Source organism: Chelonoidis abingdonii, chromosome 8, assembly GCF_003597395.2.
Source record: "Chelonoidis abingdonii isolate Lonesome George chromosome 8, CheloAbing_2.0, whole genome shotgun sequence".
NCBI classification, from domain to species: Eukaryota; Metazoa; Chordata; order Testudines; family Testudinidae; genus Chelonoidis; species Chelonoidis abingdonii.
In genome coordinates this window covers 64,293,626-64,365,357 of record NC_133776.1, presented here as the reverse complement: position 1 = coordinate 64,365,357, position 71,732 = coordinate 64,293,626, and the positions used below count along the sequence as shown (strand labels likewise).

The 71,732-nt window shown below is 46.4% G+C and overlaps 1 protein-coding gene across 2 annotated transcripts; it reads left to right on the top strand.

Annotated features, from left to right (window-relative positions):
- Positions 1 to 17,722: 17,722 nt before the first annotated feature.
- On the top strand, positions 17,723 to 57,184 carry LOC116839976 (Krueppel-like factor 5). 2 transcript variants are annotated; one of them, XM_032806299.2, is made up of 5 exons: positions 17,723 to 18,044; positions 43,338 to 43,382; positions 47,083 to 47,977; positions 50,865 to 50,924; positions 56,152 to 57,184. In XM_032806299.2, exons 1-5 carry the CDS (start codon positions 17,877 to 17,879, stop codon positions 56,328 to 56,330), a joined length of 1,347 nt encoding a protein of 448 aa, XP_032662190.1. In that variant the 5' UTR covers positions 17,723 to 17,876; the 3' UTR covers positions 56,331 to 57,184. The 2 variants fall into 2 exon arrangements, with proteins under 2 accessions (XP_032662190.1, XP_032662191.1); XM_032806300.2 differs by lacking the exon at positions 43,338 to 43,382.
- Positions 57,185 to 71,732: the final 14,548 nt, after the last annotated feature.

The following is a 71,732-nucleotide window of genomic DNA, read 5'->3' as shown; positions in this document are numbered from 1 at the left end:
AAGTAAAAAAAGGAAGCTTGAAATCAAAATATTTTATTTCCAACTCTGCAATTCTCTAAAAAGTTTGAAATATTTCCTTTTTTTGTTCAACTTGAAACAAATTCCTCCCTCCCTTCCCCCCACCTGCTGCTTTAGTTTGGAATTAACTTCCACCAAACTGAAAATCTGTTTGCACAGTTCTAACTGGGACAGCCGCAGTGAATGGCGGTGGCCATTGGGAGTGATGGCCAGAACTGGGAATCATGCAGCATGTTGTCAGAGTTTCCAGGTGATTTGTCACTTCCAGTCACTGTGGCATGCAGCAGCAGGCCATGGTAGTCCCAATGACCTCCCAAGAGAATACCATGATGTAGCTACTACATCTGGCAACACTGGCCCCAAGGGCCCTTAACCTCCACAATCAGCAGCACTCAACCAGTTCAATCAGCCTCTTGAAACCCAAGCACATAAAACCTTATGCATAACATACATGATCTGCTCCTTGGTGCGTTATTGACACGCTGTGTAAGCTTGTCTCTTTCACCAACCGAAACTGGCCCAATAAAAGAGATTTCATCACCTGTTTGGTCTCTCTAATATCCTGGGACAAACATGGTTACACCACCACTGCAAACAACACTGTATCGTGTTACACAGCCAGCTTTGCACCTTGATATAATTAGTATAAGATCTCCTTCCTAGCATGGCCTTGGCAGACTGACAGCACACAGGAAATCATTGGCCAGATTGGAAGTCAAGCATGCTTGGCGCCTGGTCTTGTGCTCTGCTTCCCAAAGTCAGGACTAGATGCAAGGCTCAGCGGTTTGATGAGGCTTTCCCTCAACAAACTCGACCCTGCGCAAACACAATAAATACATGATTTTCAATTGCCTATAAATTGATCAGAGTGTTTTATTTGTATATTGTATTATTATTCGCACGTTTCAATTCTTGGGAGCAACTCTGACTCTATACTCATGAAGGCAACATAAGCACCTAGATTAAATAGAGATGATAGCATCTGATTCTTCATAGCTTTCCGCCTGTAGTAGTCCATCTCTTACACCGGTATCAGTGACTGGGCAGTTCTGATTTGGCAGCACCATGAATCCCCGCTACACTGCCTCTGCACAAGTGTAAATATCTCTGCAAGGGGCAGCACAGGAACTAGAGAATCAGGCCCCCAGACTCTAGGCATGATAGGGGAGGGGGTGTCAGAATGGGTGGGGGGCGAGAGAAGGGTGTGTATGGGGATGGATAGATGGAAGGATACGTATGCGGATGGAGATCTAGATAGACATCTTAACTCGAAACAGAGAAGAGAGATCAGTAGAGGGGAGTGTATGGGGATGGATGGATGGGTACCTTTTCCCCACCTAGTGCCTGTCTATTTAGATGTTAAGCTCTTTAGGAGCCATCTGTTACTCATTGTTTGTACAGCACTTAGCACTACGGGCCCATTCTTGGTTGGACCATAGGCACTTCCACAATAAATATGATTAACAAGAATGGGTAATGCTTAAGCTACATCAGTGACTTTAGAAATCACTTAAATCTTACTAATACAGTGTTTCCTCAGTAGCACCATCCCTGTCACATGACTCTGTCACTGCTTTTATATTTACTAACTTATCTCTCCCTGAAATCTGTAGCAATCAAGATGCCTTGAGGAAAAAAAATCTGGTCGTGGAAAGCCAACAGTGTAACAAGTTGCTGCGTTCCTGCTAAGCAGTCCTTGAACCTTCTGCTGCTAGGGCCCTGGCTTCAGACAGCACTTGCATGGGAGCTGACAGTCAAGTAGATTCTAGTATTAGTCAGTGGTGTCTAGCGGTTAGAGCATAGGCGTTGACTTCCCCTCTTTCCCCTGAGTGCTTGACCTGCCCCAGTCCTCACTCCACTCCTTACATGAGGCCCCACCCCTGCCCTGCCCCCATTCCACCTCCTTCCCCAAAGTCCTCACCCCAACTCTTCTCCTTCCCTGCTCCTATTCCAACTCCTTCCCCAAATCCTCGCTCAGTCCCCACTCTTCTCTGCCTCCTCCACTGAGTGCACCACATTCTTACTCATCACCCTCCCTCCCAGAGCATGCTAATGCTGCCAAACAGCTGTTTGGTGGTGGCCTGGCAGGAAGTGCTGGGAGGTAGGTGAAGGAGTGGGGATGCGGCACGCTCAGGGGAGGGGGAGAAGGTGGGGCGGGGATAAGGGGAGCTTGGCTGCTGGTGGACGCAGAACACCCACTAATTTTTCCCCACGGGTGCTCCAGCCCCAGAGCACCTATGAAGTTGGCACCTATAGGTTAGAGTACAGGACTGGGACACAGGATGGGGGCGTCAATTACTCAGACATCTGTTGGGAAAATAACACAGCAGAGCACAGATTATCCGACAAGTTCAGAAGGTGGAGAAAGCAATTAGGGGAGAGACTGTTCTAGATTTGATTTTGACAAATAGGCAGGAACTGGCTGAGCATTTGAAAGTGGAAGGCAGCTTGGGTGAAAGTGATGATGTAATGATAGAGTTCCTGATTCCAAGGAACGGTAGGAGGGAAAGCAGCAGAATAAAGACAATGGATTTCAAGATGGCAGACTTTAGCAAACTCAAGGAGTTGGTAGGTATGCTCCCATGGGAAGCAAGTCTAAGAGGAAAAATGGGTTGAGAGAGTTGGCAAAGAGTATAGGAAAGATAGGAACTATGGCAAGAAACCACCCTGGCTTAACCAGGAGATCTTCAACAATGTGAAACTCAAAGAGAGTCCTACAGAAAGTGGAAACTAGTCAAATGATGAGGGAAGAATAAAAAAATCACCACAAACATGTAGGGACAGAATTAGAAAGACCAAGGCACCAAATGAGATCAAACTAGCTAGAGACATAAAGAGTGACCAGAAAACATTCTGCAGCTACATTAGAAGCAAGAAGACGACCAAGGATAGCATAGGCCCATTACTCAAAAATCATTTAGCACTTCTGCCATTTCCACGTTTTCTGTCAACAGAAAACGTGGAAATGGCAGAAGTGCTAAATGATTTTTTTGTTTGTTTTCACCAGAAAGGTCATTAGCAATTGGACGTCTCACTTAGTGCCCATCAATGAAAATGAGGTAGGATGGAGGCTAAAATACTGAAAGAACAAGTTAAAAATTATGTAGACAAATTAGATGTCTTTAAGTCAGCAAAGCCTGATGAAATATATCCTAGGTACTCAAGGGGCTGACTGAGGAGATCTGAACCATAGTGATTATCTTCAAAAGTCATGGAAGATGGGAGAGATTCTAGAGGACTGGAAAAGGGCAAATATAGTACCCATCTATAAAAAGGGGAATAAGGATAACCCATGGAATTGCAGACCAGTCAGCTTAACTTCTGTACCCAGAAGTTGGAGCAAATAATCAAGCAATGAGGTTTTAAAACACCTAGAAGATAATAAGGTGATAAGTAACAGCATGGATTTGTCCAGAACATATCATGTCAAACCAACCTAATAGCCTTCTTTGACAGGGTAACAAGCCTTGTGAATAGGGGATAAGTGGTACACATGGTATATCTCAACTTTAGGAAGGCTGTTGATACCATCTCAGATGACCTTCTCATTAACAAAGTAGGGAAATACAACCTAGATGGAGCTACTATAAGGCGGGTGCATAACTGCTCTCTTGGAATGATTTTCCAACCAGTTATCAGTGATTCACAGTCAAGCTGGAAGGGCATGTTGAGAGGTGATCCTGCAAGCTTTGCTTCTGGGTCCAGTTCTGTTCTAAATAATTTCTGAAGATATTGATAATGTCAGAGAGTACACTTATAAAGTTAGCAGATGACACCAAACTGGGAAGGGTTGCAAGTGCTTTGGAGGAGAGAATTAAATTTCAAAATGATCTGAATAAATTCTCTCTCGTCCATACCCAGCTTCTGGCAAACAGAAGCTAGAGACGCTCAGAGCAGGGGTCGCATGCCTGACCATCCTGGCTAATAGCCATTGATGGACCTATCCTCCATAAATTTATCTAGTTCTTTTTTGAACCCTGTTATAGTCTTGCCTTCACAACATCTCCTGGTGACAAGTTCCACAGGTTGACTATGTGTTGTGTGAAGAAATACTTTCTTTGGTTTGTTTTAAACCTGCTGCCTATTAATTTTATTAGACGACACCTAGTTCTTGTGTTATGTGATGCACTAAATAACATTTCCTTATTTACTTTCTCCACATCAGTCAAGATTTTGTAGACCTCGATCATATCCCTTCTTAGTCGTCCATTTTCCAATTTGAAAAGTCTGTCTTTTTAATCTCTCTTCATATGGAAGCTGTTCTACATCTGTAATCATTTTTGTTGTCATCCTCTGTTCTTTTTCCAATTGTAATGTAGTTTTTTTTGAGATTGGGCAATCAGATTTGCACGTAGTATTCACGATGTGGGCATATCATGGATTTATATAGAGGCATTGTGATATTTTCTGTCGTATTATCTATCCCTTTCTTAATGATTCCCTAACATTCTATTAGCCTTTTTTGACTGTTGCTGCACATTGAGTGGATGTTTCCAGAGAACTACCCACAATGACTCCAAGATATTTCTTGAGTGGTAACAGCTAATTTAAACCCCATCATTTTATATGTACTGTTGGGGTTGTTTTTTCCAATGTGCATTATTTTGCATTTATCAATACTGAATTTCATCTGCCATTCTGTTGCTCAGTCACCCAGTTTTGTGAGATCCCTTGTAACTCTTTGTTAAATCCAAAGCAAACTGCAATCTGGAGTGGTTTTGTATCATCTGCAAATTTTGCCACCTCACTGTTTACGCCTTTTACCAGGTCGTTTATGAATATGTTGAACAGTACTGGTCCCAGTACAGACCCCTGGGGGATACCACTATTTACCTCTCTCCATTCTGAAAACTGACCATTTATTCTTATCTTTTGTTTCTAGCTTTTAACCAGTTACTAATGCATGAGAGGACCTTCCCTCTTATCCTGTGACAGCTTACTTTGCTTAAGAGCCTTTGGTGAGGGATCTTGTAAAAGGCTTTCTGAAAGTCTAAGTACATTATATCCACTGGATTACCACTTGTCCACGTTTGTTTACCCTCTCAAAGAATTCAAATAGATTGATGAGGCATGATTTCTCTTTACAAACCCAACGTTGTCTCTTCCTCATCATCTATATGTTTGGCAATTCTGTTCTTTACTACAGTTTCAATCAATTTTCCCAGTACTGAAGTCATGTTTACCAGCCTGTAATTGCCAGGAATCCTGCTGGAGCCATTTTTTTATTTTATTTTTTTTATTTTTTTTAAATTTGGTGTTACATTAGCTATCCTCCAGTCACCTGGTACAGAAGATGATTTAAGTGATAGGTTACACACCACAGTTCTGCAATTTCATATTTGAGTTCCTTCAGAACTCTTGGGTGAATCCCATCTGATTCTGGTAACTTGTTACTATTTAGTTTGTTTGTTTTCAAAACTTCCTCTAATGACTACCTCAATCTAGGACAGTTCCTCAGATTTGTGATCTACAAAGAATGGCTCAGGTTTGGGAATCTCCTCACTGAAAAAAAAAATCCCCCCCCAGCAGCGAGTCTAAGAGCCCAGGTCTACAGATTCTGGCTTGCATGAGAGGGCTAAGAGTAGCAGTGTAGATGTTCCCATTTGGGCTCTGAAACTGGGTGAGGGTGGAGGGTCTCAGAGCCCAGGCGCCAGCCTGAGCGGGAACATCTACATGGCTATTTTTAGTGCCATAGCGTGAGCCTGAGTCTGCAGACCTGAGTTCTGTGACTTGCGGCCGTGGATTGGTTGATTGCTTGTTGGTTCTTTTTCTTTTTTTTTTTTTTTGTTTCGTAGACATACCCACAAGGGTCCCGTTGTAGAAATGACTCCTTTGCAGAAGTTAGTAATGCCTATAAAAAACACATACTAAAGTCCTGGGGATCCCAGCTGTGCTCTTGTGCCAGGTCTGAAGAGAAAACATGACAAAAGTGTGAAGCAGAGGCATCTGAGTCCCCTTTTAAGGCTGGGGATTTCAGTGACACTTAAGTGAATTAGTCGCCTAGACACCACTGAAATTTCAATGGGATTTAGGCGGCTAATTCCCTTGGGCCCTGTTGACAACCCCAGCCTAAGTGCCAAATCATAGATTTTAAGGCCAGAAAGGACACTTAGACCATCTACTCTGGCCTCCTGCATAGCAAAGGTCAGAGAATTCCACCCATGCATCTCTTTCAGAAAGGCCTCCAAGCTGGATCTGAAAACTCCAAGTGATGGAGAAACCACTGCTTTCCTTGGTTGTCTGTTCCAGTCTTCGCTCTGGAGTCACTCCTGACACCCCCATAATCTGTCTATCTGTTTCTGTCTATCAGATTTTGATTGCACCTTTAAATATCTGTCGTAATTTTTAATTCCAATACTATGCACAAACTTTCACCACTCTTTTCTTGCTAATTCACCGGCAGCCTCCCACTGGAGTCCGGAGGAGTGGTGTTTGCTTTCCCTTTGCCTCCAGTGCTGGGTGGATGATTGGCAGCTGGGGGGTGGCAAGAAGCAGTGACAACCAAAGTAAATTGTTTGAAAAGCTCAATCTCGTTGGTTGCTGGTGCGAGGTACTGCACAGTGGTTTCCCACTGTCCAAATACAGCTAACACCTACAGCTTGCCAATCGGATGCTGATTCATGCAGCGTTGCCCAGGCCCCTGGCTAACTGTGCAAGCACTCAGTTCCTCCCCATATCTAAAGGGCACAGACAAGACTGACTGTGGGTGGGGTAAAGGTGAATGGAATGCTTACAAAGGAGAGTGACTAATAACAATGGGAAAAGCCAGGTGTATTTCAGACTGTTGCTCAAAGCTTTCCCCATGTGGTTCTGCCTGTGTATCCCAGCCCAGGCATGCAGTCTAACACCCCCTGCTGTACCAGTCCTGGGATCCCCGCACACAGCTCTGTCCTGACTGAGTGTGCCCCCAGCTACGCCAGTCCTGGATCCCATATATACCCCGACAGCCAATGCTTGTCAGGGCTGACCTGCTATGCCAGTCATGGGACACCTACCCCCCTCCCCGCACCCCAGCTGATGTACATCAGACCTGCTGCGTTTGTGTGCCATGGGCAGAAATCCTATAGAGGCCGTATTGAAATCAATGGAACATAATTTACCTGCTATTTAACCAGGGTTCCAACCAAGGCCTTATCAAACTGTTGCATCTGACGAAGTAGGTATTCACCCACGAAGCTCATGCTCCAAAACGTCTGTTAGTCTATAAGGATTCTTTGCTGCTTGTCAAACTGTGACATTTGAGTGGAATTTTGAGAAGTTGGGGGGGGAGAATTTCCCAGAAATTTCTACAAAATTCCCTAATCACCCAAATTCTCCCCCCCCCCCCCCCGAACTACTAAGGTCTAATCTACATGGGATATGTCATGTGCCACACACATTTTGGTGTGAGTGTCCACATGGTCTAATTATATTGGTTTAAATTCACATTTTAGGTTAGATTAAAAAAGAACTTGTCCATGTAGTCCAGGTGTTAAGGCCTAGTCTAAACACAGGCTTTGTACTGGTAGAACTATTTCAGTGAGGGGTGTGAGGGTTTTTTATTTAATCAACCTGTCTGATTATAGTGGTACAATCACGAGTGGGGGGACAGTTATACTGGTATACTTTATAGCTTAATCTCCTTCCTTTAAGTGAGTAGCTAAAGTGCTTTGTATAATATAACTGTATCCAGAGATGGGGATTTTACCACTCTAACTATAATGGTATACTTTAAGGTGACATAACTTGTGTATAGACAAGCTGAAGCAAAAATACATAGGCAGAAGCAGAGAAAATCATGTGAAAATAGTAAGGGGGTGCGTGGGATGCAATAGAAAAGCAACATAAGTGAACATACAGATTACACCCAGGACAGGCAAAAAGAGAGGCAGATAGCGGGTAGGCTGGAGAAAGACCTGCCGGAAAAGAATGGAAAGGTGTGGAATGTTGGGGCAAGGTGATTTTGCTTGCCCATTAGTGGCTGGGTCCAGGTGGGTTCAGGACTGCTGTGATGAATGGGATGCCCAGCAGAATGAAATGTCATATAGATGTTTTGCAGCTTCACTGCTTTTAAAGAATTGTTTCCATGAGAAACCAGCTGGGCGGATACACCTCACGCAGGAGGCAATAGGTGAAAGAAGTAACCAGCACATTCCGACGGCATGAGACACGCTTGAAATTAACTATTCATAGGCTGGGAAACCGTTATTGTGCAACGCAGGGGTTTTGGAGGCTGCTGGCTCAGTCATTCTCATGCTTGGCTACTGGTTTCTCCCCATAAATGCTTGCCTAGGCATGTCCCTGTATGTTTCCTGTACTGCACAGACACCCAGAATACGCCTGCTGCTTTTTGCTGTCACGGACCCAGTTGTTCTTCATGAAATGTTTGAATGTTGATCCAAACTCCTCTGGCACTGACCAGAACCAGTGATGATGTAATGTCAGAGGCTGCTGGTGGACGGACCCCATCTTAGCTGTACAAGATCATAACTTAGAGATTAGAGCACATGCATGGGAGGCAGGACCCTGGATCTCCACTCTCAGCTGTGCTGCTGCTGACTCTCATGGGCAAATAATTTGGAAGCTCAGTCTAGTGGTTAAAGCAGGGGACCAGGGATCAGGACACCTGGGCTCTGTAACCATCACTGGCTTGCTGTGAATCACTTTCCCTCTCTATACCTTTGCTTTCCCTCTCTGTACTGTACTTATCTGTCTCAGAGGGCACTGGGAAGCTGATGCTTTTAAACCTGCATTTTCATGGGGTTTGCACATCCAGAGCCCTTAGACAGCTTTGAAAATTTCAGCCTTACCTGCTGAATCCTTGTACAATGCTTTGAGATCCTGGGCTAACGTGTGCTACCAACGGTCTGGTGGATATCCAAGCCCTTCAGCGATTGCTGTGCCATCAGTTCCTTGCGTCACTCCCAGCTACTTCCACATGATGGTACCTCCTCTCTGTGACCCATGAGAGGTGCTGCTCGTGGGCTACCTTTTCCGCATGGCAGTAAGAGCTAATGTGTGTTGGGACTGTGGGAGTCTGGAACCCACTGCCATAAAATACAGGACTGCGCACCAGCACTGCCTGGTCCTTGCCAGGTTGTGCTTGTGGTATCCTGTGGCTGATGCATTGAAATCAATAAGCCGGAGGTCATGTCCTGGGCTCCTGGGAGCACGTCAAACTCAAGGGCTGACTCTTGAGAACGAGGTGCATAACTGCACTTTATGGATCGTGGCCGCATAGCATGGGCATCTGCACAGCATGGACCAAAGTCCTGTCCCACCATCTCCTGGGATGCGTTCTTTGGTTTCTTCTTTGCTTGTGCCAAGTTCTTGGTCAGCAACTTGGAGAGAAAAGGTCCTTGACACGTCTAGAGTCATACTGCTTTGGCTACACGCTTGCTGTTGCCTTTGATTTTATGTTCAGTGGTCGTTAGGCTCCTAAGCACCCACATCAATTTTGAAAACGGGACTAAGGTTCTTAGGCCCAGATCCCCAAAGGTATTTAGGTACTTTTTGATTTCAGTGAGCGTTAGGTACCTAAATACCTGGGCCTTAAGCCATTAAGGACTTTTGAAAAGTCCCAGTCGACTCTTTGGGAAACAGGAAATGTGGCATATAATGGGTTAAAACACAGTGAACTGTAGTTTCATTCCTCTCATAAGCCCCAGGCACTCATTGTCATGGGGAGCTGAGCTCTGAGCTGTATACTTGCTAACAACTGCTATGTCTCCTGGATCCCAGCCACTAAACAGAGTCCTTGCCAATAGCTCCTGTTACAACAAAGGCTGACAATGCTATCTGTGCTAGTCAGCGTGAGGTGGTGAACCCTGCTAGCTTTAACCTACCAAGGCCGTTTGCACGGAGCTGCATGGATTGTCTCTCAGTTCACAGATTCCAAGGCCAGAAGGGCTCATTGCGATCATCTAGTCTGACCCCTATACAACACAGGCCAGGGACCTGCCCCAAAATAATTCCCAGGGTGAATCTTTTAGACAAACAGCCAATCTAGATTAAAAATCATCAGTGATGAAGCATCCACTAGGCCCCTCAGTGAGTTGTTCCCATGGTTAATTACTCTCACTCTTTAAAAATTGATACTGCACCATGCTACCTCCTCTTTCCAGCTCTCCACCTGTCTCCCACAGCATCAGATTCCAGATTCTTGTCCACATCTTCAGGGCCTGCTATAGCCCTGACCCTTCCTCCTCAGCCACTTTTGTGTCTTATTGTGGTGTCCCCCTGTGCTCCACCAGTGATACTATTTCCAAATGTCTGTCTCCTTCCCCCAGGGATGTCTCTGTAGCTCCATCCATGCACCAGAATCTCTTTCCTGAGCTGATTCTTACAGCCACTACCCTGGCCTCCTTCAGATCACCCACTGCTGGTGTGACCCCAACAAGTAACTGACCTGCCAACAATGGCTGAGTCTAATGGCAATCAGGGAGCCCTGATTTCAGTCAATCTGTCAATTAATAAATCATTGTTGTTTTTATCTAACAGTACTTCTGATTCAGGAGCACCCAGTCACGCACACCTCTAGCCTCTGCACTCACCTCAATGTCATTTCACCATAGTCCTTTGCTTTCACTCTTACTTGCTGCCTGCAACCTGTTTCTAATTAGATTGGAAGCTTTTCAGGGCAGAGGCTGTGTCTGCTTGTGTGATTGTGCAGCACCTGGCGTAACAGCACATCTGGGCGAATGGTAATACTCACAGTATAGTGCTCATGCTGTTGTATTACTAACATGAATCCTGCTTCTGCTGCTCCTATTAATTCACCGTTCCCAGAATTTCACACTAACTACAGGCTGGCCTTTGCGGCTACAGATACTTCACTGGTGTTCAGGGACTGGTGGGTCTTCTGTTCCCTTGGGATCCAATGCTCACCCAACACACAGCTGGGTTTAGAGTTGATTTGCATCAGCTGAGGTTCTAGAACATTGAGTTTGTGCTTGTAGACTTCTGTGCTGTCTGCAGCCTGAACTGTTCTTTGGCAGGCTGCTGGCTTAGCTTCCCTTCCACTCTGACCCCTCTTGGCCCCTCAATACTGCTGCTCCTTATTGCACAAGGCAGTGCAGACCTGCAGGTTTACATTCCCTCCATGACTTTCTTTTCAAAGCGAATTCCCGGAGTGATCGGACTGGTTTGGTGACTGTAGATGTGGTGCAGAAGGGAGCTGGGGGAAGCAGTGTCCCTTTGAAGGGATCCAGAGACGGATTTGTTAGATGCAGATTTCCCAGGGGAAAATAAACCCAGGTGGCTTTGTATTTCTGTGGCAGAGGTGGTGTGAAGGTGGGGGTCTACTCCAGGTTATTTTGTAAGCATTAGTAACCCTTGCATTCTGGTGGTGATGAAATACAAGCTCTAGGGGTGAAATTCTCCCCCAGCTGAGTGCCAGCACAAGGGCCCTGAATGACTTACATCTTCCAGAAGCCCAAAATCAACCTTGGAAAGACCAGGGGACTAAAGTCTGTCCTTTTTTACGCTGGTATGAATCCAGCATCACTCATCTGAGTGCCATGGATTATGGCAACTTCACCCAACAGAAGCTGGAGTTTTGTCTGTCCACAGATAAGGATTTAGGGGGCACGGGCCAGTTTGCAATCTGGATGTCCGCTCCTGAGCAAGGAGGCCCCAGTGTGGGTGTAGAGCACATTCCCATGTTTATGCAGAATTATGAGACCATCATCACCAGAGATGGGCCCAAACAGTACCTCCAGGGCACTTCGTAGACTAAAACACACACACGTTATTGAGGCTGCAACCTAGCTAAGCCACTCAGGACAGAAGCAGATATCTGAGTATCTCTGAGAGTCTCACCTATTCCCAGTAGCTCTGTTGTGTGCATGTGTGTGTTTTTGTTGTTGTTTGTGTTGGGTAAGAAAAAAAAAAAAACACCATGAAGAAATCACACGGCCAGGTTGGTCCCAAATAACCATGTTTACTAACTATACTCAACATGCGAGGCCTGGCTATGCACATGCTGCACCTCAGACTGGTTTGTGGCGGCTTCTAACATGTACAAGACGAGCACCACCAAAAGGATCACAGTTTATTTAAAGGGATACTATCCTAGTCCTGTCTGCTGTTAGGAAGCTGTCACAGGAACTGGGAAAGGGGAGAAAATTGGCTCTCCGCTGCCTTGCCCCTTGGGCTGCCCGTCACTCCTGAACAGAGTATTTGTAAGACGTTTCCATTCTGAGCTGGAAGCAACTGACACCCATTTTGCAATCTTCGCCCCATGCAAATGACTGCAAGGTGCAGGAGGAAAGAGAACAAGGCCCTTTTGGAACCTGATCAAACTCTCATTGAAGTCCAATGGAAACCCTCCCAGTAACCTGGGGAGCATGTGGGGGGATGAATCTGGCCCATGGAGTGCTGTGGCCTCACCTCAGAGCAGAGCACCCTGGGGTGTGTGTGTGTTCCCCAGTATAAGATGTGTGGCCACCCGGGAGTTTTAAGGCAGGGTGGGGGACAAGCTGTCCCACACTGATCTGGGGCCCAGGATCCCCTATCTATGGAGGAATGATCACAGACACCGCTGATTTGGCTCAGCATCTGAAGGGTGTTGGATGTAGGTTAAATCCTCTCGCCTGTGTACAGAGCAAGGCAATTATCACTCGATCAACCTCGGTCTTCCATTCCTCACTTCTGGCAGTCAGAGGTTTCAGGTTGTCCTGAGCAAGAGGTTGCATCCCTGAACATCCTGGTTAATAGCCATTGATGGACCCATCCTCCATGAACTCATCCAGTTCTTGTTTGAACCCAGTTATACATTTGGCCTTCACAACACCCGATGGCAATGAGTTCCACAGGTTAGTCATGCATTGTCCTGCATAGCACAGGACCAAGAACTTCACCCAGTAATTCCTGCATCTAGCTCAACAAATTGTGGTTGAGGATAGAACCCAGGAATCCTGACTCGCCATCCCGTCTGCTCTGATTGCTAGATTCCATAGCCTGCAATAAAACCTAGGAGTTCTACCTAACACTAGACACCACTCCCCTCCTAAATAAATGTTAGAAATGAGACTTCAGATATGGGATCTGAATTTTGGCCCATCTCTGAATATAATTCAGGACTTATGACAGCCAGTGCCCTGATCTAAGTGCCAGGCAAATCTCCTGACCATTTAGATGTGGAAAAGCCTCCACCATATGCACACTTGATCTAAAAATCCTGCAGCATTTCTGGGTCAGGTTTGCACTGAAGAAGGGATTTTAACAGCACTGTGCTGTGCCAGATGAAGTACAGGAAGAAGATATCCATAGTACAGTCCCAAGAGACTATTAGTGTTTGTTTTTTGTTGAGCGCAGACATTGTTCTTAGTGCTGTGTGAGATACAAAGATAAAGGACTTGCAGAACAACACCTCCACGAATCTCCTTATTCTAGGCTTAAATATATCAGTGCTTCCTTAGGGGAAATATCTGCCTTTGGCTGGAAAGGTGTTGAGCAAACCAAGTGACACAGATCATTTATAGGCTCAAGGCCATTTCCGTACAAGTGGACTTGATGCAGATAAAAGCTTTGCAAATTGCTTTGTTTTAATGCTGAAATCAAAAGATCCTCCTGCTGGGAAATCATTGCCAGAAATCAGTGTAGTCCTAGAATTTGACTGACTGATCTCTGCAGGGAAATGCCTACAGGTCTTGTTGAATTCCTAGAGGGGCCCAAATGTGAATGCAAGGGGGGAGGGGAAGCAATAAAGGATTGATTTCACTGCATAGCAGAATGTCATTTTGTCTCTAAAACCAAGGAATGAGACCTTCAAATCAGAACTGTGTCCTCAGCTGTGTTATAGTAACACTTTGTATGATTAGAAATGGAAGAAATTTTAAAACTTGAATTTGCTGTAAGCTGTTTATGTGGTTTATTTGTGTGCATTTCACTTCTCCTGGACAGGGGAAAGAGACTGATCCCTTTCTCAGACTGGGCACTTTCACTTTCTCCTTCTAGTCAGTTTCATTGCCTTAAATTCTTATTAGAGCCTGTCAACTTTTTTCAAAAAGTCACATTTTGGATGAAAGTTTTTCACAAAAAGGATCAAAAATCTGTTGTGGAAAATGTTCATTCTTTTGCCACCAGCTTTACTTCTTGTGCACAGTGCAGTTCTGGAGGTGTCAGACTAGGTCCATACTGAGTTTCCTAGGTGCTCTAGCAATACAAATAATAACTACTATTATTAATAACAATAATTGCAAATCCTGCAGTGGCAGGTTTGGATTAAAAATAAATGTTTTCATTGATATAAAAAAAGTCCTGAAAACATTTCTAATAGGTCTTATGCAACTTGCTACATTTTTAAATGTTTTGATTCTGCCCAACGCTGTCTCTTTAATATTAAACTTTGACTTATTCAACAAACTGGATTCAGAGCAGTTCTTTAAGGGCATATGAGCACATTGCTAAGTATACTGAAGTCCAAAGTCTTGCATCTGATATAAGCTATTTGTTTTACATATTTGTTATGTGTTTTGCTGGCGAAAGCCTGGGGCGCTAATAAAGACTGACTTATTGCTTGCATTTTTTTGGAAACATTTACTATCAGTGTTTGCATTAAAGGACTGATCCTGTGAGGTGCTGAATGCTTTCAGCTCCCACTGAAGCTTTTGCCAGCAGCACGGAAGCGATTCCAGTCTGGGATCAGTCTTTCATCCATGTCAGATGCAAGGTAGCAAGAATTGTCTTCTACCTTCCCTTCCTAAGTCTGATCGCTGAAAACAGAGCTTTAGAGGCTTGAGTCCCCTACTGAAATAACTTGGCCAGATCCTCTACTGCTATCAATCGGTGTAGCTCCATTGATTTCCAATGAATGATGCTGATTTACATAGTCCAAAGCACCCTGGGTGGACTGGGGAGTCTGACCCAGGGGATACAGGTAAAGCTGCCACCAATTGTAATTGCAATGTGGAACAATATAATCACATCGTAACACTGTGCCTCTGGGTATGTTTACACTGTAATTTACATCTTGCGTAATATACCCGGGCTAACTCTGACTGAGTTAGTGGATTAGAAATAGAAGTGTATCTACGGCTGCATGGATGGCAGGATCTAGGGTTTCAAGTCGGGATTACACTTGGGGTGGTTAGCCCATCCCACCATTCACACTGTAGGAGCTACACTGCTATTTTTAGTCCACTAGGTTTGTCAGAGCTAGCGCAGGTATGTCCAGGGAAATGATCCCTCCAGCTTCAGTGTAGACAGACCCACTGTGTCACAATGTCTGACCATGGTTATTTTTCCTTCATCTGTGATGCTGGGGGACACACTTTGCAATATCTCTGGGACATGTTACACGATGCAATGTCAGAACACAACAGCGTGATGCAAGGCCTTATAAACCTCTAGTTTCCCAGCTTGTTGGTCAGGGCACAGCAGTGTGAAAATTGTGATCATTCCCAAACATTTTGATGGCTAGGGACAACTGAACCACAAAGTTTTGGGGATGCGGTTCAGAGAAACCCCCAGAAATGCTTGTGATGATACAAATTTGTGGGTCCGCAAAACTAGAAACCTTCTGAGAACAAGATTTCCTCTTTTCCTGTGGGAATTCAGATACTACTTGCTTCCACATGAGCCAGAAACGGAGGACAACAGCCTTTGCCCATGGGGTTAGTTTGGCCATTCCTGCTTCTGCACCTAGACACAGCAAAATAGGAAATGTTATTCAAATGAAAGACTTGGCTTATTATGGCAGTTCTAAGGATACTCAGTCATGGATCAGAGCCCCGTGGACAAACATAACAAGAAGACTGCCCCAGTTAGCTTACAGTTGAAATATAGGACAAGAGATAGGTGTTTGCTAACAGACCAATGGCAGAGCCCAAAGAAACAGTCGTGGGTGATTAGTTTCATTCTTACTCTACCGGACCTGGTTGGCTTATATGTGCAGTGGTGACCCTGTGAGTAGATCAGGGATGTTAGGAACCAAACTGGTTGAAACTGTGGTTTTCTCTATGAAAAGTTGAGGAAAAAAATGAACAGTTTTAATTTGCAAGTTTTCACTTTCTTTACTCTGCTGCAGTTAACATGTTTTTTGATTTGTGAAATGAAATGTGTTGAAGCAACATAGAAAAACTCTTTTTTTAAATGGTTTTGTTTGGAAATGTTTCATTTTGGCTTTGGATTTTCTTTCCTCTGTCTTTCTCATTCTTTTGCTCCATTTTTTCCAGTGGAAAAGTGAGAGCTTTCCCCACACTTCTCCACTGGAAAAAGTTTAAAAGTGCAAGAAAGAGTCCCCCACCCTTACTTTCACTTTTAAAACTTTTTTCCAACTTTTTCTGGTGGGGGAAAAAAATGATTGGGCTGTGTTTTTTTTTTTCCACTTTTTTTTAAAAAACCTTTTTCCTCTGTTTTTTCCCAGTAGAAAAAACTAGGGAATAGTGTAAAAAAAAAAAAAAAAAAAATCTGAAAGTGGGAATTTTCCCATTACGTTAAAACAAAAAAAACCAACAACCCGTTTTTGTAGGCTTTCATAGAATTTAAGGCCAGAACAGATCATCATGTTCATCTAATCTGACCTCCTGCACATTGCAGGCCACAGAACCTCACCCACCCACTCCTGTAATAGACTCCTAACCTCTGGCGGAGTTTCTAAAGTCCACAGATCTTGATTTAAAGCCTTCACATTACACAGAATCCACTTTTTAAATTCTTGCTTTAATGAAAATTTTCGGTAAGAATTTTTTTGGAAAACAAAATATTTATTTTCACCCCCCCATTCCTTTTCAATGAACCCCCATTTCTTGATGAAAAAATGTTTAGTCAAAAATTGTTGACCACACTCTTAGTTAGTGGATTACTTTCCAAGATCTGCTATACTCTGAATCTCTCTAGGGCAGGATGGCCTGGCAGTCTAGACTCTAAAGCATTGCTCTGCAGGAAGCCAATTGAAAGTCCCTGGGCTACAGTCTTAAGATCTCCAACCTGGTGGAGTATTCAGTGCCCAAGAAGGGAGCACCATACATGGCTGCTCTACCTCTGGCTGCTCAAGGAGTAGCACTTATAGGCTCCAGAATGAGTCCTGTCTTGGCCAAAAGAGCAGAGCTGTGATGCTGGACCCAGCAGTGTGTATGTGAGGGATGTCAAACCAGTGTGAGCATCCAGGCCCTGACCGGACAACAGAACATAGCTACAACTGTGTCACTTAGGGTTTGTATACACTAGAAAGGGTTTGCTGTCCTGCTATAGCTATAATGGCAAATCCCCTGGTGGAGAAGCAGCTTATACTGGCAAAAGAGGTTTTTTTGCTGGTATAGCTTATAGCAATTCTGTGAAATAAGCCGTACCAGTAAAGAGAGGTTTTTGCTGGTATAGCTGCATGTATGCTAGGGCTTTTTGCTGGTATAAAAATGTTGTGATGAATCACAACCCTAACCAACATGATTATACTGCCAAAAGTTTCTCACCTAGCCCTGGCCTTAGATTCTCATGCAAATCTGTCTGTAATTTTCTCTCCCCTTTTCTCTCTCTCTCTCTTTAGGTAGATCTGCTGCAGGTAACATGGCTGGTGAAAAGAGTCACAGAAAGCAGGGCTCTGTACTCATTGTATCTTGTGTTGCCTTAAAGAGATGTCAGCTGGCTTATTGGTCAGAGCAGTGTTAGCTCCAGTCCTGATTGGCTCAGCCGGCCTGTCGCTGAAGTTTGCCAGGTTAGTGTGCCTCCTACTTCAGGACAGGTAAGACTTTTCTGTAACAGATCAGACTTCTTAAGGCTACAGTGCACCTGGATTCCTAAGGATTAGCAACAGGCTTGCTTCCGAGTTCTTGAATCCCTTCCAGCTTTGTCCAAAACCTTTTTTTTTTTTTCTCTTTTTAGTTTTTGGTTTGTAACACGCTAAGAAGGGAGGGGAAAGGGGACTGACTGCAGGAGGGATGAGCAGCAGTGGGGTGGTTCTGAGCACCCCAAATCTTGAAGAAAGTACAGTGTTTACGCAATTAAACCCAGTCACAATGTCCGGGGAGTCTGCTGAAGACACCTCGGTCTTTGAAGACATCAAACCTGCTATAAGGATCTTGGAAAACCAACATGAGTTGGCGCAGGTAAGCGAAAGCCTTAACAGCTCTCCTCACACCTCAGTATCCTTATTGATGTGGAATAATGAGGTACTGGCTGTCGATTTTCAGAGGTTGGTTTTCATTATTTGACATTTTTGTGTGTGTTTTTTTTTTTTTTAATTGGTGCTATAAATGTTCAGAAAAAAGCCAGATCAGAATACTTCCAATGAACACAGCCCTTCCCCAGAAATTGCAGCTTGCAAAACAGCCTAGCATGAGGAAACAAAAGGCCGGGTTCTCAGCTGGTGCAAATTGGTGTAGTTCCATTGAAGTCCACAGAACTGCTCTGCAATACACCAGATGAGGATCTGGCCCATCAGAGTACAGTTATGAAAATTCCCCTTCTGTGAGTGCTAGACTGGAAAGATTTCAAAGTATGTACTTTCGACAGAAAGAATCCATCGGTCATTAGATGATAAAGGTGTGGATCTGATTTTTAAAGGGAAAAAAATTGCAGTTGGATTTTGTTTTGTTTGGGGGAATTTTAGAAAGTGTTTTCTGCCAGGTTTGAAACAAATGGGTTGTGAACAATCCTCTGGGACGTAGCTCCAGTCATTTGTTCCGTGATAGGAAGAAACCAGTGTGGAAACATTTAAGTTCTATAAGAGTTTGTTGAAGTTTGATTTTCATCTCAAAGGAGCGGTAGGAGAGTCCTTTTTGTAAAACAGAGAAGATCACTAAGGAAAGGCTCCAGGAATGGATACTTTCCTGTAGTTCAGGCTCCTATTTTTCAAATCACACTAGTGGAGACAAGAATGGAATTCTCCTTGAAATTCCCCAGCGCTGCTGCTTCCCTATGTGAACAGCAAGGCCAGAGATAAAGCAGTGGATAAGCTGCCTGGAAATCAGCCTCCAGCCCCGCTCCCCAGAGTCACAAGCAAAGATCCCAGACAGAGAAGGTTGCTGAAAAGCTCTGAGTGCAGCAACCCCTCTCGCTCTAATTGCGGGGCCGGTTGTGAAACATGGGCAGTGTCCTGCTGCAAGCTAGGGAACCATTTTACAACGGTTGTTGTATTGCCGCCTTGCTCTTTCGAGATGAAATGCAGGATTCCCAGCGGACAGTAGTTCCTTCACCTGCCTTTAAGGCAGGTTCGCATCACCCTTTCTTTCTCCCATACAATCCAAGTGGAAAGGAGTGAGAGTTTTGGAAATGATCCTTCAAGGAGTTCTTGAAAAGAAGTGAAACGCAGGGGGCAAATCTCCCCTGGTGTAACTTCCCTGATGTCAGTGGAGTTCTACCAAGGGTCAAGTTGTCCCTAAAGAATGAGTCTTCATGAGACAATGAAAGGAACTCTGGGATCTGAATGACTTTGGCTCATGGTTTTGAGGCTCGGATGGGCCACGTCTTGGAGCCGTGTCTCTTGTTAGTGATTTGCCGCCATTCCCTAGAGCAGCCTTCCTGGTTGCTCCCAGAAGTGGTGCAGAAGGCGAGGAGGTCGGCATTGCTCTGTGGTGTCTTGCTAAGTCAGAGTGCTAAGCTGGCTAATTAACCCTGGGTGCGTGCCTTCCCAGCGCCATCTTGTTGCAGGCGCTGGGAACTAGAATGAGTGTGTGTTGGGCCCTGGGAAGGGAGTGGCGGGAGGGGAGGAGGGCGATCGTGGTTCTTTTAGGACAGGGCGTGGTGCGCCATTGCCCTGGACCTGACTTTGTGTGGGCAGAGAAGGGAGAACCACCAAATAAAATAATTCTGGGTCAAGCGATCCCCCAGGAAGTTCTGATCCTCACCTCCAAGTCATGCCAGAATTCTGTCTGAGGATCTGCTAGCTCAGGGCTGCTGGCATTAGAAAAAGAGTATGACATGAAGTTGCTAGGAGGAGTGGACACCACTCACAGCCTCTTTGCTGTGACCTGGTGCTCTAGGAACTTTGTTTTTAAGTCTAATGAGAGGAACCTTTCCCTGCAGCCTTTTCCCTGGGTGGCTTTGCGTGTTCTGCTGCTGGCCCTTGCACTGTGCCAGTGATTTCTCTGCTGTCCAGGTGGGAGCGGCATGCAGCCCATCCATTGGGTCTCTACTCTGCCAACCAGGCCCACCTCCCTCTGTCTTTAGAGCCCCTGGCGAGGGTGGGGCTGGGGAAGTGTGAGACAATTCACTGGGCATAGGAGGGAAGGTTGGTTGTGGAAGCTCCAGCTTTCCATACCACCATTACTGCCATCATCAGTAGGGCATGTGCCATAGCAATGGGCTAGAGGCCAGAAAGCAAAGCATGCATCTATGGAGCCATTCAGACCCTAGGGGGAGGGATAGTTCAGTGGTTTGATCATTGGCCCGCTAAACCCAAGGCTCTGAGTTCAATCCTTGAGGGGGCCACTTAGGGATCTGGGGCAAAATCAGTACTTAGTCCTGCTAGTGAAGGCAGGGGACTGGACTCGGTGACCTTTCAAGGTCCCTTACACCCATCTCCTAGAACTGGATCTCCATTATTTAAATTTAAAGCATAGCTGGGAGCAGAGAGGGCAGAGGCCAGAGGTACCAGCCATCTGGTTGATTCTTCCCCCCACCCTCCTCCAAGGATTACTGATGCAATTCCCTCAAAGGATTGGGTTAGGTAACAAATGGACTCAGCAATTCGCAGGCCAGCCTGCTGTCACCCTCCAGCAGCAGGATCGGGGTGGGGGGCTGCTCTGTGTCCCCCTCCAGCAGTGGGACCAGAGGGGGACACAGCAAGCTGGTCAGATCTCCCACTTTGGCAATGGGATGGGTGGGGAAGCAATGTCATCCTTCAGCAATAGGATAAGAGGGGATGTTGTGGGGTGGCCCTGTCTCTTTCTTTGGCCTGGGGATGCCCTGGGCAGGCATCAGGACGCTGCACAAATGGGCAGGAAGATACGGTCTAGCGCTGAGACAGCAGGGGAATGCCGGGCTGGCCCCGTCTCCTGCTCCAGGAGCAGAACCACAGGGAGGTGCTATCCCCATCCCTCCGCCACACCTCTGCAGCAGGCTGGGTCCCACTAGATCTTGGGCTGCCCCTGCTCTCCCAACTGCAAACAGAACCACTGGCTGCTCTGAGTGCTGAGTCAGCCCAGACTCTGTGATATCCCTCAGCAACTTCCGGGGCGTTAATCTGAGGCCAGGGGCACCCCTGGTGACCCCGGGACTCCCACAGACAGCTGGAGAGTACTTCAGAGCCAACGTCCTAGCTGGTTGTTAGCTACAACACATGCTTTCCTTAGTGCTCTGCCTCCTGAGGATGTGCACACGCATACCCCCCCGCAACACACATGCATGCATGCACACACACTCCAACCCACAATGCACATGCATACACACACCTTTCCCAGACACAGAGCATACATCACAGACCACGCCACCCTACCCACTCCCCTTCCACACAATGCGCATGCACACGCGTGGACACACTTCGAATATGGGGAGTCACATTCTAGTCATTCTCCCCACTTCCCAGTCAGAGCAGACAGGATTGCTATGCTGGGGAGAATGAGTGAACTGCCCTTTATCTCCCCGCAGAGCTCTAGGGAAAGTTGTTTGGTTGCTTGTTGTGACTCCTGGCCCCACTGCTGTCCAATGGGAGTTTTGGCATTGACTGCAATGAGAACAGAATTTCACCCATGAAATCATAGCTTGCACTGCTACGCACACAGCGATTTCTGCTTTTCACTTCCTTGAAGAACTTTTTTGACTTTTACAGGGACGGGCTTGGGTCATGCAGTTCAGATCTCACGGTAAATGGATCTGGTGGGGAGGTGGGTTCATGAGTCAAGGCTCCAGTTTAGGGGTCTTGATTGTTAATGGGCTAAGAAGTTTGGGTCTTGGTTTTGTGCGTGTTCCCTTCAGTCCGTGGAGCAGGGGTTGGTTTAGGCTTCATTCTGGGTTAGCTCCATTGCTGATCTGTACTGTTACATCTGATCCTGCATAGTACTAGACAGCACTTTACCCAATGATTCCAGTAGCTTCCGGGGAACTAGAGACAGGTGGGTGTAGCGTGGGGAAGCCCCTTGGGTTAAACCTGAGGCAAGCTGAGACGAAGCTGGCGAAAGTGACTGGAGGCAGCACAGTCACAGTCCTGCCTCAAGTTCAGAAGAAGGTGTAAGCTCAGGAAATCCAGGCTCGGGGATGTGCAGGCGGGAATTAGCCTTCTCCCCTCACTGCTCAGGGATGTCATTGGGGACATTGCATAAAGCAGCGCTCATTCCGAAGGGTTTCCTGAATTGAGAAAAGAAAAGGTCAGATTTGTGGGGGTCCTGGGGCAAGCTCTTGAGTTCAAGAACCGAAAAAGGATGTGAAGCACAAGGTCCATCATGATTCTGGGGCAGGTTCTCATCTCAGTCAGTGTGAGGCCAGAGACCAAGACTTTACAAAATGAGGTCTTACTTTAGGCTCCTTGATCCATAGTTGGGCACCCAAATTAATGCTCTGATTTTCAGTTTCACTTCTCCCACTGATGTCTCTTAGGGTTTGCTGACGCTGCGAGCTAGGGGGTGATTCCAGCTTGAGGAGACATACCTACGCCAGCTCTTATTGATCTACCATTCTAAAAATAGCAACATAGCTGCAGCGGTGCAAACAGCATCAGGGGCTAGCTGCCCAGAGTACAGTCCTGTCCAAAAGACAAGGCACATACTCTGGGCGGTTAACTCCTCATGCTGCTTGCACCACCACAGCTCCACTCAATCAGAGCTGGGTATCACACCCCAGCTCCAAGCGTAGACATACTCTTGGTTTCAGGAGCTGCTCCAGTTCTGCACCAGCATAAGTGCCACTTTTCCTTTTGATATGGGCTCTCTGGGGCTGATTCTTTCTGGCATGATCTTCCAATGCAGGGCCTGGGAAGGAGGTGGGATATTGGCAGCAATTGATTTGCTGTAGTGGAGGAATTCAGGGGAACCTCTTTCCCACACACATCATTTCCCTTTCATCTATCCGTTCCCTGGCACTAAACCTCAGTAATATCTCAGCCAGGGAATGTATGCCCTCCTACCCCCTGTGGGCTGGAGCTTGATACCTGTATACAGAACACCTTTTGGCACTTTCTTGAGTAAGGATGAAGCATGGGCTTCCTGTGATATTCATGGCATACAAACAAGGAAGTTCAATAAAAACAGAAGTCCTCTTGCTGGAAGATTGGAACCTAACACTGCTTTATTTCTTAGAATTCAGAATGGTAACACAATCTCCCCCCACCCCCCAAAAACAGCAAGAGACAAAGCAGGCTACTCCCCTAAGGCAGAGAGGCATAACTCATCTGTCCTTGCTGTGGACTGGCTGACTTTGATCACATACTTCCTTACAGAGCCGCTTGCCCACAAGCAGGACCAAGAAAACCCCAGAGAATTTAAAGTGATCAATCCCAGTTTTAACACAACACTTCCAACACCCCACGTTTCCCAAAACTCTGGGGTTTGCATTATGGTTTGCTGACTGTAGGCCTGATCCAGTGCCTGTTGAAGTCAGTGGAATGATGCCTGTTGACTTCAGCAGGCTATGTTACAGTGTCCTAGTTACCTCCCGTGTCCGTTTTGAGGGAGTGCCCTCAGAGAGTCCACCTCCAGCCTACCCCCATCCTGGAAGTCAGAGTCAGTCAGCTTGTGAGAATGCAGTTCTGCTGGGAGTTGAGGTTGCAAGCCCCCAGGAGCCACATGAATGTGCATACATGGCACCTTGTTATCCCTCTGCTTGCCTGCTCGGTGCCCGGTAGCTTGTGAGGACAGGGATGGTGCCACCTGGATGCCACAAGCCAAACCAGAGCCAGCTGGGCTAACTTTAGATTTCCCAGCCAAGAGTTCATCAGTTTCACTGAGCAGAAGACAGGCTATGGCTGTATCCCCGACCCTTGTGGCCTTTGGTTTTCATAGGCACTCAGCCGTGGTCAGGAACAGGGTCCCAAGGGGCAATAGCAGCAGTTGCATAGAGCTATAAAGACCAAGCTGATCCTGGGTCTGGAAGGCATCGCAGGGGCTTTTCAGGGCCAAAAGGGGCCCTTTGCAGGAGGAGGCTCAGGTTGGCTGGAGGAAGGGAGGAATTTTCTGGGCTGGCATGTGAGTGAAGTAGCTCTGCCTGCTGTCTAGTGGTGGCAGCGCCTGACCAGCCTGTCTGTTATTCCAGGGGTTCCTGCATTGCACAGTTGGGAGCCTCTTTTAAAGCCAGGCTGGCAAACACAGGCATCAGCCCTTGATTAGTTTGTTCTTTGACCTCAATCAAGTGAGGAGTTTGCTTCCCTCCCTCCCCACATTGCTGTTCATTAAGTGGTCATAACCCAAGCGTTAGGATGATTAGCCAGCTGGACTCAAGGTTACTAATCAAGGGAGCTACCAATGAACCACCAAGGCAAACAGAGCTAGCGTCTCTGGCTTGTTTTAAATTGACTCTCCTCACCCTCTCTCCTCAGCAGCATCTGGTATCAGCAGTGGCTGAGCAGTGCAGAATGGCAGCCACATCCCCTTTCACAACATCTCGTTCCTGGCAGTTTCTGTCACTGTGGGACTCTAGCCAATCAAATCTCCGTTCTGCCAGCCATCCGGGATACTGCAGAACAGTATGAATCTTGGGCCATTTAGTCTATATTCCTGTCTCCACTTTAACGGACACATCGGATTTCCCATGCTGGGTCAGACACCTGGACAATCAAACCCAGTGGATATGTCTACATTGTAAAAAAACAAAATAAAACAAGAACCCATCTCAGCATCCAGGTTTGTAGGTGTTTCCGCTCAGACCAGACTTCAGGATCTGAGATCCATCCCCCAGGTTTCAGAGCCCAACCTCCAGCCCAAATAGGAACATCTGCACTGCTAATGTAGATCTGGGCTCTGACTCACTGCCATGGATTTTTATACCTAATGTCTCTTCCCTAATGATCCAGAGGTATGTGAGAGGCAGAAAGGGTGAGGCTAGCGGATAGGGCAACACACTAGCATATAGAAGCGGGGGGTTCAGTTCTAGTGTGACTTCAGCTCCATGGGCCTCAGTTTCCCCATCTATAAAACAGGGATGGATCATGCTTCCTATCATCAAAAGGATGTTTTGAAGATAAATCCATTAATGCGTGTTAGTTGCTCAGACACTATCGCCTTATGAGGGCCAGAGCAGTACCTAGATCTACAAATTCCTAGTTAACCATGTGATACTGTGTATGTGGAGAGAAGGGCCATGGGCATGAATTCTCAGCCTAGTGATAAAATCCTCCAGCCTCAGTATCAGGCTCTGGGATCTCGCAGGACAGGATGTCCCATGAGGCAGCCATCTGTGTGGAGAAACACTTCTGTTTGTTAGCTCTCAATGAGGAAGAGAGAGAGTTCAAAGTTGTCTCATGGATGGTAGCTGAATAAATGGAAGTTTGGGAGATCCTTGCTTCAGGCAAAGGGGGTTTTCAGAGCTACTTGATGGGAATTTATTAAAAAGGTTACTCCCAGTGAATGAGTCACCAGGGCAATAACAGACCAAGACGATAGTTAACATGGCATCTCAGAGCACGCAAAGCGAGTCTTCCCCATGGCTTCTTCCTGACATGGGACAGAAGCTAATGCCTCTGCATTATGATCTCTCTAGCTACGGCCAGTTTTTTCCATTGGAAAGTTTTATCCTTGAAAAACAGCTTTTGGCTCAATATGGAAGTTGTCACAAAAGATGTTGGGATCCGTCTATGTTTTCTGATTTTTTTAAAGTTCAAACAAAAAAAGTCATTTTGATTTGAATTGAACTAAAACATTTTTGATGTTCTTATTTTATTCCCCCCGTTTGCCTTTTTCCAGGTAAACAAAAAATGGGAGGAGAAAAGGGAGATTGTTTTCATTTCAGCTGGAATCAGATAGAATCAAAGGGGAACTCTGTTTGAAAGCAAACTTTCATTTTGACGAAAAATCAAAAAAGTCTGTAGAAAATTTCAAACAATGAAAATTGTTTCTTTTGTTTGAATGTTTCTGAGGGGAAGAAATGCCATTTTCCGACCAGTTCAAGTTGTCAGCAAGGTGGCAACGAGTGATGGGCCCTGCCCAAAGCATCAGATCTGAGCTCCTGTCAACTTGGCTCAGGGTCCAGATCCCCATTCAGAACTCACGGCTTGAGCCCATCTCTAGTGACAGCCCCCATCTGTACTCAGTGCAACAGAGCACGTGAGGAACAAGAGTCGGGGATCCCCTCTCTTATCCCCAGGCAGCAACACAACTGGCTTGTGAACTAGTGGAGAAGAGCCAGTTCTTCTGCAACCCCAAGCGTGGTCTGCGGACAATGGGGTGTAGCCACAGCCAACCCCACCAGCTGTGGTGTGCAGTCTATGCCAGTGGTGGGAAGAGAGGCTCAGCAAAGTGCTCTCAGCCATGCTCTTCCCTCACCCACCAGCCATTCCTGCGCTGGCAGAATAGCTGCACTTATCTCACTTGATCAATTCCCTGGCATTGCAGGGGTCTTGAGTGCTGGGGCACCTCAGTCCCTCCTTTTCTCTGCCTGTGGCCCGAAATAGAGTCTCCTGGAAGCTGTGATACTTTGGTCTAATTCTGGCCATTGGACCTGATATGCTTGGGTGGTGTTAATGGCCTCTGATATACAAGTCAGACTGGAGGCTCTGAAGGTCCCCTCTGACCTTAAAATCCACTGCCTTTTCCCAGCAGCTGGCACCCACAATATCTGGGCCTTTGTAATTAACAGCAAGTACTCCCCATTCCAAAGTGCCCTGAGACTCCACACATAGACAGATCAGGTCACTCCCGTAACAATCTGCTTTGGCTGGCCCTGCTCTTTCCTTTCCTCCTTGCTGTGGTTTACATCATAAATGACCTGCCAATGCACATCAGATGCTTGGCGGACAATTCGGGAGACCTCTGTTTACAGCTCAGGGCAGTTAGAGCATGACAAGCGCCCCGCTCCACTACTCAGTGCCTCACCTCTGCCATCTCTGTGCGTCTACACTGCAGTGTAAGTCCAGGGTTAGTAGAACTCAAGTAGCAGATGCTGGGTTTGTTATCCTGGGGCTTGAGTGTCTACACTCATTTGTAACCACAGATTAAGAATGGTTGAATCCTGGGTCCCAACCTGGGGTTCCAGTGTCTACATTGCATCATGTGGGCCTGAGTCCATCCACCCATATCCCAGACTTCTTAGCGCCCTCCCAAAATGTGGCTGCTCTAGCCCTTTGGTCATGATGCAATGTGGGAAAATTTGATTGTGTAGAGGACAAGGAAAGTCAGCCCATGGGATTATGGGATACTTTTGGCAGGCTACTAGCACAGGAGTCCAGTGGGGCTGCGTCTACACTGCAAAGTGATAGGGCTTGAACCCTGGGTCCTGGCATGTCTCAGGCTCAGATCCTCCACCCCCATGAAGTCCTGGGTTAGCACAATTTGCATGTAGATGGAAGTAGAATTATGCTTGAGCCTGAGTTCGAATTCTGGGCTTATACTGTCGTGCAGACATACCTTAAAAGTGAGAATGCAAGATGGATGGTGGTTTTGGTGATGTGGCTAGAGACCAAGTCACCAGAAATCAGCCTGAGAGACAGTCACATAAGTCATTGACACACCTCTGATACCTGCTGGTGATCTTCATCACCCTGGGCTGGGTTTGAACTAGTGGTAGGTAAGAAGCTCCATATCTCCTTGCCAATCCCCTAAGACACCCAGCCCCCTCACTGCATGTTGGGCCTGATCCTGCTCCTTGTCAGAAGTTTTGCCATTGCCTCGCATGGGAGCAGGGTGGGGCCGTCTGATTGCACAAGGAGCTCCCCTTTTGATTTCCTTGTGGCCTGATGTAATTTCTTGCTCCTGCCCGGATCCTGCAGTGAAATCAGCCGTGTCTGGGTCCGTGCCAAGAGGAATGAGATCATGTGAAAAGAGCTCAGGTTTCCACACTCAGGCAGAGCTTCCAGGAGGAAGTGAACATGTAGCCATGGGAGGTGAGGATGGAGTTTAATGCCTTCCATTCTGAATAGCAGATGGGTCCTGTGCCTCTTCCTACTCTGCCCTGATGGCTCTGATCACCTGGAAGAAGTTCTAGGGGACACCAGTGAGGGCACGAAGGGCTTAATGACCCTGGGTTAAAATAGAGTGGTTCAGATTGTACAAGCTAGTGGCAATTGCCAGTGGATTATAGGAACGATCGAGGGAATTCAATGGCTTGTGCTGGCCACCCAGCTAAAGAGCCAGATTCCACATGGTATAAGTCCAGGGTCACTCCTCTGACATCAGTGTCAGAGTAACTAGTGTCACTTTGAATTTACATCTGTGTAAGTGATGGCAAAGGCTCAATGTCTACACAGCAGCTGCGAGGCGTAAATTCCAGCTCAGGTAGACAGGCACGCGCTAGCTCTGTTTGAGCAAGTGCCTAAGTGTAGCAGTGTGGCAGTATGTACTTAGGAGAGAGAGGGGGTCGGACAGGATTGTATCTGGTGCCACCATGCTCACACTGCTACTTGTAGTAAGTAGCTTGAGCAGAGCTAGTGCGTGAACATCTACCCACACTGGAATTTACCTCTCAGCTGCTGTGTAGATGTACCCTATAAGACACCCACCTGTCTTATTAACCTCTTCCCTGCTGTTAGCACATGCTGTGGCATGCCTGCTGTCAGATGACTCCAACAGCATCTGTGCCCATTTATCGTGTGCTGGGAGCTTTGGGCTGCATTGGCAGAGTGACGTCCGTGGGTGTGTGGTACCCGGTGCGCTGATTGTGGTTGAACAGGGCAGTAGGAGACCAGAGGTTGGGTTTGATGATCTCTCTCGGTAATCATTTCTCTGGAGCTAGAAATACATGCACTGAAGTGTACAGCACCAAACAACAGCAGTGGGTAACAGCAAGCCCCTGATGTGTGTGGGTGTGGTTGGGTGCTTCACCCAGGCTGGCTGTGGTATGGAGGGACCATTCTCACTCTCAAGGGGAAGACAGCACCTCCGTTTGCTCTGCAATCAAGCATGGATGGTCTTGAGCAGCTCTTTGGGCGCCTGAGCTGACCCCTGTTGAAGTCAATGCAAAGGGCCCCATACCCCGTGTGAGGGAAGGACGCTGTGACGTGGGTCATGGGATTCAAAGGGGAATAAAGGAGAAGGCCCCCAGTGCTCTGAGAGATCCCCTAGTGACACCATGGGAAGTAGGGCTGAGCAAGTGATGGATTTTTTGGTTCAGGGGCTGAAATGAAAAGAAACACTCGGAAATCTGGTTCAATTGGAAGAAAAAAAATCTTTTTTTTTTTTTTTTTGTCAAATTGAAAAAAATTCGTTTTGCGTCGAGCGAAATGTTTCAAGTAGCCTGAAAGGAAATTTCTTTGAGTTTTTTTGCTTTGTTTTGGACATTGCGTGCCCTTTTCTCCCTTTAAAACTAGCCAAGTTTAAAATCAAAACAGCACTATGAATTGAAAAGTCAGTACAAAATACTTTGGCTCTTCTGCGATTTTTTTTTTCTCCCCTAACCAAAACTGTTTGTTGAATTTCACCTGAAGTCGGCAAATAGTTTTGGACCCCAGAAAATGCATTTTTTGGCTTAAAAACCCCCCAATTTGTTGAAAAAAAATGCACCCGGCTCTAGTGGGAAGCTTGCTCCTGAGTCCTGTCTATATCTGATGCTCCAAGCTCCCTCAGTGTGGCCCCTACCACTGCAGTGCTTGGAGCTCCCTTTAGCTCCACCTATGCTGATCTGAGCTCCCCTTTTCTGATCCATCCTGAGTCTCACTTGCTTCCCCCGCTGCTCGGAGCGCCCCCCTTCCACTCCACAAGGAGGCCTGGGGTTGTGAAATGTGGGACAGAAGGGAGCAGACGTGGTAGCAGGAAGGAGTTCAAGGAAATGAAATGGTGCTGGAACAAGATGTTCTCAGGTTGTTTCCTTGGCTGGTGGACTGAGCCATTATTGGCACTCCAGATCAAGGCACCTGATAATGGGCTTTCCCAGGACCTTTTCACAAAAGCCGTGTGCAAGGTGTCGCTGATCAGCCGATGACTTCAGTGCTCAGGGAGCTGGCTAGTCCTTCACCACTGTAAATAATGAGACAAGTATGGTTTTAACCACTTGATCCTTTCCCAGATTTCACTAACTATTTTGTAGGCTTCTCCCCCCGGTATCTACATGCACTGCTGGCTTTTCATGGGGTTTGACAGCTGCAACCACCTCTGCTCTTAGGGGCTGGTTCACAGGACTGTATTTTAGTAGGGAATAGATTGCAGGTTTTCTGGGGTAAGGACCAATTTTTTTTGTCCTCTGTTTGTACAGCACCCAGCACAGATAGGTCCCATCGGTGCTAGGGTAGTACAAAAATAATCCTCATAAGTGAATGCATGTTATGCAGACCATTGTGCCGCCACACACTGTGCAGGGCAGTAGGATGAGGCTGTGGATGAAATTAATTAATGGGACAGTTCCATTTTCAAGGTTCTGTCTGGCTTGAAGGGCAGTTGAAGAGTCACTGGTTTAGTTCAGAGGTCTTGATGCCTCAGCATTGCATCAATTTGTGGTACCATTGCATTGCTACATCATGACATAATGTGGCCATTTGCTGAGGCAATGGAAAATTAGATTTATGCTCATTAGCTAGAGAAACTCGTGATACATAATGATTTGTAAGGGCCAAATGCTGCCTTTAGTTACACCTAAGTACTCCACTAGTACTTAGCCCCAGTGCTCCCACTGGAATCACAGATTTGCACCTGTGTAAATAGGAACAGAATTTGGCCAGTGGGAGTCATTTCCACAGGATTGATGTCTCGGTCATTTATTTGTAAATGCCATTTAATCTGCTAATATACTTGGCACTATTGATCGAAATGTGTGTGACTCTGCATATGCTCACTGGCTGAGAAAGCAGGGATATAGGTCACCCTAGGCCTGACTGTGCTGTAGAAACATGCATACGTCTGAGCTCGGCGTGTGCATGCCGTTACCATGATATGCCACAGATGGGTAAATTTCATATGTCGTGTGGTGCTGGCAGCCCTGGTAAGCTGTTGCACTTCCCATATATGCTGGAGCAGATCCTGACTCTGCAGAGATGGAAGCAAAGACCTGGGAAGGGATGGGAGAACCAGGCTGCCTGTTGTCTGCCAACACAAATTGAGATTTGCTTTTTATTTTGCTGTACTGGGCAAATATTTATGGGCCTTATTCTCCTCTCATGCTGGTGTAGATCAGAAGCAAAGGAGAAAATGTTTTTCCCATCCTGCGAATGTTTTCAGGATTTTGGAAACATTTCCCATGGAAGGAGAAGTCAAAAGTTTGAAAGTTTTAATGCACTGAAAAACCTTAGAAAAAATTGGTTCAGGTCTATTGAAGTGTTTCATTCTGATCATTTCAAAACGTTTCATTTTGCCTCCAATCATTTAACTTTTCTTGGTACTATTCTTAGCTAAAATTTGAAAGTGAAGTCATTTTGAACTGGGAAAGTGAAATGATTTGTTTAGAAAATGGCAAAACAACAAATGTTGACGACTTTGAAACGTTTCAAGTGGAAACGTTAGTCAGAGCTGACCCTTTCCTGCAAAATGGTTCGGTTTCCACAAACTGGGACGTTGGTTTTTTTTAACAAAAATCTTTTGTCAGAAATTCCCAACCAGCTGTAATCAGGTGTAAATCCTGTGAAAGGGATGGATTTAAACAAAAGGGGAATCAGGCCCTGGAGTTCAGATCTGAACTAGCCCTTACAGGAAGGAGGAGAGAGGGCGTGATTTCCATGGGGAAAGAATCGTGCTTCTGTTCATTCAGCACAATGAATGTAGTTTATTCATATTCAAATATCACCAAGCCAAACTGTGGACCACAAACCATATACGCTTGTCCAATTGGTATGCGGACAGCCCCTTGCGCAGAGGGGCTGGTGCAGTTCTGCTGGGTCCAACCTCGAGGGCTCCCAGTGCCATAGGAAAAGCATGGAGAGCCTGAGAAGTTCCTGAAAGCTCCAGCATCCGCTTCATAAGAAAAACTGTGAATTCCTGCTCTGTCCTAGCATTCCCCTTGCAACAGTGCTTCATAGAGAAACCGTTGCCTTAGCCAGCCTGCAGGCAACAGCACTGCAGGAGCACGTGACAGGAGGATGAACTAGGCTGCATTAAGGCTCTTACCGTACTTCACTACAGGCCTGAATCCAACGCTCACTGAAGTCCACGGGAGCCTTTCTGTTGATTTCAGTGGACTTCGGATCAAGCTGTAGCTGGGGGTTGATGGGAGGAAGCAGAAGAAGGCTTGAGATGTGGCAGTTTTAAACTCCCTCTCCCCTCCCCTTCCATCGCCCCAGGAACATTCCCTTTCTGGCCCCTTTTCAGGCCACCTTTCCAATGCAAATACTAGTCAGCAGCTATGGAATTTTGTTCGTACTCCCAGTTTGCAAAGTAGGAGCTGGCAGAGGCTGTTGGGCCATTAATCATGGCTGAAAAAGGCAACCAGGCTCATGGGGTGGAGGAGACAAGGGGCCATAGGAGCCCAGGAACCTGGAGGAGCTAAAGGACGGGGAAAGTTGAGACAGAAAACGCAGGGCAGTAGATATGGTGACAGCTGTCGAGAAGGGGCAGGGGCAGAGTCTGGTCGCAGTTACACCAGGGAATGTGTGAATCCAGAGAAGCTACTCCATATTTGGCCTGAGATCAGAATCTGACCTCCCAGTGAGCTTCCCCCACTTACTGTTTATATTAGATTCATCCTTCCACCAGGAACTACTTTTCCGAGTGGAAGGATATGGTACATGGCTTCCAAACTGGTGTTAAAGTAAATACGTTTCTAATGAGGCAGCACTACTGGAGCAGAGGCAGTGTAGTCTAGTGGGCAGGCCACTGGCTGGGATGTCAGGAGACATTGTGGGGTTCTGTTCTGGGCTGTGCTCTTGGGCAAGTTTTTGTATGTTTTGGTTCTCTGCCCAGCCTTGCTCTGTCTGTTTAGACTAAGCTCATGGGGGCAGGAGCTATCTGTCATGGTGTGTGCGTACAGCCCCCAGCATGATGGGGCCCTGGTCTTGGTGGGGGCTGAAAAATAACTAATAACAGAAGCGTGGTAAACTCCAGCTGGCTGCAGTGCTATAATGGTCCCTATCACAGGTGGTTGAAGGCATCGAAGGCTTTGACTCCATGCAGCTCAGTGCATCTACACCAACGCTCTGCTGATTTGCACTCTGCCAGGGCTTGGGGCAGAGAAGATGCCAGTTGACTTGGGTAGGCTGGGAATCAGGCCCATAGTGACCTGTTTTAGCTAAGATTACAAGATCCTGAACTTACACTGGAAACGATTCCTTTGGAAAGTCTGAGCAGTGATTTCCTGCCTTCCCAAACGCAAGCCTCCAAGGTTAACGCCATGGTTTCTCCTGAGGGGCTTCGCCTGGGGAGCGATAAATTCTGAGAAGGCTTCACTGCCTGTCTTCCAACTCCCTTAGCTGTCTATTCTGCTTGAGAAGTGTTGTTTGTTAGCTCTGGAGGACCAGCCAGAAGCATTCACAGTTGTGCCATGTGTGTCAGGGAGAGACATCTTCCACAGTGAGATGGGAGAAGATACTATAGATCAGGGCAATAACAGATCCGGAGCAGGGTTGCTGCTAAGAAATGGCCAAAGTAGCCAGCCCTGGAATTGTCCAAGAATCATAACGGTGGAGAAAAAAGGTTACTTAATAAACCCTGCATTAAAAGATTGCTCTAGTTCCAGCAGGAGTTAATTCAGGAGAGCCGCAGGACCTGTGCTACACAAGAGGTCAGAGTAGATAGTCACAGAAGTCCCTTTTGGCCTAGATTGAATAATGTTGGACAGGTACGGAGTCCTCTTCAACTTGGGGATAGCAGAGTCTGCAGTAGTGCTAATGTCTGATAGGAGGTGCCCCTCAGTCTGGTCACTTATCTGGAATACTTCATTAAGAAGACTAGGTTGTTTTCCATAGATACAGACTCCATCAGTGGCAATAGCCCAGGTTCAGTTCACCACGTGTAACACAGAACAAGAGCTCGATCCAAGCCGAGGGCCTGTTGGGCTGCTAAGGGAGGTCTTAACAAGCCAGTTATGGATTCATGGTTGTTTCTGCTCCCTTTCTCAAAGCCCTAGTCAAATGTGTCCTCTCATTTTCTGTTTGGTAGATGCTGGAGCTTGGACTTAGGGTTTAGAGCTTGGATTTGGACTGGGTCTTCTCTGTGCACCAGCCTCATCGAAGCTAGCAGCGGATTTCTGAAAAATAGCACTCATTAGGAAATTTCGCCCATCCTGCCCGCAAAAGCTGAGCACCTCTGCCCGACTTCAGGCTTTTGAGCGGTTTTCTCAGGCTCTGCAGGTTTGCACGCACAAGTTTTCTACCATCGACAACTACATCAGGGAAGCTAATGCCTTTGCTGACGCTCCATACGCTTTGTTGCAGGACATAAATATGTGGGGTTTACCCTGAAACTTTGACCCAGATCTTCAAAGGTATTTAAGCTCCTAACTCCCAAACCTGGAACAAACCTTTGTAAGGTGCCCATCCTAGGGTTTACAACCATGTTAGCTACCTCCAGTTAAGTGGCAATCCATTAACTCGAGGTAGAAAGCTGTATTGGGGTCATAACCCCAGGGGCCTTGTGTAGACTAGGGAACAACGTGACTTTTTTATATCGAGTTAGCAACCCTGAGGTAGGTAACCCCGCTGGAATCCCCGGTTAGCATATAGTGTAGACACAGTTTAACACCTGTAAAGTTGTGCTAGCTGGCTGGGGTTGATACTAAGTGGAGGTTGTAGTGGAGAGATGCTGATTTATGCCAGCTGAGAATTTGACCCATTAACATCAATGGAACTGTAGCCAATTTACACCAGCTGGGGATCTGGGCACATTGATTGCCCTGGAGCTATGATGATATACACTGGCTGAGTATTTGGCCCTCTGTTGGGTATGTGGAGTTGCTTGAAAGGAAAAATCTCAGACTTTTCTCCTGGTAGGCTGGACTGCCTGTGCTATCACTAATTCTTATGCTCAGAGAGTTCTAGAACAAATGAGGCAACAAACAGAAACTGACTTCAGTTGAGGTCAATATCAAGACTGAACGATCAGAGATGCAAATATTTGTACAGGTCAATATTTAACTAAAGGGACAATAAATGCTGATACTGAACCAAATCTGTATATAAATACATTCTATTTATAACACGCATTTTTAAAGGGATGCTGCCAAGAACTTGTCATGGCTTCTGATTGATGTCTTTCCTTCCTATGGTTGGTAATTCCTTTTTAGGAGCTTGGAAACTGTGTTCCTAGCAGGTGCGTGTGCACGAGGGGAAAGCGGTTGTACTGTAACAGATCCATGCCTGCAGACAACAGACTTGGGTCCACATCCACAAAGGTGTTTAGAAGTTAGCTCCTAACTTCTGCTGATTTCCATGGACGTTAGGAGCTTACATACCTTTGTGGAGCTGGACCTGGGCTGCTGTCACACACACACTTGAAGAGGTGGGATTAGAACCCTAGTCCTTCAGCTTCCAAACAAAACGTCTCTCTTATTGAAACTAAAGAAGAGCTTCTTTTGCTTGCACCAGTCCTGAATCTTGTATGTGACATAGCCACTAGAGGGAAGCCTCACTAAACACACGGAGGTCCAGAATCTGTATCGCTTTAGCACCTGTGTAACTTTATTCTCATCAGTTGTCTCACTGGATTCTGTGGGTCTACTTGGGTGAGTAAAGCTACACTCATGGTTAAGGGCCTTGTCTGCTATTTCCCTTTCCCCTGCCCTTTGTCTTCCTTATCTGTTGAGACTGAAAGCTCTTTGAGGCAGGATTTGTGTTTGTCCAGTGATTACTATAATAGGGGCCTCTTGACCATCAGCCCCTAGGCACTACTACAATAAACCATCATCATCATAAAGGGGCCTGAATGAAAGACTGTTGATGACTTCCCATTCACTTCATCAGGCTCTGGTATCATGGCAAGCACCCGATGGCAAATATGTTGGATTGGAGTGATCAAAAACCTGGAGGAATGCCGAATGGCTCTTTCCCCTCACTACCAACATAATAATCTCTTCCTGTTTTTAGCAGACATTTCAGCACTCAGGCACGAGGGAGGGAATCAAACACCTGATGTTGCTATGGCTGTTTGTTAGTTAATGAGTTTAGCTTACACAGCACCTAATCATCAAGCCAGCAACTGCAGCACAATTCTAGGTACTGTAATCATTGCTTACTGTTGCTGCTGAAACGGCAGGGGGAGCACAAGCCATTGGTTTGTGTGTATCCCCAGATTAGTCAGTTTTTAAAACACAAGAATTCATGATGAAAGGATGCTTTAAATTTTCATGTCTAAAAGGGACTAAATTGGACTGACTGGATGGTCCCGGAGAAAGGATGTGATCTTGGTTTTATAGAACATTCTACCTCTAGGGCACTGGTTTGAATCTAGACTGAGACAGCAGCACCAAATTGTTCCTGTTTGGTGGCCAGCATGAATTGAATTGGTGGATGTCAGCCCAGGTCGTAGTGGATAGCCATCCTGGTCACTGCTTCTCTTTTTGGACGTCTGTTTGGAGACGCTAAGGATCACGTGGTGCGTAAGTCATCCACGTGACTCGAAAATGACATTTTAATTTTTAAGAGAAATTTCAAAAGAAACGAAATGGTATGATATGGTTTTGTACAAAACTGTTCAGGGATTTTTTTGATGATAAAATTGGAAATGAAAATTTTATTTTTCTTTTTTCTTTTCTCCATTTTTTGGGGCAGGGTGGGGCGGGGCACACTACGATATGGTGGCCAAAGCCCAATAAGTTTGGGTTCTGCTCCTGCCTCTACAGCTGACCTGCTATCTAGTCTGGGGCAAGTCAATTCACCTCTCTGAGCCTCAGTTTCCTCTGGAAAAATGGATCTGATACTTACTGGGAGTTGAGAGGATGAATTCATTTGGTCTATAAAAAGCTTGGGGATTCCCTGACAGAAAATACTAAAGGCTTTGTCAGTATAATCATTTCTGGAGTGTGTCTCCCTGCAGTATCTAGACACCCCAAGTATTGTTACTGCCCATAACCCCATTTCAAGCTAAGCACTTGGCAGTGAGCCAGTGAAAGGGTTAAATCCTTTTTCTCTTTGTGGCAGGCCAAGAGGAAATGATTGACATTAAAGCAGCAGGTCATTGACTTTTCATGTAATTGAGGAGAACCTAATGGGTGACTAGGTTAGCACATCACTGAGTCCTCACCTGCACTTTCCTCAGTCAGCCCAGGGACAAGCATAGCAATCATGCATGCAAATAGCTAGAGCTGGTCCAAAAATGGTTTTCCATCCCACAAAAAAATTCCAGATATTAAATTTTTTTTCATCTCAATTTGGGAAAGTCCAAAATTATGATTGACTTTTTTTTTTTGCAAAACAAAATTCTGAAAAAAAAATCCATTTGGGGGTCAATGAAAACATTTTGTTTTGCTTTTGACCCTTACTTAATTGTATTTTATTGTTTAAAATATGTAAACTAATGCCATTTCAAAATGAAAACCCAGAAGCTTTTTGCTCTGGAAATATCGAAAGGGGAAGTTCCAACACTTTAAAAAAGGCTTTTTCCTATTTTTATTTTTCAAAATGCAGTTTCATCACAATCTGTGCAAGGATGTGAAATATTTTGGTGTAGTAGAAACAGCATGTTCCAGGGAAAAGTGGGCCTGATGCATATTTTCCAACCCACGCTAGTAACAGCCTCTCTAGTGGGGAGTGAAGTTATTTGAAGTTGTTTGAAGACCTGCGTTGTGAGCCAGCTGCTCCTGTGCTTGCATTCTTCTCCTGGTACACTGCAGGTTGCAGGCATGTTGTGGGAGCAGCAGCAGAGCACTGCGTACTCACCTCCCTGGGAAGGCTTGGGTAATGCCCACTTCTCTGTGATTCCTGGCATGCGTAAGGAGAGAACCCTTCTAGGAGCATTCTGCTTTCAGGTGGCTTTTGTCACACCTCTTCCTCGTCTTGCCATGTCTGTGGGTATGTCCACACGTGAGCTGGAGGTGTAATTGCCACTGTGGGTGGACGTATGCTCACTAGCGTCGGTTGAGCTAGCATGCTAAACCTGTTTGGGCAGCGGGATGGTCCATGCCTAGGGTCTCAGATGGGATAATGCTCAGGGTGGCTAGCTCATCCCTCCTCCCATGCCACCATGGCAACATTGCTCTCTTTAGCACGCTAGCTCAGTCACAGCTAGCGCAATTACATCTACCCAAGTTGGAAGCGATCACCTCGTCTCCAGCGTAGATGTACCCACAAAGCCGGTCTCACGCTAGTATGCTAAAAAGAGCAGTGTGCATGTTGCGGTACCGGTGCAAACTCTGGGTAGCCCTCTGATCTCAACTACAACATCCACACAGCTATTTTTAACGTGCTAGCACGAGTCTGTCTGTCTGGGCTGGGAGGCTGGCTCCCCCCCCGCAGTATGGGCGTACCCTAGAGAACAATAACAGTTAAGTCACAGGCCGAAAGATTCCATTCCTTACAGTGTGCTGCTGTGACCGAGACTCTAATCTCACCATTCCAGTGCCATGGAAACAGAGAGCCTAATTCAGCTCTTGCTTATTCCACCGGGTTCAGTTACTCTAGAATTGGAGCAGAACGGGGCTTAGAGAATTTACTGGAGGAGAGAAGATTCCTGAAATGTATAGCGCATTTTGGGGGTGGGAGGGGTTCTTGTTGGAAAGAAGGAAAGAGAGAATCATAGGGTGAGAAAAAAGATGCCTCCTTTGTATGGGACTAGCCCAGAAGAGGCAACATGTTCTCCAAAGGAGGGGATAGAGGACATCAACTGGTTGACTTCAGATCCAGCATCGCAGCAAGGAGTTGTTTCCAGAAGGTCTCAAAATCCAGTCTGGATCTTCTGCCTTCTTATTGCAAGAGGAGCGGGAGTGAGAGGTTCTTTGTCCTTGCACTACCGACCCCCGCCCTGCCTCTCTTACCAGTACAGACCTGGTTATCTCGCACTTTCAGGTTTGTGGGAATTCGTTGCCTGTGAATGTGCAGAACTGAAGCGTGACAGTGTTTATGCAACTTATTGAGCCTGAGCATCCTGGCCTGGCTGATGGAATGGGTTGGGGGTGTATGTGCATTATCTCAAAGATCTTCCAATTCTGGCCAGAAAACATTCAAGGCAAAACATCATCAGTAGTCCCTGAGCTCTTGATCCTACGAGGTGCTGAGATCAGGACCACTGACGGATTGGGCCCAATGACACTGGCATGTGCTGTGCTTCTAATTCCCAAGCAATGGAGCACCAAGCATAAGGAAATGAATGGAAGAGGTTTTCAAACGACTCCGCTGTGCTGTTCCGATAAATAGGTCATAGGGTGATGGGTTCGGATGGACAGTTACACTAGGAAAGGCTCATGCTGCATCTTCCCTTTGTCTTTAATGGAGGCCATTATCCATGTCACTCACTGACCCAGCAGCAGAGACAATTTTATGTTTGCCTTCCAATCCCTTGGCTGAGGAAGAGGAAGCAGAAACCAAACCATGGCACGCATTGGTCATGGGATTTCTGCTGGATGCATGTGGTGGGATTCGTGTTGCATGCCTGTGATGGGTTGGTGATGCATGCTCATCATGGGATCTATGTTGCATGCCTGTGATGGGTGCGTGATGTACACTCGTGGGATTTATGTTGCATGCATGTCATGAGATTTGCTTTTTCATTTTCGCAATGGGGATGTTTTGTGCTTTTAGGCTATTTGACACCCTTACCTGCTGTGTTTGTCACTTAACGAGGTCAGTCAATATGCCTGCTTCCTCTGACCTATAACTGCCTCCAGCTAATGCTAATTAGTCTGAGGAGTTACAGGAATCTATCAGAGGGCACTTCTTCCTCTGCAGGGCTGATTCGTTTGGAAACCCAGGCATAGGCGCCAACTCCGTGGGTGCTCTGGGGCTGGAGCACCCATGGGGAAAAATTAGTGGGTGCTCTGCACCCACCGGCAGCCAAGCTCCGCTCCCCACCCCACCTCACCTCCACCTCCGCCTCCTCCCCTGAGCGTGCTGGGTCCCTGCTTCTCTACCTACCTCCCAGCGCTTGCCACCGCAAAGCAGCTGTTTCACAGTGTAACAAGCTCTGGGAAGGAGGGGAGAGGAGCGGGAATGCTCAGGGGAGGAGGCAGGGCCGGGGTGGGGATTTGGAGAGGGGTTGGAATAGGGGCGGGAGGGGGGCGGAGTTGGGGGCGGGGACTTTAGGGCAGGGGTGGGATGGGCGGGGCAGAGGGGGTTGAGCACCCACTGGCGCCAACAGAAGTCGGTGCCTATGTGCCCAGGGATGTGTTTGTATCTTAGGGCCTTACATTGGTGGCACAGTTCTGAGGTAACTGCATCTCTGATGCCCTCTTGGAGGGCCCTCTAATTAGGTCACAGGCCTCTAGCTGTCACCGTGCTTGGAGCAGAGTCACACAACTCTTACCTCTGGATTTCCGGTGCGGTTCCTCCTGCAATTCACTGTGGGTCTGACATTACTCCTGTTGTCTCAGGGGCAGTGACAAAGTTAACTAGTGGCCAGTCAGCCTGCATAAAGCAAAGTACTGTTTATTCAGAACAAAAGCATTCCAGGAAAAACCTATCATAAAAACAACAAACAGCTTCGATGCAGGCTGAGCTTACCGGGAGGCACTCATCTTCCCCCTGGAGACCCTTGCAAGTCTCAAAGTACTTCAAGCCTCCTCACAGGGTCTGGTTACAAGCAGGTTGGATGCCTGGCTGCTGTCCCTTTCCGTTACTGCTTTGGTGGAGCTCTGGCAATTCTGCTCATTATGGACTGGAAGTAAGACTTTTAACTGCACTTGCCTACCACCCTGCCAGCCCTGGACTCGGTCGGCCATTCTGAATAAGCCGTGCTTTGCTTTGTCCAGAGTGCTAACAAAGGCTTGAATTTGCTGCATTCATCTGTTTAGATTGCCTCCTCGAAAGGGCAGGGCTGACTAATATAGCTGAGGGCTTGAAGGACTCCTGTCTTCATAGGCAGCATTGCCTAGTGGGGCTGACAGCTGGAGAGCACGAGTCCCTGATTTAACACTTATTTGCTGGGTGGCCATGGGAAAGTCACTTGTCTCTTGTTTGCTCCCATCTCACAGACTGCCTGACCTCACAGGGGTTATGAGGATTGGGGAATGGCTTCTATGAGCCTCACACCGCTATTCTTGTCTTTGCTCCCTCCCCACAAGCCTTGTTCTTTTCATAACCTCTGTGTTCCCAGCCTGTTTATTCCCAGATAGAAAGTGATACGTTTTTGTCTGGGAAGCCAGGGGTCATCAAGTTCCATTGGGTTTGGCATGGCAGCTTTCCCCACTGACCTGAAGACTGTCCGCCCCGGGCAGCAGACCCACCCAGCAACCCCGCAAAATCCCTCTTTGCCCCTCAGGGAGGATTAGGCCTCTTAAGAGAAGTGAGAGCTGAGACCTGCTGAGCAAGCTGAGAAACAGCGCCCAACTCATCTGACTGGTTGGTTTATCCCCCGGACGTGCATTGTTCACAAGAAAAGCGCCGAAGGTGGCAGATCGGAGCAAAGCAGCGTAATTCCATACCCTGCCCCCACTAGGGTTACCAGACAGCAAGTGTGAAAAATTTGGACAGGGGTGGGAGGTAATAGGCACCTATAGAAGAAAAAGTCCCAAATATTGGGATTGTCCCTATAAAATAGGGACATCTGGTCACCCCAGCCCCCACTCTCCAAACCTAAGGATAATGGGTTCCCCACATTCTATAAGGAAGAAATGGGATTTACTGCTGGGCTTAGAAATGCAGGGCATTGATGCCCTCATATCATAGGGCAGGGTGAACAGCAATAGTAACCACTTACATAATGCAGCAGAGTCATGTGGCACCTTATAGACTAACAGATGTATTCACCCACGAGAGATCATGCTCCAAACATCTGTTAGTCTATAAGGTGCCACAGGAGTCTTCGTTGCTTTTTACAGATCCAGACTAACACAGCTACACCTCTGATGCTTGACACTTACATAATGATTTTCAAATATCAGCTTATTCTTATAACCCTCACCTGCCCGGAAGGGAGGTAACTGTTATCACCCCCATTTGACATGTAGAGAAACTGAGGCAGGAGGAATGCTAAATGACTCGTCCACAGGCTCAGCCATAAAAACTCATGGCTTAAAGGAGCTGGTGTTCCATTCTGAGCCCAGGATCTTTCTGGTATTAGCTCTGGGCTTTGAATGTATCTTCCTGTCTCGCAGTTCTGTGCTTAGAGCACCAGGCCACCACTCTGAACACAGAGTACTAACTTATTCCTCAAAACTCTAGAGCAGGGGCTCTCAACCTGGGGGGTCATAATCACTGCATTCCCAGTGTTACTAAATGGGGAGGGGGGTCCCAGTTATATTCTGGCTGCACAGGCAGGGGATTTGGGAGTGCTGGTATGGAAAAAGAGGTTGTGGTATGGGAAAGGACTATTGGGGATTCCTGACTACGGTCTAAAACTGTGAAACCTCCCCCATGACTTGATTGTTTTATTTTTAATTTTTTGCTGGATCCTGCACAAGGTAAATGTGTTCCTTAGGTAATTTGGCCACAGGAATAAATGTAGGGACACTTGTGATATTGTCACAAGGTAGAATTTTGTTACAGAATTTTCCCCACACAAATTCACAATTTCTTGCAAACAAACCCACCCTTTTCTAGAACAATTTCCATTTTGTGTGTGTGCATATTTGCAAAGATTTGCAGCCTTGCCAGAAGCATTAGGGAAAACAAATGTAAATTGATTCCAAATGCATTCAAACAGTTTGCAGTTTGGAGTGGAGTTTCAAAGCAACAGGCATTAAAAAATAGACCATGCAAATTACAAAGGAGGCTTTTTTCCCTAATTAAACTAGTCTTGGGGTCCGTTGGGTTCAAGACCCCCATCCTCTGGGAGATGAAGGCAGAAGCTGGGAGTCTTGGCTGCTGGTGGGAACGGACTGGAGGGAACCTGCTGACAGCAGCTGGGACCAGATGGCGCCACAGGCAGCAGCCAGTGGGGTTATTAAGCAGGGGCAGCAGCCCTCTAGCTCACTGTCTCTCGTGCATGTGTGTTTGGGGCTTCTGATTGGCCTGTGGTACCAACGACATCGGGAGAGGGCTGCTGAAGCACAGCCAGGCATGGAGGGACGGTCCCCGGTGCACATGCAAAATGGCAGCCAGCATTAAGGAAGCCCCAGCCTGTTCCCTGCACCCAGCTAGCAAAGCACACAGAGCTCTGCAGGGCCCTAGTGCAGAGTGTTTTTTCTCCAACAGCCAGGCCCCTGGCACGTCCGAGTCATTCATACCCTGAGCTTCCATCGCTGCTCAACAGGGCCACTGGGTTTGGTACAGTGTGATAAGTGGCCCCCATCTGGGGGTAAAGTTCCATAGGATGCTGAGTCTTGTGTTTACTATGAACTACGTCATGATTGCCCAGTAACGGGCTGTGTTTATTCCACAGCTTACCCCATTGAGGATGGAGCAGCGAATGCAGCTTACTATGGAGGTGAAGGTTTTTATTATTCTATACATGTGTATTTCTGCCCCTCATAAAGCTAACTCGAGGTAGCGGACGCCTTTGGGAAATGCAGCTGGTTTCTCCTTAGCAGATCCATCCCTGGGGTTCACTAAGAACCAAATTTGAGGGCGAAGAGACTGTAACTAAAGCATGCTGAATTCTCCGCTCCCTGTCCCTCTCCCCACCACACTTGATGCAGTACTCGCTGTAGATGAGTTGTATTGCTGATTGGAAGGGGAGTCGCATGGTGAGAGCTCTGGTTTGGGACTTAGGAGATCTGGTTCAGTTCCTGGCTCTACCATGCTCCCCATGTGACCACAGGCAAGTCCCTGAATCTCTTGCACCTCTATGCTCCAGCTGTCAGATGGGTTCCACCTACCTCCTTCTCCCTCCCTCCGTATTGTCTGTTAGGAGTTCTCAGGACAAATGTTTTGGAGGCCTCAAAGTGCAGCCACCCTCTCTTGCTGATGGCCACTCTCAAACTTTTCCCAAATATACTTAATTAGCTGTAGGAAAACCAAATAAATAAGCACATATACACATCCAAATCACTGTAATTTACTTATTGCTAGCTAGCCAGTCTGTTGTGAAAAGTGGTCTCCAGAGGGGGGCAGGGCCCAACCCCTGCTGGCAGCCCCAGCAACCAACACCAGGCAGTGCATCCAGGAGTACCAAGGAAGGGCTGCTCCTTTGCTCCCTTCGTCCCCAGTCACAGTCCAGGAAGCTCTAGCTGCAAGAAAGGCCCCTGGTGGCTGCATGCGGCCATGGTGGCTGCCTTTGAGACGCGCTAGGGGCGGAGAGTGTCTCTTCTGATGTTCTTGTAAAGTGCCTGGCACAACGCAGGCCTAGTCGTACAACAGTAAAAAACACTTCCCTGGGAGCCAGGATAGAGGCAGTGTCCAAGTATGACATTGGGGGCACTTTGATACCAGGGGGATTGCCTTTCAGATGACACACAAAGGGTGTCCTGGCAACTACTTCAGTTTCCACTGCACTTTACAGGAGCAGCAGCTAGCCCTGGGATTCTGCCCATATCTGGGCTCAGGTCATCCCCTTCTGCTGGCCTATAAATGGTGCTCCAGCTGAGCCTGGGTACAGTATTCTTCACTTCCTGTCCCACACAATGGGCTTGTGGCACACAGCTAATCAGCTGCCACATCCCACTGCTGAGCTGGCTGCATTTTAGTAGTGGGAGAGGTAGATTCAGCTGGAGCGTCTCCTTTGGGGGTGGATGGTGCAATATGGTGTTATTTGTTGTTATTAGTGGTTTGGTGAAGGTTGCAGAGGTGAGGTGGAGGTTAGGGAATCCGTGTTTGAGAATGCACAGGATTAAATAAAGCAGCATGGAATTCATGCACAAAGATGCAGTGTCCCAGATCCTCAAAGCTATATAGGTGCCTAACTCCCATTGATTTAAGTGTGTTAGGTGCCTAAATACATTGGAGGATCTAGGCATCCTTATGGAAACCTCTTGAAAAACTCCTTTCCTGTAAAGTGAAGGCAAGACATCAAAATACCAGAGATAAGGAAAACTTAGAAGTAAAATATGTCTGACACCCACACTTCCCTCCTCCATCTCCCCGGCGAGTGGGTCATTTCATTGCTCAGGTATGTGTGGCATTCAGAGGTGGAGGGAGAGCCCTTGGTACTGCCTAGCAGTGATCTGATTCCTGACTCTAAAAATAACAGGCTGGAGTGGCACATAGTGCAGAGAAAACCAGGTGAGAGCAGGCGGCGCTCCAAGGGCTCTGTGCAATCTTCACCCAGGGATGAGTCCAAATAGGAATCACGAATACAAACGCTGTAGAAATTGGTATTCAGATCCAAACTGCAGTGCGGGCATGTCTTTAGAATGAGCCCAGCCTCGATACCTGAGTGCAAACACCTTTGAAACATCAGAACAGTTCAGAGTTTGATCCGATTCTAGATTTGCACTTTATGGCTGTGGTCCATATTGTCTGTCACTGTAACACAGGGTTGTCCCAGATCAAAGGAGAATGTTTGAGCCCATAGCACCTAAGGGAATAGGTCGGGCATTTAACACGAGCTGAACTTGTTGGGGGCAACAAACTATCCCTCACCCCCTTGTTTGACAATGTCCCCTCTAATGACAGCTGAGAGCTCTCCAGCACATCTGGCTTGACAGGGATGATATGCTGATAACACCAGACAGGTGGGTAGAACACTTCTTGCTAGTCTAGGTGCAGCCAACGGCAGCCTAAGGTCCCAGTGCAGCCTGTACAGTTCTGCGGCAGCAGCCTGTTGGAGATTTCAGGTCCCTGCCCATCTGCTCTGATCAAGATGGAACATTGCACGCTGGGACATGTAGTGTCAGGGAGCTGCCTCCATTTTAAAGAGCAGGGCGGCTGCAATACTTGCTCCATTAAATACAAATTAGGTATAGTTCTAGTGTCCTGGCGCATTGCCAGTATGGCTCTCAACTGGGCAAAGTCTGGGAATCTTTTGAAGGAGATATAGGCATATCTTTTGCCATATAATGTGCAGGGTGAATAAAACACTTTGGGCCAAACTAGTCTCCACTGACGGCAGTCAGGTTGCACTAGGGGAAACTTTGCTGTTTATTGCTGCAAAGCCTCCTGGCAGAATGCACAGTGGATGGTGATGAGATGAGTGTGGTTTCTTGCAGTATTCAGTAGTATCTGCAGGGCCCAGGGAAACCGGACTGTTTTGCCGGCTCTATTACATACGAGTATATGAGGTCTATGTAATGAGAATGACACATGGGTAACCACATAATTAAAGGCTGCAGCTCCATTAAGGAGTATTAGTGGTAGTATTGTTAACCACAAAGAGCAGAGCTTGAGTCGTCAGATTCTAGGGGTTGAATTTCCTAGTGCGCTGCTGCCCTTGGACTGTCGAATCAATGGGAACATGTCCAGAAGATGCTCTGTCAGATAGGAATCATGAAGGAATCTGGAGTTTGATGATATTTGTAAACATACATAGAAAATCATAGGACTAAAACTCTGCTCTGTTATATTACAGATGTGAAAGTTTCATGGGGAGAGAGAAAATAGACCAGTTTCTCTTTTGTTCTGGGCAGTTTCAGATCTAGGATCTCATGTGCTAGTATGAGGCGGATGTGGGCGACAGTTAAAACCCAACCTTATCCTCTTATTTTCAAAGCATTATGAAGGAACAATGAACCAACTGAGTTCTCATTAGGTTTTCTAAGTTTAAAGGAGAGTTGGGCCCAAACCTCAAAGTTCAGATCCAGATCCTAACTCCCCCAAGGTTTGAGGGCACTTGGATCTGGTGCTCGGATTTGGGCTCATCAGCTCTAGTTTTCAGTTCTCCCACTCTTATTATTTATATAGAGAAATCTAAATCCTGGCCCTTTTCTGACTGCATCCATGTCTTCGCTCCCTAACTACTTATGCACAGCTCATCCCTGCAGTATCCAAGCACCTAACAGCCATTTTATCCTCACAACAGCTAGGGCAGGATTATGCCCATTTCACAGCACGGGGAACGGAGGCACAGACTTGAGTAAATGCTTTGCCTAAGGTCACACAGGGTGTCAGTGGCTGAGTTGCACTCCTGTATCCCAGTCCATTATCCTTTCCTGCCTTTTAGCCACCCACCTATCTTAGATGTTTGTAGCACACCCATCACCGTAGCATCTGAATACTGTACTCAAGAACTCTTTCTTTTGTTCTCCCCATAGGCACGTTCTGAAATGGACAAGTACCTCTCCAGTCAGCTGATGCCAGTTCCAATGGTGCCAGACAAGAAGTACCGCAGGGAGAGCGCCTCTGTGGTAGATGAGTTCTTCTCGACAGAGAAGCCCTCCTCCACACCATACAGCGTGAACATCAATGTGATACTGCCTGACACCACACACCTGCGAACCGGGCTCTACCGGCCAACCAAACCCCTCACCTCATTCCCACAGATCAAAACAGAGCCTGGCACCAGCTTCACCCAGCCCTGCTCATCCACGGCAGGCTCGACGCAGACGCTGCCGGATTTCACCAGTGTCTTCAGCATGCCTCAGTCGGTGGCGGTGAACAATATCTTCATCAAGCAGGAGATGCCCTCGGAGATCCCTTTGTCTGGCAGCCCGCAGCAGGCCCAGCTTTACCAGATGCCCATTGGAAATGGTGATGCGGATGTCGCCACAATGGTGCCCTCTACTGGCAGCACCACAGCCATCAACACCATCAGCGGCGTCACCATGTCCACAGGCAGTGCCATGCTCCCCAGACCCATCCAGCCTGGCGGACAAGTGAAGCACTTCCAAAATGTCTCCCAAGGTCAGGGGAACTTCAACATCACGGGGCATTTCTACCCTGTCCCAGGACTAAACCTGCCCCCTTCACCTCCAAACTCACAGCCTGGCAGCCCTGAGAATCAGCCTGAGCTCATCAACACCATCTCGCCCCCACCCTCCTATGAAGCCACATTTGGACTGAAGCTGGTACAGTCATCCCAGATCCCCACACTCCCAAATGGTCTCGGGACCCTGTCCCAAGGGCACATTATTGTGCCAACCCCCAAATACAACAGACGCAACAACCCAGAGCTGGAGAAAAGGAGGATCCATCACTGTGATTACCCAGGTATAGCCATGGCTGCTGTGTTGGTTTGGTGTCGTAGATCTGGGCATAGATCTAGCCTGTCTGAATTTTGCCATGCATTTGTCCAAAATGTCCCCTCCTCCCAAAGTTGTTCTATGTAGCTGATTGACGCCCTCCACCTCAGAGGTGGATGCATTGTAGTGGTGGGCTATGCAGTGATATCTATGTGCATACTATATGGAAGGCACACTGTATTATCTATGACAGGCATAACATCACTAATACTATATTGGCTCCAGCCCACATGACATACAGCTCATCTCTGCAATGGCCATCAAAGAAGCAGTTTCAGACTTTGGAACCAAAATTCTCCTTTTGATGCAACTGGCTATTAAGCCTGCATATGAACTGCTATTTCCCATGTAGTAGATTGTATGTTGAAGAAGAGGGGACATGATAAAGAATAATGGATTCTCCAGAGGAGGTAGATCAAGCCCTGCTATTTACCGTTTGTCTTAATAAATGTGTTTGTAAATTGGAGAAGGCTCAGAGAAGAGTTACGAGACGAATTAAAGGATTAGACAACATGCCTTCTCATGATAGACTCAAGGAGCTCTATCTATTTAGCTTAACCAAGAGAAGGTTAAGGGGTGACTTGATTACAGTCTGTAAGTATCTGTTGGGAAACAAATATTTAATAATGGGCTCTTCAATCCGGCAGAGAAAGGTCTAGCCAGACAAATTCAGACTGGAAATAAATTGTAAAATTTTAATAGTGAGAGTAATTAACCAGTGAAACAACTCATCATTGAAACATTCTCACCACTGCCAATTTTTAAATCAGGATTGGATCTTTTTTTAAAAGATCTGCTCTAGGAATTGTTTTGGGAAAGTTCTCTGGCCTGTGTTATACAGACGGTCAGACTACATGATCATAATTGTTCCTTCTGTCCTTGGAATCTATGAATAATCCAAGAACATGGGGGCATTCCAGGAAACTGACAGGCAAAGCATTGAAAACTGATAGAAGGAAATGCTTGTATTAACACAACACACAAATAGCTTGTGGAACTCAAGACTTCACTCAGGCCAAGATGTCAACAAGGTTCATAAAGGAATATCCAGAGTTACAATAGTTGTGGTTAAGAAACAACCAAGAGTCTATGAGTGGCCTTGTTTAGAACACTTCAAAGTTAGGGGATGTTCAGTTCCAAGGTTTTGGTTTAGCTCACCATTGAGGGGCCATTTGTAAAATTCAGTTATAATTTCAGTTTCCCTCAGAGTTTGTGTGTTTCAATCTGGTCCCATCTCTATCTGATAGAGATCAAAAGAGACCTGGTTTGAACCTCAGCTGCAAAGGTGCCTCATGTAAACGTCACTACAAGTTCCAGCTATGAGGTGGGGGACTCCACTAGTTAGCTGCATTTCCTTGTGGCATCTGAGTACCAGGCTGGTAGATGCCACACAGCAATCTCTCAGTCACCTTGGTTTATGTATAGCAAACTTCAAACAAAGAAGAATCAATCTGATCTTGATAAAACAGATTCCTGGCAGAGGAAAAAATAGCCCTTACATTTCAGGGAAGCTGAGGTCTGAACTCCAGAGAGAGCATAAAAGAGTTGTGAGCTGGAAAAGCTAGTGAGGTGCGAAACTCAAAGAATTTGGAGTATGGCTTCAATTCCAATGAGAATCAAACGTCTGGATGAATCTGATGTTTAGCTGAACTATCTGCATGTTGTGAATAGAGCTGAATTGGAAAGCAAAATTTCCATTCCATAGGAGATTCTGACATTTCAACATTTGTTTTTCTTCTGATTTGGAAAAGTTGAATTTCAAAATTTTTCATGGAATCGAAATTCCAAAAGGTTTTTGATACAGAAACATCAGTATATTTTGTTTCAATTATGTTAAAATAAGGTAAAGACATTTTATTCTGATAATGTCAAAACACTATGATATATTAATTATACAATATATAATTTTAGTATTGCATTATAGTCGTATACTATAAAAGTTGAAATGAAACGAAATAAAACAATAAATCAAAATTAAACTTTTTTATGTCATCGAAGGGAAACATTTAGCAAGTATATAAAAGAAACAAGAGAGTCGAAATGATAAATTTTGGCACTTTTCCTCAAAAATATCATTGAAATTGACACATTTATCTGAAATGTGTTGATTTAGATGAACCTGCATTTTCTGACTTAAAACTGTTCCTTTGAAAATTTTTCAATCTGCTCTGCTCTTGAATATCGAAAACTGGGCCAGCGCTTCACAAAATTGCCAGTGCTTTGTACTTTCTCATATATCATCATCTTCTGCTGGAGCTGGAAATACCACAAAAAAGAGCCTTTCCTGCAGTATTTTGGCAGTGGTTCTAGAATCCAGAAAGTCAGAGGCAACGCAAAACTGTCAAATAATAATGCAGAAGTTAACATTTTTATGTTACCTATGTACAAGGTTCAGCCTGAGCTTGGGATGAAATCTTGGGTCTGATTGGTTTGTTCTTATTCAAACTGATTCTTCCATCCCCAGTTAAGACATGTAAGTGTGAGGATTGATCGTACTAAGGAATATCACATGGGGGTCCTGTTAGAAAGTTTGGATGCTCCTTTGCATGCCTGATTTGCCATTGTTGTGCACTTCTTGCTGCAAAAAGCTCTCAACTTGTGGGTGAAAGAAACTTGTCCTCCTCAACTGACGTATGCAGTCTTCATTCTGAACAAGTGTCCTTGTTTAGCTGCTATAGAAAGAAGCCTTACACAGGTACTAATTTGCAAACTGTTACCCACAGTTCTTTTCAATCCTCTTTCCTTCTGGCAACTCAGATTTGCTGCAACTCACCATAACCTTGGTGCGTGTATTTTAAATCTGTATTAGAATGAAACATTTTTCACCCTAACGGGTTTCTGTTTTGTTTTTACAGGTTGCACGAAAGTTTACACCAAGAGTTCCCACCTGAAGGCACATCAGAGAACTCACACAGGTAAGTGTACACCTGAGTCTGGCATAATACTTAGACTCTCTCTAGCCATGGTATTTTTATACTATACCCATCATTGGGGTGGTAGCTGTTGATTTCAGTGGTATTACCCCAAGTGCAATCTGATTGCTAACACAGTGAATACAGTTAGATAAACAGATTTAGCGGTGTTTGTGGAGGAACCAGTCAGAGAGCTCTCGTTGTGTTTGAGAGAACAAGACATACCAGTTGCAACAGAAAATCGGTAGCTGTACACTACAGTGCGTGCTTGCCTATCCGTGTGCGTGATGCCCATTAACTATTGCACAGGATCTAACTATGGGCTTGTCTACATGGTGCAGCAATGTGTGAACTCCAAGGGTCTGATTTCTAAAGCACACTAATGTGTTGCACAATAATTGGTCTGTGTAGATGCTGCTGGTGTGCACTAAAAGTTCCCTAATGTTTCAAATAGCACTACTTTAAAGCACACTAGGGGGATTTTAGTGCACACCAGGAGGACTAATTAATGCGTGACACATTAATATGCTTTAGAAATCGCACCTGCACATTACCCCACTGTGTAGACATGCCCTGAGTTACCTTTAGATACCTCCTGCACCCAGCTGGGGTATTGGTTCAATACAGACTTGGGAAGGAGTCGCACTGCTTAGCCAATGGGATTGCAACCTGAAGTGATTTGGCTGCATATACACAGCGTGTGAGGAGAAAACAGAAGGGGAAGGGCCATCCTCTTTGTGAATTGTTTCCCCTTTGAGCCGGGGGAGAGCCCCAGGATTCGATACCCTGGCCCGTGAACAATTAATTAAAACAAAACATATCCAACAGTCCCCCAGCGTTCCCTGCATAAACCAGCCCCCTGGCCCTTCTCAGTGCAGGCAAGCGGAGGGCTCCTCGGAGGGCAGCCTGAGCCCTTATCAGATCCTTGGCCAGTCCCAGAACCAGAGCTCCCCTCATAAATCTCTTTTATAGAAGTGTTGATCTTTACTGGGTGCAATTAAACTGTCCCTGGGGTCACTTTTCTTTTTTTATGAGCAACGAACAAATCACAAAGCAAGTCCCAAGCCTGGGAATCATTTCTCCCACCTGGCTCCGCTCCTATTTCATCTTATCAGCCCCTGAACAAGGCATGAGGTGCAGTGTTTTCTCAGCCCTGCACCGTAGAGACGCATGCCATAGAATACCTCAGGAGGAGATGGGAGGACAGAAGGCCAAGGGCTATGTCCAAGCTACCATGGGCAGACAGTAGTAAGGAAGGGCACTGAGTTCCCAGGAAAGGAGCTCCAGGATGGGGAGATGGTAACAACCATCCCCCCCTTTACAAATAAAGAGCTGTTCTTCTGACCCCAACCAGGGCCCTGCCCTAGCCCTCTGCATGAGAGATGGGTAGCCCTCAAAAGTTGCCTGAGCCATTGTGTAGTGACCCGTTGAGACAAACCCCAGCCTCTCTGCGGAGCCATTTTATTGGCCCTGCTGGGGTCTGAGTTTGACGTGATACCACTTCCTTCCACCACTTGCCTCAAGATGCCCTCTTCATGGGGCAGAGGGACAAAAGAAGATGTGCCTTGAACTAGTAGAAGTATTGGTGGAAGTGGCTAGAGGGAAATCCAGAATGATAGAGGGGAAGCCAATGATGAGTCAACTATATTGGGAGGTTATGTAGAAGGCAAGTGTTCCCCAGGCACAAGCTCAAGCCACCATATTCAGCCTAATGAGTAACCAGAAATCTAGAATGGAAAGCCCAGAGTATTAATCTGCATGGTACCATAGCATCCCACAAGTCGCTCAGTCATTTGAATGGTTAATAAAGCCATTTGGGATAACCCATCCAATTGAATCTAGCCTGGGAACTCTATCAGGTCCAATCACAAACACCTTCCCCTGTGGTTTGCCCGTTGCTATAGTCTAGGCCATATCAATCTCCAGGGGACACCATTCATTGCCCTGGCGCCATTGTGCGATTAAATATAAAACCCACTGGCCGCTCACCCACCTCCTGGGGATCGGAATGCCAATTGGGCTCATTGTTCCAACCTGTCCTGCCGTGCTGTCCTGGGGGAAGGAGCCAGCTTGCGGGACAATGGAAAGCATTTTGTTTCCATCCTGGAGATCAACCTGTTATTGTTTGAAAGTAAAAGGCCTTGGTGGGGCTGACCCAGCCAGATGACCTGCCTGGGACAATGGTTGAGTCTGAACGGGGCAAACCTCGCCTTTGTCTTTCAGCTTAGAAAACTAATAAAGATGCCCACAAACCCATGTGATCCTGAGAGTGCCATAAAATTTCCCAAGTGCTGCTTGTAAATTGAGCTTAAATTCTTATTGAGCTGAGCCATAAACATATTTCTCACACCTGGCAGAAAGCTAAGGTGCTTTGCATTTCTTCACGTACTGTTTGCTGCTGGGTTCACTCCTCATTCTGTATGTGTGCATGCATGCATGGGAATGTTTATGTGGGGGCATGCAAATGTACACATATGCTTGTATACAGAAGCTTTCTGTGCATGAAAACAGACATGTTTATAAGTATGTGTTGTATGTGCCCAGAGATGCATGTCTCTGTGTTAGCATGCATCATGTGATAACTTTGTGTGTGTGTGTGAGAGAGAGAGCTCTTGTCTGTGTGCATGCACAGATATGTGTATACTCATATATGCATGCCTGTGTCTGTGGGCACATATGATGTGCACTTGTCCTGGGGCATGCACATGCATGTTGCCTGTGTACGTGCACTTGAGCTGTTGTTAAGTTCTCCATAATTGGCCAATGAAGTGGTAAATATTTGAGGTCGGGAAAGTCAGCACATTCCATGAACTCTGCCTGCTTGCTCAGGCTGTTAAAGAGCGAGGACTAATATTTGAGGGGACCACGCCCTGCCAAAGCGTGGGCTGCGACACTCAGTCCAGAGTTCAGCTCAGCCTCTCGGGCTGCAGCTGCTGCAGGGTGTGACCAGTCTGTCCAGATTTGGAGAAGAGCCGGGCAAGGCTGGCATGGGCTTTTCCACACAAGCTCCTAGCTGACTGAGACACTTCCCCATTTGATCTGCAGGATAAACAGGGAGGTGGGGACACTGAGGCAGAAAAACACACTGAAAAGGTCCTGCAGGAGCTCTTCTGCACATCAAAACATCACAATGTGAAGGGCCAATATAGAGCTGGTTGGAGTGTGAGGCGGGGGCAGAGTTCTAGGGAAAATTTAGCTGAAAACCAAAAATCTTTAGAATCTTCCATGGAAAATTTTGATGTTTCATCAAAACTCAAAGCAAAAATGCCCAGGGACTTTGTACAAAGCACTGCAGCCTGACCTGGCTGAGCCTGACTCTGCTGCCATAGGGATATCCTCTTCTCGGAGGAGAAGCTCATGGTATGGAGAGTGACCGTTCAGGTACAACTGAGCAAGGAGGGTTAGGGATCACCCAGTGAGTGACTGCACATGTCATAGGAGAACATGCCTACATACCACAATGATTAGCCAACTAGATATGTCCAGGGATTGATGGTTGGACAGAAGGGTGCGTATGGGGATGGATGGATGGATAGAAGGATATGTGTTTGGGAGGCAGGATGGATGAATAGCAGGGGAAGGATGGATACATAGAGGAATGTGTATGGGGATGGATAGCGAGATGGGTATGTGTTGGGATGGGTGGATGGTGGATAGATAGAAGGATATATGTTTGGGAGGAGGTATGGATGGATGCATAGATACAGGAGGAGGGATGGATAGATACAGGAGTATGTGTAGGGACTGGTGGATGGTGGATAGAGAGTAGGGTATGTGTATGAGGGAAGGAATGGACGTATAGAAGGGAAGGGATGGGGATGGATGGATAGAAGGATATGTGTTTGGGGAGAGGGTTGGATGGATAGATAGAGGAATGTGTATGGAGATGGATAGCTAGAGTGGTATGTGTAGGGATGGGTGAATGGTGGATAAATAGAAAAATATGTGCTTGGGAGGAGGGATGGATGGATGGATAGCTGGAGGAGTATGCATAGGCATGGGTAGATAGTGGATAGAAAGAGTGGGGTATGTGTGTGAGGGAAGGGATGGATGGATAGCTAGAAGGGAAGGGAAGGGTGGATGGATGGATAGCTAGAAGGGGAGGGAAGGGATGGATGGATAGCTAGAAGGGAAGGGAAGGGTGGATGGGTGGATAGCTAGAAGGGAAGGGATGGGATGGATAGCTAGAAGGGAAAAAAGGAAAGGATGGATAGCTGGAAGGGATGGATGGATGGATGAACAGCTAGACAAGAAAGGATGGGATGGATGGGTAGCTAGACGGGAAGGGATGGGATGGATAGATGGGTAGCTAGACGGGAAGGGATGGGATGAATAGATGGGTAGCTAGAAGGGAAGGGAGGGATGGGTAGCTAGACGGGAAGGGATGGATGGATGAACAGCTAGACAAGAAGGGAAGGGAAAGGATGGATGGATAGCTGGAAGGGAAGGGAAAGGATGGATGGATAGCGGGAAGGGAAGGGAAAGGATGGATGGATAGCGGGAAGGGAAGGGATGGGATGGATAGCTAGAGAAGGGAGAGATGGGTAGGATAGTTAGAAGAGAAGGGAGAGATGGGTATCTAGAAGGGAGGGGATGGATGGATGGATGAACAGCTAGACAAGAACGGATGGGATGGATGGGTAGCTAGAAGATAAGGGAAGGGATGGATGGATGGGTAGCTAGAAGGGAAGGGAAGGGATGGATGGATGGACAGCTAGAAGGGAAGGGATGGATGGATGGATGAACAGCTAGACAAGAACGGATGGGATGGATGGGTAGCTAGAAGATAAGGGAAGGGATGGATGGATGGGTAGCTAGAAGGGAAGGGAAGGGATGGATGGATGGACAGCTAGAAGGGAAGGGATGGATGGATGGATGAACAGCTAGACAAGAACGGATGGGATGGATGGGTAGCTAGAAGATAAGGGAAGGGATGGATGGATGGGTAGCTAGAAGGGAAGGGAAGGGATGGATGGATGGACAGCTAGAAGGGAAGGGATGGATGGATGGATGAACAGCTAGACAAGAACGGATGGGATGGATGGGTAGCTAGAAGATAAGGGAAGGGATGGATGGATGGGTAGCTGGAAGGGAAGGGAAGGGATGGATGGATGGACAGCTAGAAGGGAAGGGATGGAGACTGACAGATGGATACCTAGATAGGTAAATATTGGACACTGGTGTGCTACTGTGGTGCGCACTGTAACCTCTGGCCTGTTGCTCCCTGCAGGAGAGAAGCCATACAAATGCACCTGGGAAGGCTGCGACTGGCGCTTTGCCCGCTCTGACGAGCTTACCCGGCACTACCGCAAGCACACAGGAGCCAAGCCCTTCAAGTGCCTAGCCTGTGGGCGCTGCTTCTCCCGCTCCGACCACCTGGCTCTGCACATGAAGAGACACCAGAACTAGTGGCAGAGCTCCTGCTTCACCCTTGCCTCCCTTCCAGGAGCAGCTGGGACACCTTCTTCTTAGACGGATGACTCTTCTTGTACATAGGAACAAAACCATGCTGTGATCAAATGGCAATGTGTGAGCTCTGCGCACGCTTCCTCCTTGTGCCCTGTCACCAAGGTACTCTTAGTTAAAGGATGATTAAAACTATATCTGTATCCTGGCCAGGATCCCACTTCCTGACCAGGAGATGTTCCTTGGACTCCAGGACTCTTCCTTCCAGTGAATTTGCTATTTATTTTTCACTCTGAAGCAATTTTCCTTTTTGTCTCAAACTCTTTGGAGCCTTCCCTTCCCTTTTGGGGTCTGCCTCTGGTTGGGAATGAGCAGAAATATGTCGGGCAGATGCACCACTGGGTTAGCCAGCTGTTGGGAGGGCTTTATCAAGTTCTTTGTGGAGCCTTCTTGGACTGAGCTATTCCATAACCAAGTTGCCACCAGCAATGTAGCACACAGGACATCCAGGCCATGCAAGAATAGCAGTGAGTGTTCATGGATTGTTTGGAAAGTCGGGTCTTTAGTCTTCACCCCTGTGGTTGCAAGAAACAAGGGCAGGAAAACTTATCCCCAAGAAGTGCTGCCACAGCTGGGACAGATCCGAAGCAGACAACAAAGCTGTTGTTCATGCTCCACTGAGACCAGCTGATATTTTCTGCAAGAAAGGTGGCTTTGGGTTGTGAATTCCTAGATTTCTTTGCCAGGCATGTCCAACAATTGGCCCTTAGCATTTTTGCTTGGAGGATGGTTTTGGCTTCTGCTCTCTCTGTTGTGAGAACCAGGTTGGCTTTCAGGGGCAGGAAGTGGCCAGTCCCCATGAAGAAAAAAAAAAAAGAAGACACACTGGTTTCCCAGAATGCACTGTGCCTTTGATTTCCAAGGATACATTGAGTGGGGCCCCCCTCAGGCCTCAAACACAAGAGACTGGTCGTTACAAACCACTTTTTCCTGTTGTCATTTGTGCATTTTACCACGTTCAGAAAAGCAGCTTTGAAAACGAACTTGTGCAAACTGTGATCATGTTACCTACCTCACAGGTTCATGGCCCCACGCTCTGCAAGGAACCTTCACTTGTCTTCCTCAGAACGCCTCGATGTGCAGCGTACAGGGGAGACCCCTGGAGCACATTAAAAGTTAAACGTGGGCAGAGTAAGAATAGGCTATGCCCACTGAAACTGCAGCAATGTAGTAGATAAGAAACAAATCAGGACACGTAATCAGCCTAGCATGTTCAACAGTACTTTGATTTTTCCTGGTGAACAAATGTAAATAATGTACAGACAGTGATGTGTGATAGAAAATCAACCAATAAGCAAAATCACATGGGCTGTGGAGTTTCTGGAAACTCATTACCCTGAAGGAAGCCAATCAAACTTCTGGTGAACATAGCCAGTCCTGTATATCTGTCCAAGAAGATACGAGGGAGGGCAGATGTCAGGGCTTGTGCATGCTCGTTAGTTACTCAGTTAGGTTTACACATGCATTACTGTAGATGTGCCCCTGGGATTCCTGGCAAGTTGCCCACAAAGTCTCAATGTTTCATCTGTCCCTGATTCAGCGCTTTCTAAGCAGCTTATCTCTCCAGTCCAGGGGGCACATGTTAGGCCACGTCAATTACCCAACTGCAATGATTCATTAGGATTAAACTTAGTGACCTCCAGATCTTCAGGTGGAGCTGGGAGCGGAGAAGTCTCTGCAGAGCTTGGCCCTGGGTCTGTGAAAAGGGACATGGCTCATGTCTTGGCTTGTTGAGCTGCATTCCCTGGGCTTACCGGCTCTGACTTGATTCTGCTCTTCAGACTTGCCAGCTCACCTGAGTTCCTTGCCAAATGGTCCGGGAAGCTCTGATGGCTGTGTCCTCCAGCATGCTCCCTGCCTGCCCCGCCTTTACTCTTTTGACCCTGACAAATGGCAGATGCCCAGTCAGGGCCTCCAAAGCCAGGCTTGAAAAGCAGTTAGAGAGGATAATCATAACTGGAGCCAAAATAAACGAGGAAGGGAGCTGAGGGTGCAAGTCTGAATTGCACCCACTCCTTTCTAGGGTATTTTGGAGGCTCCTCAATGCACCGCCGTCAGGGGCTGCATTTCTGTAATAAAAGGCCCTTGTTATAATACAATGATCCCTGGGGAATTGATATGTGCCATATGTTTATTGTTGTAAAGGATGCATTATTTTATCGTGTACTTTGTGAAATAGGTGGTGTATGTGCGCGCGCGTGTGTGTGTGTATATATATATATATATAGGGTATCTGTGCATGTGCGGGTGTGTGTGTGTGTGTGTGTGTTTAGGGCAGCATCTGCTTCATTGTCACAGATTCTGGTGTGCACAGGAACATGGCAATGAGGTGGTGGTCTTAATTCTCCAGTGCTCAGTTTATAGGGTGGAGTTGGTGGCCTCTGATATACAAGAAATCAGATTAGATGATCTAGGATTTCTGGTCTTCAACTCTGATGCTATGGTTCTCTGTGTACATGGCTTTTTCCCTTTTAGTTCATGACTTGCTTTAAATAAAGCTTCATAGTAAGCATTTAATCCTGAGCTCTGCCCAATACTATACCAGCAAACACCATGTCACATCAGAGCATGGCCAATCCCAGGCATGCCTTTTTCTGGGCTCGGTGTGCCATGAATCCATTAGTGAGATGCCTCTCCCTGAATCTGTACTCCACCAGTTGTGTCAGCATGCATCCATTTGTAGAGAGAGGTTCTCTGTGTGAATCCTACTGTGTGACTGCAAGGTGGGGAAGTTCTCTGTGCACTGAGAAAGGTCTTGCTGTTGAGAATGTTCAGGCCTTCTGTACTGCATGCACGCACGCACACACAGAGTCTCTGTCATGTGGGATTATCTAAACTGGAAGGCATTTCATTGTAAGACAACAACACGTTTAACCAGTCACATCTCCTGGCTCCTGGAAGTTAGGGCTGGGTGGATGGATTGGGTGGGAAGCCAAACTAGCCATGTTGGAGCCTGTTGAGCCCAACCCAGTGTTGGCTTGTGTTCAGCTGACATAGCATTGCGATATATTGCACAAGCAAGGCCTTTCCTACCATCTCTTTGCTCACACACACAGATCCCAAATACCCACAACACAGGATCCTAATGATTAGCAGCCTGGTTACAACAGTTGCATAGAATAGGCAGCTGGAGAATGCAACATTAGCAAATCAGAATCATGACTCTCAAGGCTGGGGTACATGTTGACCACATTCTACTATCTAGCTGTGCGGGCAACCCTCGTGGACACACTGAGAAGAGCCACATTCTGTTTGTGGATTTGAGGGAGCACAGAGCCCACAATGTGAAAGGCTGGTGGGAGATCCTCTGATAAAGTACCACATCAGCCGCACTATGACAGCACAATGAGGAAGTAATAAGTCTTTACCTGCAAAGGGCTTTGTTGTAGCAGCTTTAAGACTGGATTTTGCATGGCATCCTGTGTGCTTTTGTTTTTTGCTTTTAAATGCTAAATTTCAACAGAATCAAAGGAAAATTTCCCTGCAAAAGAGAAGAAAGGCAGGTTAAAATGTGAAATATTTTATGCCTTGGACTTCATGGCTTTAGAGCTGAGTAAGAACCAAACTCCACCTCTTCCTCCCTGTTAAATCTCTCACACCCACGCAGTGTCATGCCGGCAGTGGAGGACTAATGGGCATTACCTATTCACTGGACTGGGTTAAAACTGGTCATTCGATTTGTTTGGTAGAAAATGTCATTGATTTCAAAATTTCCTGATGGGCCTTTTGGGGGCAAAAAGGATTTTGTTTTTGAAAAACGGTTTTCGGTAAAATGGTTAGTTTAAAACAAAAATTTTAAAATTAGTTTTTTGAAAATCAAATTGTTCCCTCAGAACTGAACCAAACCCCACTGTTTTTTAAACTGAATGTTTTTGATTGAAAACTGAACTAGTTTACTGAAAAATATCTGGATGTTATTATTACTTTTATTTTTGGGAAAGAAAATAGAAAATATCTATTATTTTAAAAATGTTGGTCCAAGAGCCATTTTTTCATCAAAATAATGCTCTGCTCTTCAGCTTTACCTGATCCCCAAGAGAGACATGCTGGGTCTTTGGATGGGGCTTGATAGCATTTGAGGAATCCGCATACTCCAGAGTGGTTTTTGGATAGTGCCTCCTTGCTAGGTGGAGCATCATTATAGCAGGTCTTTGGCTCTCACAGCCAACTGGCATGTCTATTATTATTCTCAAAATAAACATAAGCCCAGATCAACATATGGTCATTTCGTGGGGCACTGAGAAGAATGGACCATCAGAAATTTTGGGAAGAGCACTGGGGGTTATTTCTATATTCTAAACACCTTGGGACACAGGATCCACTAGCTGGATTTCCTGAACTTCCTTCAGAACAAAATGTTGGGGCGTAAGTGTCCTCTTTTCATCGTTGTTTGTGCTTCTGAGCATGTAACACAGCAGAGGGATTTCTGTAAATAGTAGGGAATGCTGTACAGGTTTTTGTATGCGGATTTGAAGCAATTGTTTACTGTATAATATGAACACACACCAAATTGGGATCTGGAAAACTGTGGTGGAAGGTTTATTTTCTGGATATGTTTTTGTTTGTTACTTTTAAAAAAATATTAATTCATCTGCTATTTCGTAATAAAATTATCCTGCAGGGAGGGATGTTCATTCTTCTATCCCCGCACCAAACACCATCCCAGCACCCAGCTCCTGCTTCTTGCTACCTGCCTTAAATACCGTAACCAAGTTGCTAACACATCTCACTGTGGACAGATTCCTGAGATCAAGAGACAGCAGTTTTAAGGCTTGTAGTAACTTCATTGCGCTCTGCAAGTGGGTTGAGGGTGGGCTGTTCCACTCAAGTTGGTGAAAAATAGCAGAGGGGCACTGAAGGAGGTGCTGTTTCCTCATGCCACTGAGCTATCTAATTCTGCCTGTAGTTGATGCTTTAGAGGAAAGTGGAACTGTCTTCCTCCTCAAATGCACGCAACTGACTGTGCAACACTGTGTAGGGAAAAGCAAGGGAGAGAATTCCTCCCAGCCCTTCACAGGTGACCATCATCCAGCCTGAAGCATGATACTTGATCACCCTTATCCTATATTGTGTAGCTACGAGTGGTGTTAGGTTTTGTTAGAATGTGCAGCAAGGAAAGGCAGCTAAAGGGTTAATGAGCATTTTACTCTCCCCCTAGACTTGGGGGCCCCCTCATGCCTTGAAATGACCATATACTTGGTGAGGCTAATGGTCCCTCATGGAGCCATCTGAAAGACCTGCCACCCCGCCCAGACAAAGCATGTTTGCTAACATTGACCTCCAAGGCATACACCTCTCCTGGCTCCTAGAATCCCATAGGCGACTTTGCAGGAGCAGTCTCCCAAGCGGCTCTCTTTATTGGGGGATTCTGAGGAGGACGAGGGCGGAGGGAATAAAACCCCTCCCTTGAGTAAAAAAAAAAAAAAAAGCTCAAGTGTGAGTTGATGGGTGTATGATGTAATGGGTGTCCTGGATGTTAAACTCAATGTGTACATTATTATTATATATATTTTTTTTTTTTACAAAAAGGAATGAAATAAACAGATCTTTATAAACCATGCCCCCATGAGTGTCACCTTCCTTCTCCTGCTGGCTCTTTGGGATTGCTTTGTCCAGTAGGAATATGGCATCCCTCACTGTGCCTCTCCTAGTCAATTTCCCAAAGGCATGGTGCACTACGCCTCAGAGTGCTGTGTAAATGCCCAGATAACAGACATGCTCGGCCTGTCGGTGCTGCTTGCACAACAGAGACACTGAGTATGTCCGTACTGAAAGCACAGGGTTCTGGGCAGGTTTGTCTGGCCCATGCTGAAGTGGCTTCAGTGCTCTGGCCCCCAAGTTACTAGCTAAAAGCTTGCTTGGGTATGTCTACTCAAATGGTAATTGCACCCGCTGATGGCATGATAGATGTACCCATGGACTCAGGCATGGTTTCCATGTTGTTTTTTCATTTCTGAACAAGCATATGGAGTATCTCCCACCCAATGGTCCTGCCATTTCTCTACTGCCTTTAAAGGAAAGAGAAAGTGTTGCATTAAGAGTACCAGCAGAGAGGAAGGATGGATTTAAGGTTAAGGTCCTAGACTGGGACTCAAGAGACCTATTATAGCCCTATCTCTGCTGTAGATGTCCAGCGTGACCTTGGGCAAGATGTTTAAACCTACGAGGGCTCACATCCAAAAATAGAGGCCCTCTGAAATAATGTTTTTGAAAATTGTAGCTTTAATTGCCTCAGTTTCCCCATCTGTAAAATGGGGATAATTACACAGCACCCTCTCACAGTGCATTAGGAGGCAAAATCCATTAATGTTTGTGACATGCTCAGTTACAACAGAGATGGGGCCATAGAAAGGACTTTAACATGCCAGACACTCACTGTCTCCTTAATGAATTAAACCCCAGCTCACTCTGTATCTCTGACTGCCTATGGGAGGAGAGCTGCTGTCTACCTAAGAGCCACCCCTGTTGAGGGGACTGCTCAGTCAGGTACCAATACTCTGAGTCTGTGCAACTGGGGGCAGAAGAACACTAAATGACAGGGCTTGTGTCCCACCCTAGGATATTGGCCCCTGGGTTGAATACATCAAGGTATCAGCCAGCAAAGCTGATTTTTATCAGAAGTTGTAATGTTTCTCAGAAGAACAAGGGTCACATCTACCTGCTCACCAGCTGGTGACTGTGTTTGACTTCAGTGAGAGGCCAGTGTGGAGAATAGATCCCCATGCCCAGACTCCTGGATCGTTTTTCTAGCTCTGCCACTGATTCTCTGGGATACGGTACTGAGATCCCAATGTGAAAGGCCTCACTGACAGATCAACAGATGAGAGATGAATGATCTGATAGTAAACGGCTTTTATTATTCATTCCCCTTTACGTTTTTGTTTTCCCAGTGATGTTATGAATAATGCTGGGTGAATCTTTCATGAAGCCCAAAACCATGAGGCGCTTGTCAACTTTCAAAATGGATAGAAATCTGGCTGTGTTTAATACAAACCTTCCACTGACACTCAATGGGAACCTTGCCTTGTCTCTGCTGGGTTTCTCTTGGGGTCTGATGATAAAGTTGGTGACAGATGGTAGGGCTTCAAAGTCAGACAAATCCTGAGGAGCTCTCGAAAACCTTGCCGATGCCACCTCCAACGAACCAAAACAATTTGCTTTGTGTTTTCCCTTTGCCAGAACAGATACAAAAGAATCTAAACTTAAAGCAAAACTCAGATCTACTGCTATTGCCGTCAGAGAAGCTACACTGATTTACTCTCTGCATTAGACCTTGGCAAGAAATGGTTTTCCCATCACAAGAATTTTCAGGAGTTTTTTCTTGTCCCAAACTGGGATGTCAAAATCTCAAAAATTTTCAGGAACCAAAAATACCAAAAATTTTTGGATCATCTTGAGCAAAACATTTCCTTTTGAGAATTTTGAAATTTTTTAAATTCACTTTTTCTTTACATTTGTTTACATTAATTTAAATTTCAAAATGAAAAGTCATTTTGAACCGAATGTTTTCATTTTGAAATGATTTTGAAACTTTTGAAAGAAAAATTTGTAATTAGGAAATTTGTCAAAAACCAACCCATTCTACAAAGTTTCAGTTTTGACAAATCAACATTCTCCTACCAAAAAAATGTTTAGCTGAAAAAAAACATCCCCAACTCCACTTGGTCTTGGCGAAGACTCTAGTCACTAAAGCAGTTCAGAAAATAGAATTTCTATGCGCCAGGAAATGCTGAGATTTCAACATTTTATTTTTGTCTAAAAAATGGGCCAAAAAAGTTGAATTATCCACCATTTTCAAGGAATTAAAAATTCTATTTGGAAATGTCAAAATGAAAAATGTGACCATTTTTGATCAAAGCCAAAGGTTTGGTTTAAAAATGCCAACATTTTTTGATATTTTTCACACTGTGAAATGGCCGACTATTGATTCAAAATGAAATGTTTTGTTTGAATTTGCCTTGCAAAAGATCAGAAAACAATGTCAAAATCATCATTTTCCTACAAAAGATTTAGATGTTTGACCAAACAAACCAAAACACTATTGCACTGGGAAGATTTTTCGGTCAAAAATTTTCAACTTCTCTAGTATTTATGCTGTTTTAGAAGGAAACCTTTCTAGGAGGCTGCGAAAAGTAGCTTTAGAATCTTCGCTTGTGGTTTTTATAATCTTGTTTATAGTCTTTCTTTCTCTTTCTGCTGCCATTTCCAGGTTGAATAGTGACTTGCAGAGTGACTCAAGGAGAGAGAGCCACAAGAAAAAGTAAGGGAGTCTCTCTTTCAGTCCAAGGCAGGCAGGGGAACTAAGCAAGTCACTCATACTCAGTTGCCTGGAATCAGAAAGGGCCAGATCCTCAAAGTTATTTAGGTTCCTAACTTTTTTTGAACTTAGGTGCCTAAATACCTTAAGGAGATGAGCCAAAAATCCTCTTATTGTGTCCTGACCCCTGCCTGTGGGAGCATCTCAGAGTGAATGAAACTCATGATTTAGGTTCTGCTCTGTCATGTTGTCCTCATTATGGTCATGTGAATGGTGGGGAATTGAGATGCTACATTTAGGAGATGGTGCAAGATCCATAGCCTCTTCTCTTGAAAATGGCCTGTGGCTCTAGGCAGACGAATACTAAATAGTCTCACTCAAGATAGCAGTGGAGAGACTACATCCTACTGTTTATTTAATAGAGAATGTGTTATGGCTCTGACTTATATGGTGCTTAGATCACTTGGTGATGGCTGCTTAGATACATAGACAGAGATAGATGCAATATGTAGTATGAACTGGGATGATTGGCTAAGACATGACAAGCTGACAGTAAGAGATTATGCAATGGTGCAACATTTGGCCAGACAGCTTACAAAGAAGCTGGCTTGAAGGACAGGGGAAGGAGCATTCTGTTCAAATTAGGAGCTCCACTCCCTGTAGGTTTCAACGCTGCTTCTCAGAATCTGAGTACTCCTGGTGGGTGAAAGGAAGCACTGGAGCTCCCATACCAGCAGCTCTGTTTGTGCTCAATTGGCTGCATTGCAGCAGCAGAGATATAGCCTCTCGTTTTGCTGGTATGGGAGGACTGGAGCTATTCAGCAGAGTGTATAGAAAGAAACACAGCAGTTCCCTCCAGGGGCAAGGTCCCCTCATGGGAATCTATGCTCTTGTGTTATCACTGTCTGAATCTGAGTAATCAATGTCTTCCATGATCAAAGTTCTTCTCTTCCTGACCCCATCTCTTATCTATAATGATGTTTCCTAGCCTGCTTTTCCTAAGTGCTCTGAAGTTCCCAAAGTAGCAGCCAAGTCAGCACCAGAGTGCAGCTGGAGGCCATCCGCTGAACTAAGGTTTGTCCGCAGTGGCCTTTGATTGCATGGACTGCCTGTGGCTAGACTGCGGCTGGGGCAGAGCTCTCAGCTGAGCACTGGGTCATGCTGAGGTTTTGAACTGCTCACCCCTGCGATTCCACAGGAAACCTGAAAAACAAGAAGCAAGCAAAGGTGGGAAACAGTGTCTCTCTGTGCTCAGAGTAGGTGTTTCTGCAGGAAAGGCCAACAGATGGGGCAGGTTGGCATACCCTTCACCACTGGAGACTAAGGAATGAACTGGTAGCACTGAGTCTGGTGGTCTCATTTATACAATTCCTGAAACCACCCACAGGCTGCAGAGTTGACAAACTCTGCTCAGGGGAAACCAGGACTGGAGCAGTGGGGGTGGGGGGGAATGCTGAATTGAGATGCATTAGCAGAGCTGTCAGTAGCATAGCAAGAGGTGCTACTGCTCAGTTTAACTGGTTTTTTTTTTTTTTTTTTTTTTTGACGTGGTCTCCAGTCTCCTTCTCTACGGGCATTTACAGAGATGAGTTATGACATGATCTTCCAATGCTGCTAGTATGAACTGAGCATGTCTCATATTCATACATGCCTGATCCAGACAGCAAGAGGCAATCACACGCCCATACACCTGAGCACTATCAAACCTCTGTTTTGGGCTGATGGTTACTGCTTATCAACTACTCTGCTGGCTTTATGCTGACTATAGACCCCCACTATTCCTGACAAGTTCGCAAGGGCCGATGAATAACTGGAATATCTGAAGTGACCCAGAGAAAGTCTAGAGAGTGAAATAGATCACATGTGAAATTGACTCACTCCTTCCTCTAAAGAGCCTCCTGGAAAACCTGGAAATGCATTCACGTTGGAGACAAGCATGTTTTGTATGCCTGTGGCTCTTGATTGATTTGCTAGGGACTTGGAATAGGTCCATCTTGCAATGGATGGAAAGGATCCAAAGTGCCTCAGAGTATTGGTGCCTGCATTTGGATTCGGTGTCCAATTGCTGAGCTGGGGGGCCAGCTCCTGCTCCTATTGGGCCAGATTGGGATACCCTTATGCAAGTTGAGAACTACTTCCCTCTTCCAGTACTCCCATTCATGTTGGTCTGTGTACGCAAGGGGTAATGGGAGTGGAATGATCAGAACCACTCCCATTGAAATCAACAGCAAAACTCCCGTTGACGTCAATGGATGAGGAGGAAGATAGATTTTCAGAAGTACCTAGCAGTTCCTATTGAGAACAAGGGAGAATTTCCCTCTCCGGCCCTGCCACTTCCTATTGAAACCAATGGGAGCTGCTGAATGCCTTGGACTTTAGGAAATCTAGCCACTAGTGACCAGCTGCAAAGCTAAGAACTGCAGCTGATTTTCCCCAGAGTTCAGGAGTATTTACACCTGAGGATTCTAGGGTTTGAACCTATCCCAAAATTCAAAGGAAAAGTCAGTCACAACTGCCCAATTTTGCCTGGTTTGAGATCAAAGAAATGTGAAACTGCCACTTCCACAAGGTTTGTGACACCAAACTATAATAGGTTTGCTGTACACTCGACCTGAAACTCATTCCCCGGGTGTGCTTGACAGGCCCATGAACCTTAATGACCTCCTTCAACACACCTGGGTTAAGGTTCAAATTTGTTTGAGAACCAGCAGCAAGTGGCTTTGGGTATTGTAAAGGAAACTAGCTCTATCTATCTGCGCATGTCTACAGCAGTGCTCACTGGGATAAGCTGTATGAGCATGTACGAAGTAAAGGGTACTAGTTAATAGGGGGGGTCAAGATTTCAAAATAGCTCAGTACCCAACTTGCACTCAATTGGTTGAACTCTTCCAAAAGTCTAGCTAGTGGTTTTGGTGCTGAGCTGCCAGTTTAGAACAGGTTGGGAATTTTTTGACATTTTTTTCACTGAAAAATATGGATGTCAAAACCAAAATGGTGCATGGGAATGGGTCGGTTTTTGACAAAGGTTTGACTCGAAAAAATGGTTAGAAGAAAATTTTCAAACATTCTGCGCACTCGTTTTCTCAATGAAAAACTCCAGTTTGCCGCTTTGAAATGACTTTGTGTTTTGAAAATTAAGCTAATTACAACCAAAAAAGGTTAACCCCCCACGTCCCACCCAATGGTTGAAATCTAAATGAAACATTTTGATTGACCTGAATTAAATATTTTTTCCAGATTTTCAGTTTGCTACAATTTTTCACTTTGGGATGGGAAATTTGTTCAGCATGGTAAATTTTTTCACAGGACGAGAAAACCATTTCCTACCCAGCCCTGCTGCCACTGTTGCAACAGATTCTGCTGAGTGCTGAGCTCTTTTGAAAGTCTGTCCCTAAGAGTTCTGGATTGCTGTCAGCTCCTGGAGCGCCCAGGGAAACCTCGGATCAAATCAAAGCAGGACTTTTACAGCACCAAAAAATTACCAGCCTTCACTGGGCATTTTTGTCGGTGTCCCTACTCTCGGGAGAGATGCCATTCCTCTGGGGTCATGATATCTCAGGAGGGATAGAAATGAGAGCTCCCTTTTTGGAGCACATGTGAATTTTCTTCTGCTATGATGCTTACATCAATGGCAGCTGCTTCTCTGTCTTGGTGACAGGATCCTTGCTATAAAAGTTTCCCCTTTGTCCAGCACTGTAGAGGAAGGGGTTTTTTTTGTTTGTTTTCACATTCTCAGGATTTTTATTTCATGAACAAAGGAAAATATCAGGTTCTTTTTTTTGGACGGGGGAGAAAGGGGAGGTTCAAAAAGAGGCAGCTCCGGTGACAGAATGCTGGCAAAGCTCCAGATGTCAGAGCCCAAGAAGATAGTGATCCCAGGGCAGAACACAATCTGACCTGCTCCAGGGGATGGGGGTAACTTTACAAATGAAATGGTTTGACTTGTGGGGAGAGGGAACATGGAAATATGGGGCGGGGGGAGAGATGGTGAAGAGAGATACAGGAGGAGGTGGATCTGGTTTCTGAGAGAAACCGAAGAGCAGTCAATAGACCTCAGGCTTCCTCTATGCTACCAAACTAACTAGGCTGCAGTAAGTCACCTTGTGTCAACCTATTTGCACGTGTCTATGTTTAAATTTATTTCCTGTGTAGCCTGCTCACCTGACCAAATGGCATTGCGCCACATTCCCTGCGTTGCAAGTGTAGACATTGTGAGCTGTGTGGCTGTCCCAGTCCTCCAGCAGCTGTACCACAATGCCCCACCGTGACTGCGCTGGTCATAGTCATGCACTCCATTGCCCAGGGGTCACAGTGCCTAGAAGCCTCCCCCACATAGGCATAGGTTGACTGGTCTATTGGGGGAGGGGGCAGGGGGATGGCGCACATACGTGCATGCTGAAGCCGGCTCCCATGACCCACTGAGTCTCTCCCCCACCAGGAGTGGTCGCTAGGCTGCCAGTGCTGGGGGATGGGCCAGCTTAATGGGGGAGCCCTAGCTGCTGCTGAGGGGATAGTGCATGCTGGGCTTCCCCCTACCATTCCCCTATCCCCTTCTCTTTCCCACCCCCTCCCTGGCCTCACCTCCACTCCTCTTCCCCACTGATCCTTCCTCTCCCCACTCCGTCCTCTTTCCTTTCCACTCTGCCCCATCCCCCTTCCTGCCCCACCCCGCCCCCTTCCCCTGCCCCACTGCAGGTACTCACCATTGTACAGAAAACAGGATGGTGGCCATGCAGGGCACCCAGCACACATAGAAGGGGACGATGACTAGAACTAGTTCACAGGAGGCAGCATCCAGCTGCAGAGGCAGTAAGCACCTTGCAGAAGAAGCAACTCCATGCCACCCCTTCTGCTCCCCCTGGTTTGCTGGGAGAGGGGCCAAGCAAGCCGGAAACTGGCTGGGGGGAGGCGCAGCGTGGGAATGAGAGTCCTCTTTCCCATCCCCGGCACGCTGAGCAGAGAAAGCCCCAGACAGCTTGGCATTCACAGAAATCGGGGGAAGTAGCACTTGAACCTGTGTGTGCCCACCCCCAGCCTGACCTCTTTTTTGGGTGGGGTAATGCATCCTGTCCCCCTAAACTATGCCCATACTCTCCCACCCCTTAAAAAAAACCCAGGTATTTTTGAAATATTTTTTCCTGATTGCCCAGCTTGGTGAGCACACCTACCAGCTCTCCCTTGTTGTGTGAAACAGCCCACAGCGGCTCCACACACTAAATGTGCTCCAGCCGGCCATACCGACCTGTGGTGCACCACACTTTGCTTTGACTCAAGCACTTTTGTGGCCCGTGCCATAAATCCATTTCTCTTTTCAGCCTGGAGAAGGAGATAGGGCCACTTCTCCCTGCTCCAGTGCGGAAACACCTGAGGCCTCTACACTAACAGCAAATGTGAGCCCACGTGCCCCAGCATAGGAAGGTGACTGCAGGCAGAACTGGAGTGCTAGGGAGGCACTGAAAATGGCAGCTGTGATGGTCACGTGCACTGGAAGGGCCTGGGCTGAGCTTGCCACAGACACTATGCACCCAATGCACTGAAATGCTGTGGGATGTGGGTGTCTGCGACTCCTTTGACAATTCCAGCCCTGGAGTAGCAGCACTAACAAAAGAAAAATTGGGCTTTACTATGGAGAACAGCACTGGGTGGCCATCGCTGGGGCCTGGTGACCTCTTTTTAGCCACACAGCGGGCACAACATGGGCAGTGGTGATGCCAGCTTTTGCCACAATGCTACACCAGTGGCCTTGTTCTCCATGCCTTCCCCTCCTCCGCCCCATAGGGTGACAGGGCTACTCACTGGAGCTGGGGTGAAAAAATGTTTCAGGTTGAAGCAAAAATGAAAATTTCTTCAAATGGCAAAAAAAAAAAAAAAAAGGGGAGGGGAGGACACAAAATGTTTCACTTTGACAAAACTGAAATGTTTCATGTCAATTTCAACCATTTGTCAATAGTTTTGATTTTTTAAAATACAATTCATGAACAGTTTGAATGAAAAGTTTCAAAGTGAAAAATTGAAAGATGTCACTTTTTTGAGGATTTCTTCCCCCCCTCCGACCAAATCTGTTTGGCAAAATCAAAACCACATTTGTGTGAGGTTTTGGTGTCACAGACTCGGCATTGGCTTTTTTTTTGCTGAAAAAGTATTTTGTGCACTAAAGTTTGCTCAGTTCTACTCCTAAGTGGTTAGATCCCCTATGAAAATGGTCCTTAGCCAGCTGAGTCACATAGGCCCTGCAACACTCAGCAGAGCAACCCCTAAATACCTTCAAAAGCTGGGCCTAAAACATCAAAGTAAACAATAGGGTGAGCAGCTTTCCCCTCCCCCTCCTCACTCCTCCTTTAGAACCTTTATCCAAGGATTCTCCCTGGACGTCCGTTTGCAGTTTTCCTGGGTCACTCCTGCAACAGAGATGAAGTGGGAGGTCCCTAGATTCCTGCCTGCTCTGGCCCTGGCAAAACAGAGAAACAGTTCCCAAGCCCTCCTGCACAGTGCTGTGTGTGTGTATATGTGCATGCGTGCGTGCGCTCTCTGCTGCTATACATGCTGTACCTGTTCTGTGGCTAAACAGAGATTTCAGTCTCCTGGGCTAGTCTCTTTGAAAATATAACAGCTGGAGATTAGGCCTGAAGCAAACGCTCAGATCCAAACAGCCCCCAGCTCTGTGGTGCTCACACATGGTGGTTCAGCTCTGTCTCCTCTACAAAACCGTCTGTAGACCTACTGCTGGCTCTACAGATCCATGACTCAGCCATGTGCTGGGCCACCAGGTCACACGCAAGGCACTGAAAGCATGGGAAGGGCAAACTGGCAGCTAAACTGCTAGGCAAGACCCTGCAGGTGCGAGCAGCGGCGGCCTGAGGAACCAGAGCCCAGGCTGTTTGTTTAGCCTACATGGCACACAGAACAACGGTTGGCGGCTACGAGTGCCGTGCTGTCAGCATTACATGTCTGCATCGTGCGGCATGTCTGTGCTAGACACCATGCAACAGGTTTAGTAGCATGTGTATCGAACGCTATAGTTACAGGAGCTAGTGCCAGCTCCTGTACATATATACTGACAGCTCCAGCACTGTTCCCCTGGCTACAGC

What these genes read in the sequence shown, in the direction of transcription:
- LOC116839976 (XM_032806299.2), top strand. Translation starts at nt 17,877, where the DNA reads ATGAGCAGCAGTGGGGTGGTTCTGAGCACCCCAAATCTTGAAGAAAGT. An exon ending in CCATCACTGTGATTACCCAG is followed by an intron (nt 47,978 to 50,864) that starts GTATAGCCATGG and finishes TTGTTTTTACAG; the next exon opens with GTTGCACGAAAGTTTACACC. An exon ending in ACATCAGAGAACTCACACAG is followed by an intron (nt 50,925 to 56,151) that starts GTAAGTGTACAC and finishes TGCTCCCTGCAG; the next exon opens with GAGAGAAGCCATACAAATGC.